Raw genomic sequence first — 72,089 nt, 5'->3', positions numbered from 1 at the left:
GGGAACCTCCTAAACCCCTTGATGCTCATTATGTGAAAGAAATTATGTACTACTTTGATAATCCTGAGAAAACCCCATTCAACTTTATAATGGGAGACACGTTGGATCAACGTGAATACTTTAGGGATTATCGCTTGACTCAAAAATGGAAACTATTATGGGATCAAATTTATATGTTGCATTGGTATGCTAGGCAACTATGCTTGAGATATGATTATACTTGTTGCTCTAGGATGAAGGCTCCACACCTTCCCTTTTCATGCAAATTTAATGATAATGAAACCATGGCTTCTTATGCTAGAGGTATATATGATTACTATGATGTGGAACGAATAGAAGAATTCATTGCTTTTATGGGTGCTTATGAAATTGAATCCTTGTTTAAAGAGTGTGAAAATCTTGATGATGCTGTTTACAGAGCTGAAAATTTTGCTATACTTAAATATTGCTATGAGAATTATGAATTCAATTCCGATATTGATGATTTTATTGAGAAAGTCTCCACTGTCCAAGAAGAGACTAATATTTTGCGGGAGTCTATGGAAGAAGAAATTGATGAAACCGTGAGCTCATTGGGTGAAAAAGATGATGAGGAGAGCGAAGAACAAAAGGAGGAAGAATGGATTAGCTACCCGTGCCCACCTTCTAATGAGATTAACCCTCCAACTGATACATTGTTTAATTTCCGTTCGAATTTACTGAAGGATGATTGCTATGATGACTGTTATGATCCCGTTGATTCTTTTGAAATATCCCTTTTTGATGATGCTTGCTATGCTTGTGGCCAAGATGCCAATATGAATTATGCTTATGGACATGAACTTGCTATAGTTCCTTATGTCAAACATGAAATTGTTGCTATTGCACCCACTCATGATAGTCCTATTATCTTTTTGAATTCTCCCGACTACACTAAATCGGAGAAGTTTGCCCTTATTAAGGATTATATTGATGGGTTGCGTTTTACTACTACACATGATGATTTTGATAGATATAATATGCATGTGTTGCTGCTCCTACTTGCAATTATTATGAGAGAGGAACTATATCTCCACCTCTCTATGTTTGCAACACGATAAAATTGCAAGAAACTGCTTATGCTATGTATTGGCCTTTACTTGATGTTCATGAATTGTTCTTGTATGACATGCCGATGCATAGGAAGAGAGTTAGACTTCGTCATTGCTTGATATATGTTTCTTTGTGCTCACTACTAAATGCTAAATCATTGTTAATTAAAATTGTCTTTGATATACCTTGGGATCCGGGTGGATCCATTACTTGAGCACTATATGCCTAGCTTATTGGCTTTAAAGAAAGCGCTGCCAGGGAGACAACCCGAAAGTTTTAGTGAGTCATTTATTTCTGTTGTTGCTTTTATAAAGTTTTTTAAAAAAAGAGGGAACCCAAAACTTTTTCAAAAAAGGAAAGTGAAAGTGAGAAAGACGAGCATTGTTAAAGTGGGAGCTAGCCTTGAACTTTGTTCATGCTCACGTAAACTTTGTGAATCTTGATTACAGCAACTTCTCAACAAAAATAATTATCCCCTTGTACAATTCCATTGTATTATAAAAATAATGTGCCAACATTTGCCTTTAGGATGTTTACATTGCTTGTTGGTTTGTGCGGTGCAGAACAGAAACTTTGGCTGTAGTGCGTGATTTTACATTTTCTACTGGAACGTCAAACGGTTCTGAAACTTTTTGCACTGTCTTTATATACAAATTGTTTATTTTTTTCCTAATTTTGGCAGAATTTTTGGAGTACCAGAGGTATGGTAAATGTTCAGATTACTACAGACTGTCATGTTTAAGACAGATTCTGTTTTTGATGCATAGTTTGCTTGTTTTGATGAAACTATCGATTTCTATCGGTGGATTAAGACATGGAAAAGTTATATTACAGTAGCTACAATGCAAAAACAAAATATGAATTGGTTTGCAACAGTACTTAGAGTAGTGATTTGCTTTATTATACTAACGGATCTTACCGAGTTTTCTGTTGAGTTTTGTGTGGATGAAGTGTTCGAAGATCGAGGAGGTCTCGATGTGAGGAGAAGGAGGAGAGGCAAGAGCTCAATCTAGGGGATGCCCAAGGCACCCCAAGTAAATATTTAAGGGGACTCAAGCATCTAATCTTGGGGATGCCCCGGAAGGCATCCCGTCTTTCTTCAACAAATATCGGTATGTTTTCGGATTCATTTCGTTCATGCGATATGTGCAAATCTTGGAGGATTTATGATCAAGATTATCTATGAATAATATTTGGTTCTTCTCCAGCTGCCCACATCACTCCATGTGGATATTTCTCTACTTCTTTGCCCCGCACATACCTCTACTGGCTTCTACGTACTGTATTTGTGATGAGTTTATGTCTCATCAACTAGTCCCAGTAATCTTATTCTAATCACGCTTCTTCAATTTCTTTGCCACGGGGATGCTCATCTCGATTTTGGTGAAACTGCACAAAATGATCTGATGGTCAAAGGGTTGCAAACTTCATTTCTTAGGAAGCTCCAACATTGCCAGCAAATTAAAGCCTGGTTAGGGTTTACGGTTCAAGGGCTAGGGACTGCATGGATCGTTTTTTTTTCTTTAGCTGTCTCTGTTCCAAAATAAGTGTCAACTTTAGTAGTAGTACAACTTTGTACTAAAGTTTGCATAAAGTTGAGACACTTATTTTGGAACGGAGGGAGTACATATTCGCTATGATCTGTCAATCATTGAGATGCAATAGCATGCATGTTAATATCCTTTGTATTTGATGAAATGTTGCAACAGGCAACCTTGGACGCAAGATACATGAAACAGAAGCTGGAAGCTTCATAGCATTGTACAAATTTATCTCGCTGATAAATTACAGTACGTACTATACTAGTACTATGTAAAGAGTTAGGTGTCGCACGGTGTCCAGAAAATATGGTGATAGTGTGAGGTGGGCCATGTAATCACTGAGCCTGCGTGTTTTCACTACTCTCGCACTCCTCCGCTGAGAATGGAGAAAATTGTAATCTAGTAGTACCTCCTTTCATCGAAAGCGTGGGACATCCAGCAGTCCTACCACCTCAGTAATAATGACCAATGAGCCGTCAAATCACATAGACCCAGCACTAAGTTGGACGGACGAAGCAACCATCACTCTTGAATCCGCTTCTCCCTTCAACGCAGGCGCCAGTGAGAGGTCGCGTCCGCTCTACCCGGGCATGAATGCGGCACCGATTCTTTGGAGCGGCGCTGACCGTTTCGGGCGGGAAGCGCGCGCGGGCGATGGAGGGGCTTTGGGTCGGCCAAGCTGGTTAGGAGCGGGCGTGGCAGCTGTCCCGCCTGTCCTGACCGGACGCCCGGAAACGAGAGGAAGCACCAACTCTCGCGGCTAAATCGTACACTACACACCATCTCTCTGTAGGAGTAGGTCGATGTGTCGCTCTCTCTAACACACACATGTTGTTAAACACACACACACACGCCGAGGTAAAATGAGTCTATATCTCAATTAATGAAGACTTGCATGTTACCATCCATATGTTACTACCTACTATGAAAGTAGCAACATAGACTAGTAACATATGCATGTTACTAGTCCAAGTTACTCACCACTATGACCAGCCTAGCAATGTAAACCAAACGCTCCTTACTCTGCCTTGTTATCTCCCCCGAAAACCCAATGCATGGAGCGCAACTACGCGTTGATGCATGCGAGTTAATACGTGGCCCTGCATGGTAGCTAAAATGGCATCTCTTAGTTGTTGTGATTAATTTTTGTGTTTAGAGACAGAAATCAGGCTTTGATTGGAGGAAGGACCGGTCAAGTTTCTCCTTCTCCTCCAATCTGCTTGCACCTCGTTTTGAAAAAAAATCTGCTTGCACCTTGGTCCCGCTGCACCTTCTAACGTGACTTATTACACCTAGACGGAGGGAGTAGTACGAGATACGGTGGCACATTGACTTAGGTCGAATACAAGTGCCCAAATTGTGTGCATGTTATAATACGGATCCACTTAAAATAGTACATGAGCGAACAGAGGGATCAATTGGACAGTGTTCACGAGCAGTAGCGAGATGTGTGAGGTAAGATACACCGCTTTAAATCCCAATGACTCCCACGCAAAAAAAACACGGCATGCTTGTCACACGAATGCAGGAATGTATTAAAGGTTATTTTCCTCTCGTTAAACATAACATGGGGGTGGTGTAGCTGGTTAGCCTGTTCACTCATCAAACTTGAGGTCTCGGGTTCGATAACTACACTTGAGCACAATTTTGTTTTTGTTTGACTTCTTTCTTCCACCCAATGACAGGTAGGCCCCGCATGACACAGAGAGAAAGTGATCTGGGGCGGTGCCAGGAGGATTCTTTGACTGGTCAAAATGGATGGATACGGAGCTATACGATCTCGTAGTGACCGTATAATCACCTCATCACGTATACGCTGCAGCCTCGGCGCTTGTTTTCTAGGGTTTGCACTCTTCACACTCTCTCTCCAGTATATATATACACGCTGGAGCCTCAGCGCTTGTAGTTGCTCTCTTCACACTCTCTCACCCTCTCCAGATCTAAACAAGACTTCATTGGCCTCTCTCTCCCCCCTCACTGCTGGTCAAAGAGCCGGAAGGATCCGTCCGCCGGGGAGGGAAGGAGGCTTAACGCTATCGCCGTCGGCGAGGAAGGGAATCCACTACCGGCGCAGCTGTTCTCTTTCACCCAGCGGCGGCGCGGGAGGGCCTCCGACCCCTTCTTCCTCGCCGCCGTACATAGTGTGGGCCGAACGGCCTCCGGTCGCCCACCTAACCCCACCCCAAGAACCTTAAGGTATAATTTACTTATTCCACATGCATTGCTCTAGCTGCATGTGGGCTTTTTCCGCTTCTGCACTCGAATCTAGGTGTTGGATCAAACAGGAAAGTAGTGGGGAAAGTTGTATAGCATGAATCTAGGACGTGGTTCAAAGAGGAAAGGAAGGGGGAAGTACTAGTACAGACTGGCTATCCAGCACCTACGTTGGTCGAAAAGGGGAAACAATGACAAATGCAGTACGCACATCTGTAATGAACTGATCTTTTGTTTTGGGGGACAAGGCTGTAGAGTTTGAGCGAGACTAGATTTGTTGCGCTCACATAGGGAAAGGTGTCTAAAGATAACAAAACTGGGACCAACACAAATATGCTCCTTGGTTGTTTTTGTTCTTTGTTGCAACAGATTGTGCATCACCCCTTCATACATCGGTAGATGCACATGGTGCTGGTGCGTCCACTGTCCCGTGCAACTCTTTAGCTGTTGTTAATCTAAGGCCCTGTTTGGTTAAAAACTCCCTAGTCCCTACCTGCTTGGTTCCAGGGACTAAACATGGACTAGAGGTTATTAAATGACATGCTAAAAGACCATGTTACCCCTAGTAATGAACTAATAGAGACAAGCTGTGATGCGGGGCAGGGGCAATTGTTGGAAAAAGTCCCAAAAAGACTCTCCCTCGGGGTCTTCTTTCTTTAGTCCCTAAAAGTCCCTCCTGTTTGGTTTAGATGGGACTGACACGGACTTTTTCTAGTCCCTACACCAAAATGTCCCTATAAACAAACACCCTCTAATAATGCTGCTGGAAAATTGATGCAATGCCACAATTAAAAGCAAATTACATGTTTAATGAATTTTATTGTTAATATAATCTCTCTGTTAATATTAATCAATGCCACCGTTTGAGAAATGCTACTGTCTTGCTTTCTTTCCCATTTAGATAAGTTAGATGCTTCTTTTTGTTGGCTTTTGTGTCATCCATCGTTATTGACCACTAGTTGTTTCCTTTGCACCCCTATGTAAACAAGGTTATCTACTTCACCTCGTTGCTATTGTGACCTTTTGTTGCACTGCACAAAACACTTTTGTTTTAAGAGTGTTTTGTGCAGTTCAACCAAAATGTCACACCGACAATGTTGCTTGATTGCTTGATCTTAGTGGAACTGCACAAGAGGAGATCTTACTTCCTATCTGTGTTGGCAAATTTGGTTCAGATCTTCTTCTTGTGAGTTGTTTGAATTCCGCGTCATGAGAGGTCAGTACTAGCCTTCTTTCACATGATTGTGAAGTGTGCTTTCATATGTTGCGCTACTTGTACGCTAATGTTGCTTGATTTTAGGGAACTGCACAAATGGAGACAAGACTTCCAATCTGTATGTGCACCGTAATATCCCATTGAGGTAAGATAAGGATATTTCACAAATGTTGGCCTGTATTTTGCCACTTTCATCTGAAAATTAAGGTCGTTGTTTAGTGCTATACTTGTGCTCCCTAATTGACATGCCAAATCTTACATTGAAGGCGAAGCTTGTCTGTTATTGAACCAAGTGATGAAGGGGAAGAACAAGCGGAAGAAAAACAAAAATCAACTCCCGGTGCTGTAATGAAGCACTGGAACTGGGATGACACAAGTAATGATATAGTTTTGCATCTTAATTTATTGCTATGGCTGGAACGAGCAATTGTTTTGCCACTGATTTGATGCCACTCTTAATGTAATATGTAATTATCTCTACTTGTGCAAACAGGGATCTTCTTTGAAGATACCATATATTTTAGTGGAACTGCACAAGAAGATGTTGGAAACATTAAACTAATCGAGGAGTATATAGTAAGCATGGCAACCACAGTAGATAACAACAGATGGTTCCGGAGAAGTGCTTGATATGTATGCTCTACACAATAAGCATCCTGACAAAGGTTGGTACTCGCCCACGGATTTCATCCATATGATTGAGCTTTCTCGTCTCTATTGGTGTTATGCTACTGTTTAGATACTGTCATGAGAAAGTGGTATTGTCCTTGAGAAGTGCTTCATCTGTGTTGTTTTAAATATTTCCTTTCCTTTTTTTCGAGCAAACAGGGATGCTAGCATTTAGTTGTCCTCTTGTCTTTGCACAACAGGATCATCCTCCTCTGAAGAAGAATATGGAGTACGTGAAGTGCCTAGTTCCGGTCATGCCAGGATAAAGAAGCCAAGCCTCTCTTCTTAAGAAGGGAGCAGTTGAAGGATGGTTACATTATTGCCCACAAGAACAAACTAACTTCAGCTGAGAAGGACTCACGGATCTGCATCTTTGTTGCTGTGATGGCCAGTACAATGTTGTTTTACGATTCCTTCCGGTGAGTTCCATTTTTTTAACTGTCTGCTCTGCATGGATCATGTAGGTTGACTGTTTAAACTGTTAATTCATAGTGCAGTTTGCTTTATACTAATCACTTTTTTGTATTTATGCAAACAGGGGTGCTCAGCTTGATTTCAATGGGAACTGCACAAAATGTTCATGAATACATCGAATATTCTCGAATCATTCATTTCCACCACAAGAAAGGAGGTGCCGATATGTTCAAGGCGTTGCAACATATAAAGGCGAAATCATACAAACTACGCACGAATTTGGTTGATTTTGGTGGAACTTCACAAAAAGAACAACTGGTTTATTTAGCACGAGGTGCCATGTCAATGCCCGAACTGATGGCAAACCCTGCCCATTCCACAATCGTAGGCATTTGATATTTTGGAATGGGAAAACCTTGTCAAAGTTTGCTCATTGATGTACGCAAAACAACACGCATTTGACATTTTGGAATGGGACAACCTTGTCAAATTTTGCTCATTGATGTTAGCAAGAAGACATGCGTTTGATATTTTCGAATGGGACGCCCTTTGCTGTTAGCAGCATCTATCGATTTTTCTTTATTCTTTAGTTGTGAAGTAAATATTGGCTCTGACATGTGAATCGCTGAGATGCATAATCATCGATTGTTTTGAATGTTCTCTATGAATTGCCAGGCCTGTGTGTTGATTGCAATGTACAGGAACGCTAAATTTTGTACTCCATCTGTTCCTTTTTACTTAGCATATTAGATTTCTTTCAAGTCGGTTGATTTTACATTGTGAATGTTGATACTTTTTTCTGTAAGATTGGTCAAAGTAGAGATACTTTGACTTCAGACAAAACTTATATGGAGACTAAAAAGGACCGGAGGGAGTACATGTGAAACTGCTGCAAATGAGGTGATCACCCTGGGAATAATGCTAGTACATATTGTTTTGCATGTTCATCCAATGCCAGTGATAGAAGAATGCAAACAAATCGAACTAAATTCATTCATACACTGCCGGATTTCATATAAACATGCCGGATTTCATTACATTTCATACATTCTTCAACTAAAAAGGGATGCGCTGGAGGTATAATTAATTAACCATATCACCCGTGTCGAGCTGAGACGAACATAAGCTTCTTCTCCAGCGGACTGAGCTTCAGTGACATATCAGCAGGTGCAATTGCGTCACTTACATGTGGGCCAGATGCCTCTTGGGCCCACATGCCAATGACCCAACTGCACCTGCAGTTAAGTAACTGAAGCAGCGTCCTTCTCCAACATAGCTCTCCGACTCCACGTCGCCGCCAAGAAGCTAATCGGCCGTCAATGGTCAACCCGCCTAACTTGGCTTCAATCGGAGGGTAGTAGCGGTGGCCTTACTTGGACCCGAGCGGCGACGACCTACCGTGTTCTACTCTTCCTTGTTTTCTGTGTGGCACGGCCTCGTTGGCAGCGGGGCGGGGCCTCGACGGAGCCGGCGATGTCCTCTGTCTCGTTGCCGGCGGGGCGGCGCCTCGGCGGAGCGGGGGAAATCCTTCCCCTCGTTGCCGGCAGGGTGGGGCCTCGGCTGAGCCAGCGATGTCCTCTACCTCGCTGTTGGCGGGGCGAGGCCTCGGCGGAGCCGGTGGTGTCCTCTGCCTCGTTGTTGGCGCCACGGGGCCTCGGCGGAGCCGGCGGTGTTCTCTGCCTCATTTTTGGCGCCGCGGGGCCTCGGCGGAGCAGGGCCTCGCCGACGCCAGCGGAGCGGGGACTCGTCGGAGCTGGCATTGTCCTCTACCTCGTCCTCGGTCTCGCCAAACAGCGCCTCGCCCGCTTCATCGCCCTCTTTGTAGGCGGCCGCAGCCTCCGCCGCCCGCATGCGGTACCGCTAGCGCTCGAGGCGGCCCTCGCGGGCGGAGCGGTACGAGTCGAGCAGCGCCTCCTGCTCCGCCCGCTCCCCGGCGATCTGCTCCGCCGCCTGAAGGTGCTCCTGGAGGAGATGGTGGTTGTAGGCGGCGTCGGCCTGCGCCTCCCGGAACTGCTCCTGACGCTTCTGCCTCACCGTGTCCATGTATTGGGCACGGGCCTCGCCGATGGTCATGGTGCAATGCACCAGCGAGGATGGCGTGCAGGAGGGGGTTGGCGCCAGATCGTCGACTACCATGTTCTCCATGGGGACGTCGTCGTCCTCCGGCTGCCTGCCAGCCAGCCAGTCGGCAGCAATGGCTGCCATCTCCTTGTGGTCCGTCGTCCGCCCGTCCCGAAGAGCGCTGGAGCGCCAGGAAGCCATGGTGGGAGTAGTGGTGTGGACAGGAGAAATGGAACAGAGGCGGATGACTACGGCTATGGCTGGCACAACAGTTTATATAGCAATGGTGGGCGGCGAAGGGACGGACGTGTGGCGCCGGAGTAGCCGCCTCGGCAACCGCGTATCATTAATGTGGGCGGCAAACGGACGGACGGACGACACTTATGTCGTTTGAAGGCGAAGCAATCGCCTGCACCGGGAAGCGGGGCGGGCGGCGCTGACCGTTTCGGGCGGAAAGCACGCGCGGGCAAGGGAGGCTGTCTGGGTGGGCCAGGGCAGTCAGCCTCGTGCTTGGCAGCGGGTCGGTCCAGCAGCCGGGACATGCTGCTCGCCAGCGAGCTCGCCGAGCTGAGCGACGACAATCAGATGATGGACGTAGCTTCCGACCAGGAGCCGGCACCACTGTCCAAGCCGGTCCATGCTGTGTTCACCATAGAGCAGGTGCGGCCCACTTCGACGCCCTAATGGCGGAAGAGCTACCAGCGCAGGAGGACATGTGCTGCAACCTCCGTCTCCTCAACGAGCGCCGGTGAACAAGCGCACGACAATGCCGTCCGGACATGTGGCCCAATGAGTAGCGGGCGCTGTATCAGACCATCCATAGGGCCCGCGAGGCCCTCTCCGTCGTCCTTCGAGTTGTTGCGCTCGCCGTTGCGCCGCCGTCTCGCGTTGTCAACATGGTCAACAGCATGAGGAATGAGGAGATGACTTTACTTGGAGAGGATGACAGTGGGGACCCACTAGGGCCATAGCCGCACGTACGCAAGTGCCTCCTTATTATATACAACTGTAATATTTTTTGCTTCCTCCTGGTTTCCTGACATCACTGTCCCACACCATTGTCAACCTATGTAGTCAATAAACGAGAGAATTGCACAAGGAGCGGCCGACAGCTGGGACCAAGCAGCTCGAGCAGTATTTGTCTTTTTGAGGTGTGAGCACTGCAGAGTTTTTCTTGAGCGATGTTTTCGTTGTTGTTCAAAGGGAGCAGGGTATTAACTGGGCGGGTTGTGGCCCGTCTAGCCGAGGCCAGATATCCAGCCCAAATATTAATTTTTTTCAAGCTGAAAATGGCTAGCCCAGCTATACTTTTTTTTGAGGAATACCCAGGCAAGGTCAACTTGTTATTCTCCGCCCCGCTGGGCTGCAAATCTTTCCTAGGAGGGATGCATTAGGCTTAACAAGAGAATGGGCTTTAAGAAATAATAAATGGGATGCAATTATAAAAACTGGGCAGTAACTATAAAAAAATGCACCAAACACGTAATTACTTTAAAAAATATTATTTCTGGAATTTGAAAATTTTAATTTCATGAATTGTTGCGCGCGCAATGTTTCGTTGGATTTTCAAGTAATACAAATTTATATTGAAATTGTATTTAATCTGACTAGAAATTTCAGGATAAAAATATTTCGGATCCCATCAAAATGCGGAAATTTTTATTGAATTCTGTTTTGAACGGCTGGTTGAAATTATTAATCATTGTCCTAGCTAGAAAATGGGTTGTACTTTTAACAAACTGTAAATGGGCTATAGTAAATTCCATTATAATTCGAAAATGGGCTGTACATTCTTACAAATCGCAACTGGGCTATAAGTTCTCTGCCACACACTTGTGGGCCTACTAAGTTGACGTGTATGCAAGGCTTTGTCAACTTATAGTCAACACACGGTTCTAGCAGCAGTGTCCATTGGATGTCCATCCAACGGATGTCATGCTTCTTCTTCAATCTCGGATATTCTAGCTTCAGCCGCCCAAAAAATGATTCCTCCCCCTGACATCTGGGGCGCACTGTTTCGGAGGCTGGCCTGTGGGCCTACTAAGTTAACGCGCACCAAGGGCTTTGTCAACTTAGTCAATATAAATGATTCTAGTTGCAGTGACCGTACGATGTCCATCCAATGGCCGTTGTGATTCTTCAACCTCTGGTCTTCTTGCTCCAGCCGCCCAAAGCAGCGCCGGTCGTGCCGCCTGCTCCTGCCTCCTGTGGCTGGTTGTGCTGCCGCGGAGGCCTCACCACCCCCTACCACTCCCACCGCTGGCCAGGCCCTACGGCGACGGCATCCTCACACCGCGGCCGAACCAGTGAACCCTCGTACTCCTCTCCGCGTGGGCATCCACTGCTGCGTCTTCCCTGGCTCCGCGCCGTCCCCTTCCTAGGCCTCGCCGCCGTCCACCGCCTTGGTGCTCTCGGCGCAGCGTGGTCAATGTGGTCAACGACAGACTTCCATCGGAAGAGTACTATACGTGGAGAGGCTGACAGCTGGGTCCACGGCCGCAGCAAGGAAGTGCCTCCTTATTTCAGGGAAAATAATGATTCCTCCACCTGACAGCAGGGACCCACCGGACAGGCCACCGTATTTCGCAAAAAAAAACGTTTCCCCCCTGACTGCTGGGACCCACCAGCTACATCTTCGCACGCAAGGAAGTGCGTCCATATTACGGGCAAAAAAATGATTCGCCCCCCTGACTGCTGGGACCCACCAGCTACATCTTCGCATGCAAGGAAGTGCCTGACAGTCGGGACCCACTTGGTCGAAGCATACGTAGCGTTGTTATTCTGGTCGCGAACGTGTACGTACATACGATCGGTCTGTCTGCAGGCTGCAGCGATGAACCGTGGCCGTGTAAGGAAGGGCACGTGTCGTAGTAGAGGTGCGCACGTAGCATGTACATGTACGTATAGCAGCCATGTTCCAAGAAAGTGAATACGACCACGTACGTACATACGGGCGGGGTCTCGAACGCCTACTCGCGCATACGTATGGCCAGGGCTCGTGTACATGGCTGTGGCTGGGTCGGAACAGAGAAACTGCGTCGTCTTCGTGTTCATGGGGAGGCAACGGAATGTGTCGTGTTCACCGGGAGGCAACGGAATGTGTGCTGTTCATCGGGAGCCAACCGGCTTGGACGGAACAGCCGATGGAAACGAGGCTTGGCGTATCGCAGAACAGAGGAAACAGCCTTGTGTTCGACCGACCATGATGGAAACGGGATCCTGTTCATCGGGAGGGGTCTGGCATACCGCAAAACGGAGGAAACGGACCTCCTACGGTCGAAACGGGGTCCTGTTGATCGGGAGGGGTGTGGCGTACCGCAAAATGGAGGAAACGGACTTGTGTTGGAGCGCTACGGTTGAAATGGGGTTCCTGTTCATCGGGAGGGATGTGGTGTACCTCCCAGCGCATTCACCTCAAGGGTGATGTCCAATTGAATATGGGTAGCATGAGTTATTATTGTTGACATCACCCTTGAGGTGAATGCGCTGGGAGGCAAAACAATAATCCCCTATCTTTCTATGTGTCTGGTTGAAACATTTTGCTCATGTGTATGCGGTGAGTGTTAGCAATCATAGAAGACTATAGGATGATTGAGTGTGTGGAGCTCTTACTTAAACTCTGTTGAATAAGTTGAATTGCAATTGCTTGGTGACTGACAACACAGGTTGTTGAGTTTCAAGAGAGTTCATTGTTTGAACCTTAACATGTGAATTGGTTGATACTATAACATGAGAAGTTTTATAAAGAAGAATTGTTGTTATGATGCTAGGAAAAGTGATTGAAATTATCATTGATCAAACTTATGCACTTTGCTAGCATTCACACTTCATAAATTATTATTTTTTATCATTCACCTACTCGAGGACGAGTAGGAATTAAGCTTGGGGATGCTGATACGTCTCCAATCTATAATTTATGAAGTATTCATGCTGTTATTTTATCATTCTTGGATGTTTTATAATCATTTTATAGTCACTTTATATCATTTTTTGGGACTAACCTATTGACATAGTGCCAATGCCAGTTGCTGTTTTTTTTGCATGTTTTTTACATCGCAGAAAATCAATATCAAACGAAGTCCAATCACCGCGGAACTTTTTGTGGATTTTTTATGGGCCAGAAGACTCCCGATGGGCCAGAGCAGCACTTGGAGGGTGCCCCGAGGGGGCACAACCCACCAGGGCGCGCCAGGCCCCCCTGGCGCGCCCAGGTGGGTTGTGCCCACCTCGGTGACCTCCCGTACCCCCTCTTTGCACTATAAATTCCCAAATATTCTGAAACCCCTCGGGGTTAACCTAGATCAGAAGTTTCGCCGCCGCATGGGCTCCGTAGCCACCGAAAACCAATCTAGACCCGTTCCGGCACTCCGCCGAAGGGGGGAATCATCTCCGGTGGCCATCTTAATCATCCCGACGGCCACCACAATGAGAAGGGACTAGTCCACCCTCGGGGCTGAGGGTTTGTACCAGTAGTTATGTGTTTAATCTCTCTCTCGTGATCTATATCATGGGCTTTATTAGCATAGATGGATCATATGATGTTTCTCCCCTCTATACTCTTGTTGTGATGAATTGAATCTTTACCCTTTGAAGTTTTGTCATGTCGGATTGAATGTTCAGATTTGAGAACACATGATGTATGTCTTGCGGTATGAATACTTGAGGTGACATTGGGGTATCTTATTGATTCACTTGATATATGTTATGGCACTCAACTTGCGGATTCCCGCGGTGATATTGGGGTAATCTATGCATAGGGGTTGATGCACGTTTTTATTATCTTTTCTCCGATAGAAACTTTGGGGTCTCCTTGTAGTTCTTTGTGCGGATTGAGTATTATGAATGTGAATTTGCTTTGGTGTTATTCTAGTACTAACACTTGAGTAGATTTATTGGAAAGAATAGCTTGCGTTATTTTAGTACGAACTCTAGGATAGATCGAACGGAAAGAATAGCTTGAGGTGGTTTCGTACCCTACAAACAATTTCTATCTTTTGTTCTCCGCTAATAGGAACTCGGGAGTGATTCTTTATTGCACTTTGAGGGATAATCATATGATCCAACTATGTTAGCATTGTTGAGAGGTTGCACTAGTGAAAGTACGGACCCTAGGCCTTGTTTTCAAGCATTGCAATACCGTTTTTGTGCCCGTTTACTATTTGCTACCTTGCTGTTTTTATTTATTCAGATTATAAAAATATATTTCTACCACCCATATTACACTTTTATCACCATCTCTTCGCCAAACTAGTGCACCTATACAATTTGTCATTGTATTGGGTGTGTTGGGACACAAGAGATTTCTTGTATTTGGTTGCAGGGTCGTTTGAGAGACACCATCCTCATCCTACACCTCCCACGGATTGATAAACCTTAGGTCATCCACTTGAGGGAAAATTGCTACTGTCCTACAAAACTCTGCGCTTGGAGGCCCAACACGAGTCTACGAGAATAAAGTTGCATAGTAGACGTCATTGGGTCTTCGCAAGGTTGTCATTTCTCATGATCTCACGATCGAGGAAGTCATGCTTGTTGAGTCCCTTGCATACAATTTACTTTCCGTTCGTCAACTTGCACTCATGGGATTTGCCACTTTCTTTGATATTGATACCATGGCCCTCTTGTGGAGCAAGACTCTTAAAGTAGCCTTAGTTGGGCATGTCGAGAACGGTCTTTATGTGATTAACTTTTCGGAGCGACCCACTAAGACTGCGACATGCCTAATGGCTAAAGTTGACGTGGGATGGCTTTGGCATCACCGTTTAGCCCACGTCAATATGAGATCTTTGCAAAGTCTTCTCAAGGGGGACCATGTCCGTGGACTAACAAATGTTAGTTTTGCCAAATATCGTGCTTACAGTGCTTGTATCGACGGAAAGCTACATGAGAAGGCTCACCCTCCCACGACTATCATCTACTCGAAGAGGCCCTTGGAGCTTCTTCACTTGGATCTCTTTGGGCCTCCATCCTTTGATAGTCTTGGGGTAGAAAGTATTGCTTGGTTATTGTGGATGATTATTCAAGATACACTTGGGTATATTTCTTCAAGAGGAAGAGTGAGACCCAACAAACCGTCATCGACTTTGCAAATGAAGCTCAACGTCAACACAATGCAAAGATCTTGACAATAAAAAGTGACAACGGCACCGATTTCAAGAACTACACCTTGGATGAGTTTCTTAGTGATGAGGGGATCAAGCATCAATATTCCGGACCATACACCCCTCAACAAAATGGTGTAGCAGAGAAGAAGAACCGGACGTTGATGGATGCGGCAAGGACCATGATGGCGGAGTTCAAGTTTCCGTACAACTTTTGGGCCGAAGCCATCAACACCGCTTGTCATGCATTCAATCGGCTCTATCTCCGCAAAGGCTTGAACAAGACTCCATATGAGATACTCACCGGCAACAAGCCCAACCTCAAGTACTTCCGGGTGTTCGGTTGTAAGCGTTTCATTCTCAAGAAAGGTGTTCGTTTGTCTAAATTTGAGGCTAGAGCTCATGAGGGCATATTTGTTGGTTATGCTACAAACTCCCATGCTTACCGTGTCCTCAACAAGTCCACAGGACTCATTGAGGAGACGTGTAACGTGGAGTTTGATGAGAATAACGGCTCCCAAGTGGAGCAAAGTGGTACTTGTGATGTAGGTGATGAAATTCCTCCCCAATCCATAAGAAGAACGGGTGTTGGTCATATCCTACCCATCGAGGAACCCCTTGTGGCCGAAGGAGAAGGTAAATGATAAAAAGGATAATTTTTGATGTGGAATGCTACCTAGCATAAACTTGATCATATATCTAATCATGGCATGAATATTAAGACACGGGTGATTCAAAGCAATATTCTATAATTTGACATAAAGACATCAATACTCAGGCATCCAAACAAACAATCATGTCTTTCAAAATATCAACGCTAAAGAAAGCTATCCCTACAAAATCATATAGTCTTGTCATGCTCTGTCTTCTTAACACAAAGTATTTATCATGCACAACCCCGATGACAAGCCGAGAAATTGGTTCATACTTTTTAACGCGCTTCAAAATTTTCAACCCTCACGCAATACATGAGCGCAAGCCACGGATATAGCACTATAGGTGGAATAGAGTATGATGACAGGGGTAAATATAGAGAAGACGAAAAATTAAGAAAGTCTCACATCGATGTGGCTAACCAACGGCCTATGGAGATGCCCATCAATTTATATCAATGCGAGGAGTAGGGATTGCCATGCAACGAATGCACTAAAAGCTATAAGTGTATGAAAGCTCAATATGAAAACTAAGTGGGTGTGCATCTAATCCTATAATGAAAAATTCCCACTAGTATATGAAAGTGACAACATAGGAGACTCTCCATATGAAAAACATGGTGCTACTTTGGAGCACAAGTGTGGAACTCGCATGCCCCTTCTCTCTTTATTTCTTTTTTGTTCTTCTTTTCTTTCTTTTCTTTCTTTTTTTCTTCTTTTTCTTTTTTTTCTTTTTTTCTTTTTTTAATATTTTTTCTCTCATTGTCCGGAGTCTCATCCCGACTTGTGGGTGAATCATAGTTCCCATCATCCTTTCCTCACTGGGGCAATGCTCTAATAATGAAAATTGATGATCATCACACTTCTATTTACTTACAAGTCAATATTACAACTCGATACCTATAACAAAATATGACTCTATATGAATGCCTCTGGCAGTGTATCAAGATGTGCAATGATCTAGCGTAACATGTATGAAAAATGATGAACGGTGGCTGAGCCACAAATACTATGTCAACTATATGATCATGCAAAGCAATATGACAATGAATGCTCAAGTCATCAAAACAGAAGCGGTGGAAGTTGCATGGTTATATATCTCGGAATGGCTATGGAAAGGCCATAATAGGTAGGTATGGTGGATGTTTTGAGGAATATATAATAAGGCTTATGTGTGATAGAGCGTACCATATCACGGGGTTTGGATGCACATGCGAAGTTTGCACCACATCTCGGGGTGAGAAAGGGCAATGCACGGTACCGTAGAGGCTAGCAAATTGCGGAAAGGTAAGAGTGCGTATAATCCATGGACTCACATTAGTCATAAAGAACTCATATACTTATTGCAAAAGTTTATTAATTAGTCCTCAAAGCAAAGTACTACTATGCATGCCCCTAGGGGGATAGTTTGGTAGGAAAAGACCATCGCTCGTCCTCGACCGCCACTCATAAGGAAGACAATCAATAATAAATCATGCTCCAACTTCATAGCATAACGAGAGACTATACGTGCATGCTTCGAGAATCACAAACCTTAAAACCAATATTCTTACTAACCACAACCATTTACTAGTACCTCCCACATATTATCATCTCTATATCGCAAAACTATTGCAAGGAATCAAACATATCATACTCAGTGATCCATAAGTTTTATGTAGGATTTTATGACTAACCATGCAATTGACCAATTCCTGTCGACTCTCTAAATAGATATAAGTGAAGCATGAGAGTTTAATTATTTCTACAAAAGATCATGCTCTAAGAAATATAAGTGAAGCAAGAGAGCATTCTACAAATAACGGTTTTCTATGTGAAGAGAAATAGGCAATCAAAACTTCAAATGATATAAGTGAAGTACATGAAGCATTCTATAAAGCCATACTCAAAAAGATATAAGTGAAGTGCAATGAGCATTCTAGAAATCAACCATGTACTATATCATACCATCATGGTGCATGAAAGAAAAGTGAAAACTAAATGCAGAAGACGCTCCAAGATTTGCACATATCATGTGAACGAAACAAAGAAGAAAACATACCGATACTTGTTGAAGAAAGATGGGATGCCTTCCCGGGCATCCCCAAGCTTAGACGCTTGAGTCTCCTTGAATATTTACTTGGGGTGCCTTGGGCATCCCCAAGCTTGAGCTCTTGCCTCTCCTCCTTCTCCTCATATCGAGACCTCCTCGATCTTTGATCACTTCGTCCACACAAAACTCGACAGAAAGCTTGGTAAGATCCGTCAGTATAATAAAGCAAATCATAAGGAAGACAATAAAAAAATAAATCATGCTCCAACTTCATCACATAACGTTTCACCATACGTGCATGCTACGGGAATCACAAACTTTAACATAAGTATTTCTACCAATCCATAATTAGTCACTAGCATGACTCTAATATCACCATCTTTATATCTCAAAACGAATGCAAGGAATCTAACTTCTCATATATTCAATGCTCTTTATAAGAAAGTTTTTATTATATCCCTCTTGGATGGCCATCATATTAGGACTAAATTCATAAGCTAAACACATTACCATGCTATTTAAGACTCTCAAAATAATATAAGTGAAGCATGAGAGTTCAACAATTTCTATAAAATAAATCCACCGCCGTCCTCTAAAAAGATATAAGTGAAGCACTAGAGCAAACTGCCTAGCTCAAAAGATATAAGTGAACCACATAGAGTTTTCCAATAAATTCATGATTAATGTGTGTCCCTCTCAAAAGGTGTGTACTGCAAGGATGATTGTGACAAACTAAAAAGCAAAGACTCATATCATACAAGACGCTCCAAGCAAAACACATATCATGTGGTGAATAAAAATATAGTCTCAAGTAAATTTACCGATGGATTGAAGACGAAAGAGGGGATGCCATCCGGGGCATCCCCAAGCTTAGATGCTTGGTTGTCCTTGAATTTTACCTTGGGGTGCCTTGGGTATCCCCAAGCTTAGGCTCTTGCCACTCCTTATTCCGTTGTCCATCAAATCTTTAAACTTGAAAACTTCCCAACACAAAACTCAATAGAAAACTCATAAGATCCGTTAGTATAATAAAATAAATCACCACTTTAGGTACCGTTGTGAACTCATTCTAAATTTATATATCTACTATATTCTAACTTATCCATGGTTCATACCCCCCCCCCGATACTACCCATAGATTCATCAAAATAAGCAAACAACACATAGAAAACAGAATCTATCAAAAACAGAACAATCTGTAGTAATCTGGAAATTTCGTATACTTCTGTAACTCCAAATATTATAAAAAATTAGGACAGCCTGGGAAATTTATATATCAATCTTGTGTAAAAAGTTCAGATCAAAAGCATGTTTCTGTGATTTTCTAAAATTCTGGAAATGAGTGCAAAAGTTTCTGTTTTTCAGCAAGGTGAAATCAACTATCACCATAGACCATCCTAAAGGTCTTACTTGGCTCAAAGACTAATTAAAACACCAAAACACAATTACTACAGAGATAATAATGTGTATTCTCATTAAAAAAATATTGGGTTGTCCCCCAACAAGCGCTTTTCTTGAAAGCCTTTTAGCTAGGCATTGATAATTTTAATGATGCTCACATGAAAGATAGCAATTGAAACACGAAGAGAGCATCATGTGGCATGTGAAAAACAAGTTTAAGTCTATTATACCTCCTATGCATAGGCATTTTGTAAGCAAACAAATTATCAAGACAAGCAAAAACTAGCATATGCAAGGAAGAAGAAAGAAACAATAACAATCTCAACATAACGATAGGCAATTGAGTAACATAAAAATTTCTATAACCATATATTCTTGTCTCATAATAATTACATGTAGGATCATCATCAAATTCAACAATATAGCTATCACATATTCTCTTCATGATCCACATGCATGCAAAGTTGACACTCTTCCAAAATAGTGGGATTAACATAAAATGAAGTCATTACTTCTCCAAGCCCACTTTTATAAAAAAAATCATAAGATCGATCATTCTCCAAGTAGTGGGATCATTATTACCTAGAGTTGACACTCTTCCAAACCCACTTTCAATATTATTGCAAACACTATTATCAATATCATATTCATCATGAGGCTTAAATAAATTTTCAAGATTATAAGAAACATTATCACCCCAATCATGATCATGGCAACAAGTAGTGGACATACCAAAATTAGCATCCCCAAGCTTAGGGTTTTGCATATTATTAGCGCAACTAACATTAATAGAATTTATAATAACATCATTGCAATCATGATTTTCTTTTAAGGAGCTATCGTGAATCACTTCATAAATTTCTTCTTTTAACACTCCATCACAATTTTTAGATTCACGAATTTCAAGCAAAACTTCATAAAGATAATCTAGTGCACACAACTCACTAGCAATTGGTTCATCATAATTGGATCTCTTAAAAAGATTAGCAAGTGGGTGAGGATCCATAAACTTTTTGCTTTCTAATTTTCAATAAATACACAATTATTCCAAGCGAACAAGCAAACAAACCAAGTAAGACATAGAGGCAAACGGAAAGAAGGCAAATATTTTTGTGTTTTCTGAAAACATTTTAGAAGTGGGGGAGAGGAAAACGAGAGGCAAATGGCAAACAATGTAAGTGCAAGAGATGAGGGTTTATGATAGGTACTTGGTAGGCTTGATGTAGAACCTCCCCGCCAACGACGCCAGAAATTCTTCCTCCTACTTCTTGAGCTTGTGTTGATTTTTCCTTGAAGAGGAAAGGGTGATGCAACAAAGTAGAGATAAGTATTTCCCCCATTTAAGAACCAAGGTATCAATCCAGTAGGAGATACACGCAAGTCTCCAATATATGCACCTGCACAAACTAACAAACACTTGCACATAACGCGAAAAAGGGGTTGTCAATCCCTTCACGGTCACAAACAAGAGTGAGATCTAATAGAGATAGGTATAAAAGATAAATACAGGAGTAAACTAAAGTAAATATAAATAAATTGCAACAAGGTATTTTTGGGTTTTTGGTTTATAGATCTAAAAATATATGATGGAAAATAGACCCGGGGGATGATACGTCTCCAACGTATCTATAATTTTTTATTGTTCCATGCTGTTATATTATCATTCTTGGATGTTTTACAATCATTTTATAGTCATTTTATATCATTTTCTGGTACTAACCTATTGACATAGTGCCAAGTGCCAGTTGTTGTTTTCTGCATGTTTTTTTACATCGCAGGAAATCAATACCGAACCGAGTCCAAACGCAGCGAAATTTTTTGTGTTTTTTTACTAGAAGACATCCAGTGGGCCAAAGAAGTACCGAAGAGGGAGCCCGAGGTGAGCACAAGACACCAGGGCGCGCCTGGAGGCCCAGGCGCGCCCTGGTGGGTTGTGCCCACCTCGGTGGCCTCCCGCACCGCCTCTTTGCTCTATAAATACCCCAATATTCCAGAAACCCTAGAGGAGTCAACGAAAATCAATTTCAGCCGCCGCAAGTTCCAGAATCACCAGATCCAATCTAGACACCATCACGAAGGGGTTCATCATGTCCATTGGTGCCTCCCCGATGATGCGTGAGTAGTTCATTGTAGACCTACGGGTCCGTAGTTAGTAGCTAGATGGATTCCTCTCTTTTTTGATTCTGAATACAATGGTCTCTTGGAGATCCATATGATGTAACTCTTTTTGCTGTGTGTTTATTGGGATCGGATGAACTTTGAGTTTATGATCAGATCTATCTTTTTATCCATGAAAGTTATTTGAGTCTTCTTTGATCTCTTATATGCATGATTGCTTATAGCCTCGTATTTCTTCTCCGACATTCGGGTTTTGTTTGGCCAACTTGATCTATTTATCTTGCAATGGGAAGAGGTGCTTTGTGATGGGTTCGACCTTACGGTGCTTAATCCCAGTGACAGAGGGGGAACCGACACGTATGTATCATTGCTATTAAGGATAACAAGATGGGGTCTATTTATACATAAATAGATCTTGTCTACATCATGTCATCATTCTTATTGCATTACTTTGTTTCTTCATGAACTTAATACACTAGATGCATGCTGGATAGCGGTCGATGTGTGGAGTACTAGTAGTGGATGCAGGCAGGAGTCAGTCTACTAATCTTGGACGTGATGCCTATATAATGATCATTGTCTGGATATCGTCATGATTATTTGAAGTTTTATCAATTGCCCAACAGTAATTCGTTTACCCACCATTTGCTATTTTTCTCGAGAGAAGCCAATAGTGAAATCTACCGCCCCCGGGTCTCTTCTTTATTATATTTGCCTTTGCGATATATTTTTATTTGCTTTTATTTTCAGATCTATTGAACCAAAAATACAAAAACACCTTGCTGCAATTTATTCTTATTTATTTTATCTCGCGTTCCCGCGAGATCTATTTATCCAATTTATCATATTTTTATCCCCTCTACTTGCCAATTTCTGGCGCCGTTATCCGAAAGGGATTGACAACCCCTTTAATACGTCGGGTTGCGAGTATTTGTTATTTGTGTGCAGGTGCCGTTCACGTAGTGTTGCGTGGTTCTCCTACTGGTTCGATAACCTTGGTCTCATCACTAAGGGAAATACCTACCGTTGTTGTGCTGCATCATCCCTTCCTCTTTGGGGAAATACCGACATAGTTCAAGCAGACATCAGGGGCCATAGATTTCACTAGAGGCTTCTCTCTTGAAGATAGCATACGGTGGGTAAACAAATTACTATTGATCAATTGATAGAAAATCGCATAATTATGACGATATCAAAGGCAATGATCATGCATATAGGCATCACGTCCGTGACAAGTAGACCGACTCCTGCCTGCATCTACTACCATTACTCCACACACCGACCGCTATCCAGCATGCATCAAGAGTATTAAGTTCATAAGAACGGAGTAACGCTTTAAGTAAGATGACATGATGTAGAGGGATAAACTCAAGCAATATGATATAAACCCCATCTTTTTATCCTTGATGGCAACAATACAATACGTGCCTCGCTACCCCTTCTGTCACCGAGTGAGGACACCACAAGATTGAACCCAAAACTAAGCACCTCTCCCATTGCAAGAAAAACCAATCTAGTTGTCCAAACCAAACCGATAATTCGAAGAGAAATACAAAGATACCTTAATCATGCATAAAATAGTTCAAAGAAGACTCAAATGATATCATAGATAATATGATCATAAATCCACAATTCATTGGATCTCAACAAACACACCGCAACAGAAGATTACATTGGAATAGAACTCCAAGAACATCAAGGAGAACATTGTATTGAAGATCAAAGAGAGAGAAGAAGCCATCTAGCTACTAGCTATGGACCCGTAGGTCTATGGTAAACTACTCACGCATCATCAGAAGGGCAGCAAGGTTAATGTAGAGGCCCTCCGTGATCGAATCCCCATCCGGCGGAGTGCCAAAAAAGGCACCAAGATGGGATCTCACGAGAACAGAAGCTTGCAGCGGCGGAAAAGTATTTTTGTGGACGCTTCTGATGTTTGGGGAATATTTGAGAATATATAGAGGTGGAGTTAGGGTTAGGGGACTCCCGAGGGGCCCACAAGCCAGGGCACACCCTGAGGGTTTCTGGCCTCCTCGGGACTCCTCTGGCCCTCTCCCCAAGTCTTCTAGGTGTCTTTTGGTTCAAGAAAAATCATCTTAAAGTTTTATTCCGTTTGGTCTCCGTTTGATATTCCTTTTCTGTAAAAGTCAAAAACAAGAAGAAAAAACTGAAACTGACACTGGGCTCTAGGTTAATAAGTTAGTCCCAAAAATAATATAAAATAGAATGTTAATGCATATAAAACAACCAAAACAGATAATATAATAGCATCGAACAATAAAAATTATTGATACGTTGGAGACGTATCACTACCTTGCTACTATCTATCTCTATCATTTTCATTTAACCTTGTAACTAGCAAGACAAGGGTATTGACAACCCTCTTGTTGTGTTTGGGGCCAAGTGTGTGTGTGTGTGTGTGTGTGTGTGTGTGTGTGTGTGTGTGTGTGTGTGTGTTGTGCGCACGTGCTGCTGACGCTGATAGCTTGGGAGACTCCTACTGGATTGATAACACTGGTTCTCTAATCGAGGGAAATAGTTGGTACCATTTTACTTGACCCTTCCTCTTGGGGAAATCCCCACAACTCCTACATGAGTGGCAAGGGGCACACTACTATCCCTTTTGTACACAATTGTGCTTCTAAGTAGCACAATGCTCTTCATATAGAGAGTTTTTATATTTATCATTTTCATACTAGTGGGGATCTTTACATTATAGAACTTGACTTGTATATTCCAATGATAGGCTTTCTCAAATGCTTAAGGTCTTCGTGAGCAAGCAAATTGGATACACACCGCCTTTTAGTTTATTTGAGAGATTTCATACATTCATAGCTCTAGTGCATCGGTCGAATGGTAATCACTACTCCTCAAAACAATATTAAATGTAGGGCTTCCCCATTGCCTGACGATCAGCTGCTTTAGTGTGAGAATTTCTTAATTTATTTTCTTCTTATAAATCTTCAGCATCATTCTCTTTGCTATCCAAAGTGCTAAAGGGTCTCAGCTCATGCTCGGGTATTGCGTTGGGGATTAGTAGTTGGTTCGAGGTGAGCATAGTCTTTGTGCTCGGTCATGCGCTTGGGTCCGCTCATGATTTGATTGTTTTCATACAAGGATGACTTAGCGTGCTATTAAACTCAAGTACGCAAACACGTTGTTTAGCATTTTTTTTCTTAAAAGGCAATGATTGTTTAACAATATGCTCATGTATCATTATTTTAATGTTGAATTTGTAGTTTATTGTCGCTAATCACTTTTATCTTGAGTTCACATACACACATTACATCATTTGATCAAGATTATGCTATTTAGCATTCAACCTAAACAATTATCTTTATTTTATCATCTACCTACTCAGGACGAGTAGGGATTAGGCTTGGGATGATAATACGTCTCAAATGTGTCTCTTTTTATTGTTTAATGCTACTATATTATTACTTTTGTATACATTTTATGCTAATTTATATTATTTTTCTGGACTAACCTATTAACTCAGTGCCCGGTGTTAGTTGTGTTTTCTGCATGTATTTGACTATACCGAAAATCAATATCTATGGAGGTAAAAAAACCTGAGAATTTAATACGGTTTTTCAAGGCACGAAGGTTCCAGAAAAGCACCAGAGGGGCACGAGAGGAGCCATAGGGGCGCCACACGACCTGGTGGTGCGACCAGGGCCTTGGCCAAGGACTGTTCCACCACCACGGTGGCAACCAGAGGCGGGCGCCCCCCCTACAACTATGAGCGAATACACCCTCCTTCCTCCCCCACTTCATCTGATAACATCGATGAAGGAGAGAGGAAAGGGGGGGGTTGAATTTAACGACCCTGGGCTGAACTTCCGTGGAGATAGGAAAGGGGAAAAGAGAGAGCAAGTCGGTAGTTCGTAGTTTGTTGATGCAGAGTGGGTTGGCTAGCTACCCAGACCGGTTGCGAGATAGTTTGATCCAAGAAACCATATCAACATTTTTTATAGTCACAATTGAGATATTAGTGAACCAATAAAGGTTTATTGGAGAAATCTACCCGGATCAGATGTAACTCGACACACTTTTCAAATAAGTTCTATTTGTGATGATGTTACCATGCATTTATAAATCAATGTCGTGTGAGAGAAGTCTATTCGTCATGTAGACATATATGCAGAAAAATTTCACTCGATAACCAAAAGAGCAAGGAGAGATGCCACAAACGCTGGGTTGTACCAATGCATCAGAATTAATTGTTTTTGCACAAATACGTACTCTTTAATTAAATAAATGTAGTGCCAAATAAAACCAAAGATCAAGAAAGTGCATGTACCAAAAAAGTCAAAGATTTTTCACCCGTTGGCAGCTCAATCATTCTCCGTCGATCGGAACCGCACCAGCGGCCAGAATTTGAAACGAAATTCGAAACCCCCCGTCTACAGTGAGTGCCGTTTGCACCTGACCCAAACCCAACCCCAACCGTGGTTACCATTCCACCTGACCCAAACCGCTCTACCATGGTTACTTTTTACCAAAGAAAACCAGGCCGCGCAGTTTGCAGAAAGGCCCCTCGCGCGGCGGCGCATTTCCGGGGCCGCCCCCCGCGCGCGCGTTCTGTTCCGCGCACCCGAAGCGAACCCAGATATTTCTCCTCTGGACGACGCCCTTTTACACGCCGATCCTCACAGAACCGCGAAATTCGGCCCACCTCCCCCTCCCTCTCCCACGTACGGACCACGCCATGCGCTCACCACCCGCTGGCTGGCTAGGGTTTCGCCAGCCCACTCGCTCACCACCCCGCTCCGCCTATAAAAGCCGCCTCGGCCGCGCCGATCCTTCCACCAACTCACCGCCGTCCTCATCCACTCCCTCCCACGCCTCCACGCTCCTTTCTTCCTCTCCAATCCACCGCCGCCGCCACCGTAGCCTAGCCCTCCCACCACCACCACCGCTCTCCCGCCATGGCCTACCGCGGAGGCGGAGGCCGGGGAGGCCGCGGCGACCAGCAGTACGGCGGAGGCCGGGGCGCGCCGGCGGGAGGAGGGCGCGGGGGCGGCCGCGGGCCCACGGGCTTCGTCTGGCCGCCTCCGGGCGCTCCGTCGGCGCCGCGTCCCGCCGCGCCGGCGCAGTACGCGCCAGCCGTCGCCATCTACCACAACCCCAACGCCACGGGGCCGCACCAGGGCGCCTACCAGCACGGCGTCGTCGTCCGCAACCCCGCGCCGGCGCCCTACGCCACCGTCCGCGCGCCTTCCCCGACGCCGGTCACAATCCGCGCGCCCTCGCCCACGCCGGCCACCATCCGCGCTCCTGCTCCGACGCCTTCGCCGGCCGCGGCCCCGTTCCAGCCGGACCGCGTCTCCGCCCCCGCTCCCGCTCCGCCGACCCCCGCGTCCGTCGCCAAGGAGCTGGAGCAGAAGCTCTTCGTCACGGAGACCGCGCTGGCGCCGCCCGCCGCCGCGGCCGCGGCGGCGGTCGCCGCGACGCAGCCCGAGGAGGAGAAGGCCCCCGACGTGGACCTCGCGCCGGTGTCCAAGAAGGGGCTCGCCCACCCCGCGCGGCCCGGCGCCGGCACCGTGGGCAAGAAGGTGATGATCCGCGCCAACCACTTCCTCGTCAACGTCGCCGACAACAACCTCTTCCACTACGATGTGAGCTGAACCCCATCCCCCTCCCTACGTACCATCTCCGTTCAAGCACTAGCTAGAGTAGTTCTTGTTCAGATCTGGCGTTCCCTGCATGTCGTCGTGCGTTTTTCCCTTGTTCAGATCTACCACAGTGTACGTACGCTTGTAGTGATCGCGTTCTTTTTTCCCGCTCTGTTTCGATTTTCTCCATGCGACGACGTGCGTCTCCGACCCCATTATCCATCCATCCATGGATGTTTGGTCGAGCGCTCTCGCTACACGTACACCTCGGCCTTGCTCTTTTTTGGCTTTAAATAAATCTTGGCGTTTTCGAAGATGCATGGATGGTTTCTGCTGTTCTTGCATGAACAGTAAGAGTTGTTGGAAAGCGAGAGAGAAAGCTAATTGCCTCCGTGCAAAAGCCATCCAGCAGACACTAGCTACCGCTTCTTGTTTCCGCTCTCTCGCTGTTATCTTGGAAGGTAGAAGTAGTAGTAGTCATTTTTTGTTCAACTTTGCGGTCTTGGATGCAGATTCTTGGTATCCGTTTTGGCTTGCTATATACGGGAGGTCGTCGTGAGATCTCATCCTTGTGGGTGCCGATCAAAGCCTCCCCGTCTCATGCTTTGGTCTCGTGCGTCTTTTTCTGGCCTTGTTGCAGGGTTTGGTTTTGGTCTTGTATCCATGGTCTGGTCCTTGTCCTCGTTTGGCGACAGAAGGGCAAAGCAACGTACCACCAACACAAAAAGAAAGCCATCTGTCCGTGGACGTGGCTGCCATACGTTTTTGGCAAAGCAGGAGGCCTGTGTATGTTGCCCTTGCCACCTTTGTTGCCCGCGGCAGGCCATGCAGCTTTTGGTTTTGTCTTTGGTTCACAGCATGCAACGCCGAGGCCGCTGCTCGGATCTCATGTAGCGCCACTTCGAGTGCAATTCCGTGTGGCACCCGGCACGTGGCCCTCTGTGTTTGCATGTAGTACGTCGTGGTCAACTTTCTTTTTTTGGGACTTACTTCTTTTTTACTCTCTCGGTCCAGCCTTGGACGTTTCCTCTTTGTGTGTGGGCGGAACAACAGTGGTAGATCTGCTTTTTCGCTGAATGGTCGACACGTCCGGGGATTTATTCCCATATATACTTGGAAAATACACCCGAAAATTTCGACGTGAGGTTTAATATTATTGCTTTCCAACTTTTTACAGCGAGCTCTAAAATTTCGATGTGGGGTTTAATATTATTATTGTTTTTTTCTTGCAAAACAATATTATTATTGTTTTCCAACTTTTTACGGTGAGCTCTACTTTGCTTAAAATCTTGTTCTCTGCTCACACATGTATGAATGTACCTCCTTTATTGGCAAACTATTTTATATTCGTCTAGTACATTTACATTTATAAATGGTAAATTGACGATGAATTATTTTTGTACTGCTCGTAATAAGTAGTATCTGGTATACAGTCCACAGTTCCTTTTTTTAAGTACGTACATATACATATACATACAGGTCCTTTTTTTTAATACACGCAGCACGCAGGTCCTTTTTTACTACACGCAGTACATAGGTCCGCTTATTGTATTATGTACCGAGTGGTTGCGATGAGACCCGTGCCCTTCGCACCCACCCCACCCCACCACCCACTCAACCCTCCTAGCCCAACGCCGCCACCCCTTCTCCGCCTCCGGCGATGCCCGCCGGCCTGCTCACCCGCGGCGCTTAGTCAGGAACCCTAGTATGGCCGTGCCAAAAAAATTACTTTACTGTGCCCCCCCCTTGAGTTTTGGGTGTTCGATTTGGGATCCAGAGTTGTTCCCCACTTGATTGACTCTAAGTGCTTTTTCCCTTTCAAGTGCATTTTCTTCCGGACTCTGTAAGTCGAAATGGAGGTCACCACGTGGTATGTTCTTGCTAGATTTACAGTCCTGCGATGCCAGTAGCTGCTAATTCCTTTTATTGCCTAATTTTGGTTTAATGCTTTCTTAAGATCTGGTAGTTTTCCCTCACATATTCCATGGTGTGTTACTTAAACCTTCACGATTCGACTCTTTTGAATCAAATGTAGCATAAGTACTGAGAATTAAAATATTTGATTTGATTTTTTTAAATTGATTGGACAAAACAGAGGGTTAATTGTCTCTATTCTGTACACTGAATGTAGAACAGAGTCTCTCTTGTTTGTGCATACATACTGATGTTCAAATGTGTCCCTGTAGGTTTCAATTAACCCGGAGTCAAAATCAAGAGCTGTGAACAGGGAGGTACTCAGTGAGCTAATCAAGTTGCACGGCAAGACATCCCTTGGCGGCAAGTTGCCTGCCTATGATGGAAGAAAGAGTCTCTACACTGCAGGCTCACTCCCTTTTGAGTCTGAGGAGTTCTCTGTTACACTGGTTGATCCGGAAAAGAAAGACAAAGAAAAGTAAGATTGGACTCTTTACCTTCAATCTTGTCCAACTTGCTTATCCATTGCATTTGTATTTGTAGCTACTAACTTGTTCCCTCTTCATTTGCAGGGCTGAAAGGGAGTACAAGATCACCATTCGGATTGCTGGGAGGACAGACCTGTACCACCTCCAGCAGTTTCTCAAAGGAAGACAGAGGGATATGCCTCAAGAAACCATCCAAGTTCTTGATGTTGTCCTCAGGGAGTCACCATCCTGGAAGTATGACATCCGCTTTCCAGCAGTTTCTTGCTATCAGTTTTTCTTGATCATCATACTAGCTACTTCTCTAGAGCCCTAACACTATTGCTGGCATTTCCTTTCCATTGCAGCTATGTCACAGTGTCCAGATCCTTCTTCTCCACCACCTTTGGTCACAGAGGAGACATTGGTGAAGGATTAGAGTGCTGGAGAGGTTACTACCAGAGCTTACGCCCAACCCAGATGGGACTGTCACTCAATATAGGTACTCATCTCCCCTGTCTGTTACTGTTACTGTTATCCGATTGCAGTGTGTCTTAGCCTTGTTTATCTGATGATCTGCACTTCATTTTTCAGATATATCTGCAACATCCTTCTTCAAGCCTGTGACAGTGGTCCAGTTTGTGCTAGAGTTCCTCAACTTACGTGATACCTCGCGGCCTCTGACAGACAGGGACCGTGTTAAGGTAATGTTCATCCATGCTAAGCTAGTTTTAGAATTCATGTTATGTAGATTGCGCCATGTTATTGGCTTGAAATAGTTGACTAATCTGTTCCTATGCACTATATGCAGATAAAGAAAGCACTCCGTGGGGTGCGTGTCGAAACAAACCACCAGGAAGACCAAATCAGAAGATACAAGATAACAGGGATTACTCCTGTTCCCATGAGCCAGCTCATGTAAATAACTTCCCTCCAATGCTATAATATCTTCCATTATGTCTTTTATCTCTATGTTCTGGTGCAACTAATCAGGGTTGCTGGAATATTAGAAAGATGCGTAGTTGTGTAGATTCTTGGCTTATTGCTACTTCATTGATGTTGGTGTGTCAGGAACTGGTTAGGGGATTAATTTTGTTTACAACATTCTTCCTGTGGCATACGCATTTGATTTCGGCAGCATAGCAAAGCTTTGTTTGTGCCAAATTGTTTCCTGTTCACAGTTTTCCTTAGGAATGTTTAGACCACAGTCAACTTTTTAGCATCTATCCATGATTATTATGCCCTTTCTAATAGCACTCTACTCGTGTTGTTTTGTTTGTTGTTAGATTTCCTGTTGATGAGAGAGGAACAAGAATGTCAGTTGTTCAGTACTTCATGCAAAGATACAAATACAATCTGCAGTATACTTCTTGGCCCTGCTTGCAGTCTGGAAGTGATGCTCGACCTGTGTATCTGCCTATGGAGGTATTGTGTCCATGCCTGCTTCGTCATATTTGAATTATGCATTGTTTGCTCATGGTTCTCTACAAATTGATTGTAGGCGTGCAAGATTGTTGAAGGACAAAGGTACTCTAAGAAACTGAATGACAAGCAGGTCACCAACATACTTAGAGCTACCTGTCAACGTCCCCAGCAGAGGGAGCAAAGCATTCGTGAGGTATGTACCTGTTGTCAACTGCATTCTGTAAATACCTGCCCATATCTTCTCACATGTGGTATTTCATTCCAATCTGTTGTAACTCATGTAGTTAGGAATGTCCTTTTCAAGGCATATTATGTCATGTTTGCCTGTAATGTGCACTCTTTCTCATAACACTCTTTTTCACACTGTAGATGGTTCTGCACAACAAGTATGCTGAGGACAAGTTTGCTCAGGAGTTTGGAATCAATGTCTGCAGTGACCTGGTCTCTGTTCCAGCCCGTGTGCTGCCTCCCCCCATGGTAAGGATGCTGCATTTTTTTCCCCTTTCTCTGAGTTACTTAACTGGAAGGATTTGTAGTAATCACATCCTTCGTATGTGTTTCAGTTGAGATATCATGATTCTGGAAAGGAGAAAACTTGTGCGCCAAGTGTTGGACAGTGGAACATGATTAACAAGGTATTTCCCTGTTCAGTGTCTTCACTCCCAATTTTACTAAGCATTACTTCTTCTTGGAACAAGGAGTGGGAGAACTTGTTGAATTTCTTCTTTGGTTGTTCTAAATGTATTGGACAGGTCATTATTTTGTACTCCCTCCTTAAACTAATATAAGAGCGTTTAGAATACTAAAGTAGTGATCTAAACCCTCTTATATTAGCTTACAGAGGAGTATGTAGCAACTCAAATTATTTTGCTTGACACTTTATTGATCATGTAGTTTTCACACTAGTTACTTAAATTGAGAAACAGTTGAGCTTGTTTGCGACTTGGCTCATTATTTTGTATGTACTATATCCATGATGGTACAAATGATAGGTCTCATTTGAGTTCTTTTACTGCAGAAAATGATCAATGGAGGAATCATAGACAACTGGGCCTGTGTGAGTTTTTCACGCATGCGTCCTGAGGAGGTACACAGGTTCTGTTGTGATCTGATTCAGATGTGCAATATGACTGGAATGGTAAAGGCTTGCATTGCTTTCCTGTTTCTAAGGCATTCATGATTTATGTGTGTATGTTATAGCTGACTGACTTGTGTTTTCCAACCCTGTAGTCTGTCAATCCAAGGCCACTTGTAGACAACCGATCAGCTAGCCCCAACCACATCGAGAATGCCTTGAGGGATGTCTACAGGAGGACTACCGAAATGCTTGGAAAACAGGGACACGAAAAACAGCTACAACTGTTAATCGTAATCCTACCTGAAGTCAGTGGTTCTTATGGTATGCATGTCTCCTCTGGTCAATCCCCTTCCACCTTCTCTTGGATTTCTGTAGATTTATGTGTGTGCCGCGTTTAATTTTGCAGGGAAAATCAAGAAGGTTTGCGAGACTGACCTTGGGATCGTGTCTCAGTGTTGCCTGCCAAGGCATGCTGCCAGACCGAACAAGCAATATCTGGAGAATGTTGCACTCAAAATCAATGTGAAGGTAACATAACCAACTGGTCTATGTTTTACATTCAGTTTCCATGGATTGTTGATTTGTTGTCTACTTCGGTTTCTGTTGAATGTGATAATTCTGTGTCTTAACTAGGTCGGAGGACGCAACACAGTTCTGGAGAGAGCTTTTGTGCGAAATGGCATACCGTTTGTGTCCGAAGTCCCAACAATCATCTTTGGTGCTGATGTTACACACCCCCCACCTGGAGAGGACTCTGCATCATCTATTGCTGCGGTTAGTTCTTCCCCATAGCTAACAGTTTGTCAATTCGTTATTTGTTTCTGTCTGATTTTATCTTTCAAATGGAATTATCATCTTGATGCACATGCCTGTTGAGTACAAATAGACTTATCCGCTTCTTTTATTGGATTGATATAGGTGGTGGCATCAATGGACTGGCCAGAGATCACCAAGTACAGAGGTCTTGTCTCTGCTCAACCACACAGGCAGGAGATAATTGAAGACCTCTTCAGTGTCACCAAAGACCCACAGAGGGGTAATGTCAATGGTGGCATGATCAGGTGAGTTTTGTGATTAGTCAGAGACGATTGGTAGCAATTGCCCTGTGGATCAACTGCTAACCTGACATAATTGTCTCTACAGGGAGCTACTGATTGCCTTCCGCAGGAAAACAGGCCAGAGGCCTGAGAGGATACTCTTCTACAGGTGTGTGCACAAATTCATGACACTCTTTTCATCCCGTCCATTCAATGGAACTGCCTGACCGATCATTCTCATGTACTACAGGGATGGTGTAAGTGAAGGCCAATTCAGCCATGTTCTGCTTCATGAAATGGACGCAATCAGGAAGGTAAGCCTGCAGCATATGATTACATGCCAATTTCAGTTTTGTCTACCTCTTGTGATGTTATCCTTGGCTTTTCTCATTCTGATGGTTCTTAATTTTGCTGTTGCAAGGCCTGCGCCTCATTGGAGGAAGGGTATATGCCCCCAGTCACCTTTGTGGTTGTCCAGAAAAGGCATCACACCAGGTTGTTCCCTGAGGTTCATGGGAGGCGTGATATGACTGACAAGAGTGGGAACATACTTCCAGGTTAGCAAATACACTAGTATTTCAATGTCACTGATAAGAACTAGTATCTGATACTTGTTGAAGCATTGCTGACTGTGATTGGGTGCATTTCTGTTTCTGTTGTCCTGCAGGAACTGTGGTTGACCTCATGATTTGCCACCCTACAGAGTTTGATTTCTACTTGTGCAGCCATGCTGGCATTCAGGTAGACGCTTTGTCCACATGTCCCCATTTGTTCCTATGCAGCTTATCTTCAGTGCTTGCATACTGAGTGTGTTTGCAAAATGCTCCTCAGGGAACTAGCAGGCCAACACACTACCATGTTCTTTATGATGAGAATCACTTCACAGCCGACGCGCTTCAGTCACTGACCAACAATCTCTGCTACACGTAAATCCTCTCTCTCTCTCTTCCCCTCTCTCTTTCTCTCTCTGTTGTGTTATGACTCTGATGATGGTTTAATTCTGATCCATATGCAGCTATGCTCGTTGCACTCGTGCGGTCTCTGTTGGTGAGTTCCCATTTTCAGTTTTCTGCCTTAATTCGCTTCAACTTTCATCTGTACTTTTTCTCTCCAAGTAGAGCATCCTTCTGTGGGCATTTATACCAGTAGCCTAGAGACATAATCTGCCTTATGCCTCTGCTATTATATTAGTATGTTTTGCTTATCCTGTAGACCTTGCACCCACCTGTGTGTGCCTTATCTTATGCAAGTTAGCATTCCAACCAGACTGGTGGTTCCTTTAACTCCTTAATGAATCTGTGCTTGAGGGCCTTTGGTCTGAAACTCTAAATAAGCATGCACTCCTGGCAAAATGAACCTTAGATTATTGATGTACACTGGGTAGTTTGCATTCCTCTGCTAGTTTATTGATGAATACACAGAGTAGTTTGCATTCCTCTGCTAGTTTATTGATGAACACACTGAGTAGTTTCCATTCCTTTGTTCTGTGTCATCTATGTTTACATTGAGATGAACACAGCATCTATCCCCTTTGCTGTTTTAAGACTTGGATAATAACCTAGTTGTTCTATTTTTACACCCTGTGGCATTTACATCCATAAGAAGCTAACTTGACTTAACTTGCTATGCAGTCCCACCGGCGTACTACGCCCATCTTGCCGCATTCCGTGCGCGCTACTACGTGGAAGGGGACAGCTCGGACGGCGGGTCGACCCCAGGGAGCAGCGGGCAGGCGGCGATCGCGCGTGAGGGCCCTGTGGAGGTGCGCCAGCTCCCAAAGATCAAGGACAACGTCAAGGACGTCATGTTCTACTGCTGAGCTCCTGTGGAGCTGTTCCTTGTGCGAGAGAGCCTGGGATGTGTGTGAGGAGAGCCTGGGATGGCGATGACTCTGTTTTGCCGTGGAGCCTGTTGCTTGTAGTTGTCTTGTTCAGTTCGTAGTAGCCAGGAGGATATCTATGACTCTGTCTTTGTTACCTTCAACTCTACTTGAGACCTATCATATGCAAGTGGTTTAAGTTACCAAGTGGTTTTGCTAGTTGCCATATTGTTCTGTGCTATTCTGATCTTTGGGTTCTTTAAGTTTGATTCTTCTTTGGCTTTGTGGCTGGGTTCTGGTGAACTATTTTGGTTCTGGATTTTGGGTTTATAACAGGTCCAAGCCAGAGGAGCAACTTGTTTCAGCTGCTCTTGGCTTGCACTTGGGCTTGTCCAGAATCCAAAACCAAGTTGGTTAGCCAATTTTAGATTCCACAGCCGAACTGGCCTTTGTACTTTATCTTTGATTTCACTAGTCTGGTTCTTTGCACAAGAGTTTTCAGAGTCTTCTCCATAGTCTTGTAGATAGAGATCCATGTGGAGGTTTTTTTAACACAACAGAGACCGCAAGAGTTTTCAAAGAGAGTTTGCTTCCAAGGATAAGTTTTCACAAGCACCAGTCTGCATCTTTCTTTTTCCCAATGAAAGAATGCAGGATTTTTAGTTTCAAGTAAGTACTATGAATTTCGTGGAGTTTGTGGTAAACATGTTTGTACCCATAATGTGGTCACAAGCTTCACAAGTGTGTCCTCGTAAATTTGTTCCTTTTGGTAAGCTTTAGGCTGTTTGAGTTGCTTGGCTTGGACTTAGGCTTCAGATCCAAATTGGTAAGCCGCGAATTGGCGTTTGCCCAATACATCTTTGTTCTTTTTGATCAGAAGAGTTTTCAGAGTTCTCAGTCTTGTAGACAGAATTCCATGTCATGGACACAAGTTCCAATAGTGTTGTTGCTTCAAAGGAGTACAACTTCTCAAAAGCATCAGACTGCATCTTTTTATATACATCCGATACTGAAAATAGTTAGAACATCTTATATTTGTGAACAGAGGGTGTAGTTAGTAGGCATACAACCGATCGCAAAAGCCGAACCATGTTAGCACACAATCATGTGTCACAAGATTCACAGCACACTTTACTGTGTGCCGTTCTAAACTTGTTCTTTTTTTGGAAGCTTCAGGCTCTACTTTTGCATCGATGGTGAATAAAATCTCTGTTTGTGCCAAAAAACAAAAAGGTTTACAACACAGATAAGATACAAAGCCAAAGATGACAACTCAGATAAGATAGAAAGATCGCGAGGACAGATGTATTTTCCCACTTCGTTTCTTTCATCCACTTTGAAGATGTAAAACTGGCTAACAGCCTGAAATTTGTGCCAGCCTATATGCATAGGCTATGTTTCTTCTAACAATAATTAGCTCAAACTACACATAATATATCTGTCTATTTTATTGGTTTCAAAAATATCCATCCCACATGAAAGGCATAAGAATGCATAGCATACATGTACAGATGCTTTGAATTTGTGCTACACCGTTGTCTCCATTCAAATCAAGGTAGCAAGTGCCACAAAAATTTGATACAAACTATCCAATTGTTTGGTATGTTCATATTTTGGTACAGGAACTAATTCGAACATGCCTACTCGGATGACTTCTGTGACACGGGAGCTAGCCTATACGAACACACTCTCAAGCAAGAAACAGAGAACCAACTTCTAATAGCCCAATCAATGATCTGGTTCTTTCTGTTGTGTGGTATCTATCGCCTGTAGCGGTATCGCTTGAAGTTGAAATACAGATGAAGAATCCCACGCTCAAATGTGCACTTGAAGCCCTTCTTGTGTGAGTACTCCCACTCCTTGTTCACGATGCGGAATGACTGCCAAGGAAAACCAGAGTATGTAAGTGGATCTTCCATGGAAACTACGACAGCTAAACTGAAAAGGAGAGACAAAAGGCTTACAATATCCTCGTATGGAGGGCCAGCATGAAACCTTATATGGCATGTCTCCCCAGCGCTTCCATCTTTCTCTATAGTGTATATTGGTGCTTTTGATTTATCCACAAGATCAGGGTAAAATATGTTGAACTTGTAGCCCTGGACGATTTTAGGAGGCGGGTTGTCGTGATCATAATGAGTTTGATTGTATTTGTTCCACTCATATCCAGTATGCACACGATTGAAGTACTTTGGTTTCCTTGGTCGGTACTTGTCATGCCACCAGTACACCTGTGAGCACATTAAGCAAGTATGTGAGAATCCAGCTGAGAGCTTGAGAAAGAATGGGGGTTCACTAGCAATAGCTTGATGCGTCAAACTTGCTACAATTTTCTAGCATGTAAAAGCATATTATCATCCAAATTGCTAAGTAGATGATATCAAATATAGCTTCAGAATAATATTAATATCCAACTCAAAAAAGTAATATTAATATATATACACAATTTCAAATTCAATGAAATTTGCAATCCTTGGTTCCTGACTACAAGTGAATCCAGCATATCAACATAATGCTGGAAATTACGGGTATGCATATACTGATATATGTTTAGGAAGAATAATGATATGGTAGCACTCCTACATTCCTCGGATAATAAAGAAGATTGCAATATCGTTTGTGTCCAGAAGGCAAATGAGTCTAACCTGTGAATCCAGGTTCACTTCAGCACCTGAACCAAACACAGCGTCCCCTTCCTCCATTGCTCCCATCGCTTTCATTGCCTTCAGCTCCAACTCATCTGGTTTTTTTGCCTTAGCTGTCATGACCTCCTTAACTTTCCTTTGATGCTCGGTAACTACAGCTTCACGTTGCCGATCCTGGAGAATATTTCAAAGGACAGAGCACATGTGTGAGACTGGCCAGCCAACCTCATTTCAAATTTGTAATGAACACATGAAATGTACCTACTCATGCAACAAATTGATAGAGAAAAAAGCCCCCCTCCCCAGGGAAACAAAATCGTTTTGAGTGTTCCAAAATAACCTTAGAACTAGGTTTTAGCTGGTTTCTCTTATTAACCGCTCAAAAAATTTCTACTTAATGAAGAGGCAGAGCTCCAGCTGGTTGTTAAAAGAAGTATGTGGTCCTAGGATGCATTAGCATTACCATCAGAAGTTACCCACAAATGAAACTAAGCTTTTTTCAGGGTAAACATGCATGAAGGCCTAGAACTGCTCGAAAAGATTATCCTAAGATCTTGGTGGAATGTTGCCCTATCACAACTTTACAATTATTTCTATCATAGGCTGTTGATCTAACTTGCTAGTGGCACAACAAGGTGTACTCAATTGCTATCGAGTAGTATATAATAATCTAATTAATAACAAGATAGTTTTGACTGCATACATAACCATTACTATACGGGCCAGCATTCTATTACTGTAAAAAGCACAATGTTACTGAGAGTGACTCTGTACCAGTTCTGCCTTGTCCTCATCAGGATCAATTGCATCTTCATCTTCATTGCCATGCATTAGCTCGGGTGAGAAGGAGCCATCTTCCTCATCCAAATGGCTCTCTGCTGCTTCAGCTATATGTTCTATAGGTTCTGGTGAATATCGTTTATCATCTGCACATGGAGAAGGTATCAGAAAGACAGACAACCATAGTTATCTAAAAGAAAGGGGGTGTTAACTGATCATAAGTAAATTTAAACCTTCTTCCTCGTCGTGCATCACATCCTCCTCTTTAGTGTCTAATTCTTCATCAGCTTCTACAGCCTGTTCAGGAGCGCCAGCATTCTCTAGACGATGCAGATGCTTACGTAAGAGAGAAGCATGGATTTCCCTCAGGCAAGCCTGTGATACAAATAAGAAATAAGCCACTCTTTTATATGGAGGTAACGTTGATCAACTGTAGAAACAGATCAACTGTATGTTCAGATAGTTAGAGAAAGCAGCTCCACATGACGAACCAGACTGCAAATCATGTGGCTTTGAAGATAATGTTACAGAAACAAGGTCAGATTAAGGTAGTTGTGCACCATTATGCTTGTGTTGTACAAATAAAACAAAGAATATATAATGGTATAACCAGCAACCACATTTGCTTTGGTCAAATTAAGAGCTATTATCACAAAAACTGCGAACTACAAGCATGACATACCTTTGCTTTGTATATATGAAGGCGTTTCAAAATGGCCTCCCAGTATTCAACAACTTTTGCAGTTCCAGAGCGCATCTGGGACTCAATTTGATTTTGCATCTCTTCTAGCTCTGTGGAAGTCTTACCCTCCAAGAGATTTTTTACATCCCCCTCAATACTTGCATGCAAGCCTCTCTCTTCAACCTCACGGGGTGGTTCCTCACCACGGACCCTAGCCCGGTCCACGGCATCTCTTTTCCGAGCCTCACCTAGCTCCCAATCACACACTACCATGAGTGCCTGATGAGTTCCAAATTAAATTGTGTCAACACATATAAACATTATCGACAAACATACAACCATGAAACGAAATAAACTTAATATTAGCGAGATTTCCTGCCATATTACAAACTCACTCTCAAGTTTGGTTTCGTTTCAGTGAGAAACTAAGGGTTAGATTGTATATACCAAGCTAAAGAACATGTCCTGACATACCATACGACCACAATCTTTTTGCCAAATAGAAAATGACAGAACAAAATACCAAATACTATCAGCTGAGGCTGCCAACTACTCCCTTCGTCCCATAATATAAGAGCCTTTTGGACACTACACTAGTGTAAAAAACGCTCTTATATTATGGGACAGAGGGAGTACTATTTAGCTCATTCAGCAGTAATACAGTGTGTATCATTGGAATAGACATCACTCACGATCCTATGGGACGAACAATATTCAGGAAGGTGTGCAAAGACATTAGACATGTACCTCCCAGTACTTGACATTTACTTGGCTTTCCCTGTCCAGATCGAGATGCATCTTAATGTCATCATGTAACTCTTCCATCTCCTTCACTGTTAATCCCTGAAATTTAGCAAATTACATATGCTTCAGTAATTGTGGAAGAAAGATGGATCCCCTTAAAATGTGGGCTTGTTCTATGAAGGTAGTGGGGCCACATGGCACAGCTATGTTTTAATACATTGAAAGAACTATAAACAGGGAGATCCATTTTCTCTCGTTTTGCACACTAATTGCTGATGGATTGTTACTTGCCAGTACAATGGCTTAATGCAGCCGCAAGCTTGAACTTGTGCAACAATTTGTTCAATACTTGGTGACCAATGCGATCTCAAATCTGTCAAGTTTGGAATTAATTGTACTGCACTTGCATGCCAACATGTCTGGCCTTAAATTTAACATAATATTCATGGCTGGCAGACAATTTTGTGAGTGAAAATAAAGAGAAACAAGATATGTACGAATGGATTTTAGTTTTAGAGCTTGATAAGATACCTATGAATCCCATAGATGGGAATAAACCAATACTTCTATGATAGAGAAATTCAAGAGAAGAAGATTACTTAATTAAGTTTAGTACTGCATATTCTCGTAGGGAGCATACAACGGGGAAACACGAACGCTCATAAAGAAAAAATAACAATCTCATTTGTCCAAAACATAACAAAAAATTACAAAAGCCTAAGCCCTAATGAGCAGATAAACAACAAAGAGTGTCGGTGTAGTTTCAGTGGAACAAGAACTTACTGCCCCGTTGCCGAATAAATTTCAGAAAAAAAAACATACTGCAAACTAACGGCACACAGAATCAATGGAGTGATATAACTTAAATGTTAATCATTATAAGATAATCAATTCACTGGTAAATACACGGAGTAGTGAGAATTTGGCAGCCCAGAGGACTGAACCATCACCGTAAGTATACATCAATTCTATTGTCAAGGCTGAATAGGTCTGAAAAAATGGTGTGCTTGAGTGCAGCACTTAAAATGTAGACGAATAATGAAACTTATGTTGAGGTTTCTTTTAAGTGCAAGCATACAGCAACCCTTTGGTGAATGGTATCAAACAAGGATGAAGAATAGGCTTTGTATATACCTTGAACACCAAGTAGGGCTCATTTAACTCAACATCAAATTCGTCTGCAAAGTTAAGATTCTTCAGGAGAACATCAATAGGCTTTGTACGTCCCTCCCGTAACCTGATCTCAGACCTAAATTTGCTTTGATCAAAATGAAACTGCATTCCAACATACAAAACTGTTCAATAATGGACACATGTTAGTTCAACAAAAGTTATATCCTATTTTCAGGATGTGAAGTATGAACCTCTTCCTCTTTCTTCTCCCAATCTTGAAACTCAGCACGTGCTCTTTCTCTGGCTAACAATGCCTACAAAATACAAAGTAGGTTTAGTTGCACAAGCAATATTACTTGAAACCAGATATGACTTATGAAAATCAGAGATATATACTGACCATTTCCTCCTCATGCTGTGCTTTTTCAATTGCTCTTTCCTCCCTTCTTTTCTTAACCTTCTCTATTTCAGCCTAAATTAAAGTGCAGGAAAAGGTATTAGGCACCAGAACAAAAACAGAGTCGTAGACTTTAACCTTTCTTAAACAAAATAAGTAGTGGGAGGATATATATTTGTGGTAGCCATCAAACAAAAAAACTTGTAAGATGCATAAGACCAATGGCCCCTTTTTGCAGGGAACAGATCAACACATATGATGTTCACGAATGTATGGAGGCACATGTTTACACTTAATATGCTTTATTTTTTGAGAGGGTGTTTGCAGTTATACTCGTGTTTAGAACATGATCTGGTGTATACTGTAGCAGGTAATGCTTTATTTAATATAATAACAGGCACTTCCACCACCACCAAGTCAGAATGAACAGTGGGTACTCCTCTTTCTTCAGAAGATGATTAGGAACATAATGCTAATCTGGTGAGCAATCACAAGACAAAGATTGTTCACATGGAAATAAAATAATCACAAATCTAAAATCTAGACTTTGTTAATTGCATGAAGATTCATTCTCAAGTTCAGGAAGTATAGCAGTGATACTTATATAGGCTTCAAAGTTCAAATTCGTACTGTAAGAAATAGTGCTAGTCAAATTTACAGTTTATAAGAGTACCATTCTTTCCCTCTGCCTTTTCTTTTCAGCTTTAACAGAAATGTCCACCTTCTGCCCTTCAGTTACAGCGCGATCAATCTTCTTTCGCCAAACAAAGCTGCAATGGAATAAGGTTCAGATTTGAGAGTCCTTCTTTAGGTATATCATACTAAAACAACTATCCAGAGAAACCTTAAGAGTAGCATGTAACAGTTTGGGATATCGAACAATCTATGATCTGCAACGCAGTCAATATTTTCTTGTACCGACCAATAAAATTGAACATACAAAATAAAAATATCACCCAAATTATGTTTTCAGTAGTCTAAAAACTGTGTGCAAAAAAACTACACCAGAACATAACACCGAGCATAATAATAGCTGAAAACCAAAAAATCTTATTCAGCAGTTAGACTATATAACCTACAACGAAATTTACTGGCAAATTAACATGAACAATATTAATCACAGGGTGCATCCTAAATTGTACGAGTAAGTTTGGACAAATAACATTAACCATGTGAATTGTCAATTTGTATGGTAAATTCTGAAAAGGGTCTTCTGAGGACACAAATGTATAAATACAGTTCTAATGAAGTTCACATTGCTGTAATTGCAATAATAGACAATCCTAAAGAGTGGACCCTATTGAATCAATATACAGTCACAACCCCATCAGAAGATGCATATTGCTAACTGAGGAAATAAACTTGATCTACTTAGTTAGTACTTCAAGAGAATTGTTCATGGCAGCATCGCTGATAATACACACAAGTTGATGCATCACTAAACTAAGTAGCCAATTCGTCATGAAATTGTTGAATATGAAACCTAATTAATCATGGCATCTATTCTAACCCTGAGCTATGAGCTGCATCCAGTAAACTTATGAATTTCACAACTGACGAATAACACCTATGCCAAGTACAAGTGGTTGTGCAGAAGCAACTAAAAAGATAAACCACCTTGGCACCTTCCATAAGTACAATTAATCCAGCTTAGCTAGATGCTACTCGAATTTGGAAAATCTGATTAGAGTACGCTAGCCAAGAACGTTTTGTTATTTCCTACAGCATATGCATGTCTTCAGGTCATATGTGTTAATCGAGCTTGTTTATTACTACTTGTTTACTTATCAAGAACAAGTCATCACAAATTTCACACTGTCAATGTGCAGACGCCAGAAGCCCAAACTTTAAGTGGTTATAACAGATTCAGAGCAATAGGCACACCTATCCGGTAGAGGTATTTCGGTTCTAGGGCATCAAAGGGATAGTATCCTAGCAGCAGCAAACAGGTGCCAACCCAAGTTTCTACTGGTAAAGCAAGCACCACCAATGCAATGTGTAATGTTATCCGAAGAGGGGGGGCGAATGCGCATACTTCTCTGTGAGGTTGGGGTCGCCAAAAGGGTTGGAATCGTTGGAGTAGCCCGACACCGCGTTGGCCTTCATCTTCTTGGCCACCTTCTCGGCCTGCAGAAGCAGCACCAATCAACAAACAAGTTAGCAACCGAAACCCTAGGCGCGGGGCAGGAAGCCAGCCGGGCGGAAACCCCCACCTTCTTCTGCGCCTTCTTGGACATGTACTCCAGGATCTGCTCCTCCGTGACGCCCCCGCGCTTGGCGCTCCCGCTCCGCCTCCTCCGGCGGTCCCCGGAGTCGGAGCCGGAGCCGGACGCCTGCGAATCGCTCGCGCCGCTGGAGGAGGAGGAGGAGGACGGGGCGGCCTTGCGGCGGCTCCTGCGGCGGTGGCGGCTCCGGCCCCGGCGGGGCGAGCCGCCGGAGTCGGAGTCGGAGTCCGAGTCGGACGGCGACCGCCGCCGCCGCGACGAGCTCCGGCTGCCCTCGGCGTCGCGCTCCTTCCTAGGCATGTCGGCTACGGGAGGGAAAGACGGCTGGTCGTGGAGATTTGGCGTGCCGATGGAGCCGAGCCGATTAACTGAACATATTAGGGCTAGCGGTATCTGGGCCGCACATCATACGGCGGCGCGAATCGTGATGCAACACATCATCGACGACAGAACAATACTCTGAAACGGAGAAAAAATTAGCAAGTCAGTACGAAAAACATGCCGACTTTGCGTTGATGTAAAAAAAACATGCCGACTTTGCGAGTTTTTTTCCGTTTGTCATCATTGTGACTTTGTGAGAGTTCCTATAATATAGTAACGTCGAAAACTAAAATGTTGAATGGATAGCGCTTTCATGTGCTCGTGTCTTTTTCACCCTCTTAACCGGTGTGAGTAAAAAAGATAACCTACATACAATCAAAGCACACTGAAATATGTGGTAATTCATTCCCGTGTCATCTAGGTTTTTATAGAAATAGGAACTTTGGTCTAGCAGTGGACCCGCTGGTCACGAGGAAGGGATGGATGGTTGTCATCCCTGCGCGTCCTACTCTAATAAGCGTTATTGTTGGCATGGGTCTATTTTTCACACACCTCCCCTCCAAAGCCCCCTACCTTCACCCTATGCCTCAACTTCTACCTCCGCCGCCCTTATAATCCAACCGCCTCCCAAGGCGTTTCCACAATATGATGCCAGAGTACAGGGTATGCCGTAAGGGAGAGGAGGAGGAGGAGACACTATGAAGGAGAAGGCGAATGCCACGCCGAGGGACTCTAGTCATGCACCATGTTGGAGCTCCTCGGTGAGATCAAGGAGGACGACGAGGCGGATGGGGACAAAGGAGGATGTGGCGGCATTGGGTAGTGTAGAGGTTTTTGGAGACGAGGCGCACGTCTCGTCTTGTGCTTTGTTGATTGGATCACCACTCCATTAAACTCACTCATCAAAATCCTACCGATAAACCCGATGGCAACGTATGTCGAAGGTGTGTTCCTCCACTTTGTCACCACCATGCGTGTCTAACTAGTGATTACGTAAGAAGTATTAGTGATTCGCTGTCCTTTATTACCATACCAAGAGATATTACATCAAGCTATAGCCTTGCAAATACAGGTATATCCACACATTTATATGAGGTTTAAAAAATGAGTATACGAACAACTAACAACATGACTCGGTAGTCTAGTATAATTAACTTACTCGGAAATTAAAGGGTTGGGCAAATAAACTCAATGATGCATTATGGACTTATATAACTTCCTAGAAAATTACTCCCTCTATAAAGAAACTAAGAGCATTTAGATCACTACTACAAAGGGACTATATGGGTGTGTCCCTTTATAAAATGGTCTACAATAAAGCATGTAATCTTTCAAACAGAATGTAAAGCTACAACAAAGGGAGTATATGGGTACGTCCTCTTTACTTGTACTCCAAGATACATGTACTAGTAGATCTAATAGGACTCTACAATGTAAACCAACTTGGGCCCATGTAGCCCTACCCCTCTTCCACCATGTAAGGGTAGGGGGTCGGTATCCAATATCCCTCATACGAGATACCAATCAATACAATTAGACATGTAGGATGTAAGGTATCACCTCCACTGTAAGGGCCTGAGCCTGGGTAAATCTTTGTGTTGTGTGTACCCTATTTTGATCCTCTATGTGCACCCCATGAGCAACCCTATCAAGGGATCTAGCGGTTTCCAGCACCGTAAGATATGACCTCCTCCCACATCCTCCCTCTTTGTGTAAAATTAGCTGCACTTGATAGATCTGAGAAAAATTACACTTTGTTGACAGACTGCTAGTACCTCCACCCATATATATAGGGCCTACTGTGTTTTTCGAGACTTCCTTTGACTATTGATAAGATTAATAATATATGAGATGTATAATGTGAAAATTATATCATTGGAAATTCCTTTCACGTATGAATTTAACTTTATGCTTTGTGTAACTTGCATGTCATACATTATTGCTCTAACATATAGTCAAAGTTAGCCTCGAAAAAGCATTAGACCCTATATATATGGATGGCAGGAGTAGCATTTTTTGATAGGCTACAAGCACTTTGTTGCAAATTAGACGCACTTGATGGATCTAAGGGGAATTAATTGATTTATGTTGTTAGGTTGCAAGAACTTTGTTGATAAACTGATAGCAATTGTTTTGTTAATTGGCACTTTGTTGTTAATTAGGTTTGGTAAATAATTTGGCACTTTTTGTTGTCGTGCAGTTAATTGCTTGGCACTTAGTTTATGAACATGAGCTTTTGAAACTTCCGTTATGTTGGCTAGCATATTATGTTTCTTCAAAACTTTTTGACTAGGTGATACCAAGAAGTTTTTTTTTCTTTGAAAAGGAGGATTTCCATGCGGTGATATACGTCGCACACATAGTTGCCAACTCTACTTGTGAAAAAGGTCAAAAACTCAAACAAGAAAAACTCTCCTTGTCAAAGAAACTCCGATACAAATTTATGTTTTAAAAAGGAACTCTGATGCACGTGAGGGACTTGGGAGGGGTATACTAGGACCATGCATATCATGTTGCCTCTTCTCACCCTTGTATGGGGCACACCACGTAATGAGTTGTATTGGACATGCGTCATGCATAGCATGACTTGACCAGTGGTGTAGCTGCAAGGTGGACGAGGGTGGTCCATGGACCATGTTGAGGCATGGCCAACGGTTAGCCTCAGAGGTGATGCCCCGCAGGCCAGCTAGGCTCGGATGCCAGCGCAGCGCTAAAGCGATAGCTTGCAGAGCACATCAGGATCCTGCAGAGGAGACGGCTTCTTCGAATGAAAAAGCAAGAAAAGGTAAGAGAATGGGGAAATGAGAAAGCTTCCGGACATGCCAAACGCAGAAGTACGAGCTCTAGGTCGTGAGCAGGGGGGTGGTTGGAAATATGCCCTAGAGGCAATAATAAAATGGTTATTATTATATTTCCTTGTTCATGATAATTGTCTATTGTTCATGCTATAATTGTGTTATCCGGAAATCGTAATACATGTGTGAATACATAGACCACAACATGTCCCTATTGAGCCTCTAGTTGACTAGCTCATTGATCAATAGATGGTTACGGTTTCCTGACCATGGACATTGGATGTCGTTGATAATGGGATCACATCATTAGGAGAATGATGTGATGGACAAGTCCCAATCCTAAGCATAGCACAAGATCGTGTAGTTCGCCTGCTAAAGCTTTTCTAATGTCAAGTATCATTTCCTTAGACCATGAGATTGTGCAACTCCCAGATACCGTAGGAATGCTTTGGGTGTGCCAAACGTCACAACATAACTGGGTGGCTATAAAGGTGCACTGCGGGTATCTTCGAAAGTGTCTGTTGGGTTGGCACGAATCGAGACTGGGATTTGTCGCTCCGTGTGACGGAGAGGTATCTCTGGGCCCACTCGGTAGGACATCATCATAATGAGCTCAATGTGACCAAGGAGTTGATCACGGGATGATGTGTTACGAACGAGTAAAGAGACTTGCCGGTAACGAGATTGAACAAGGTATAGGGATACCGACGATCGAATCTCGGGCAAGTATCATACCGGCAGACAAAGGGAATTGAGTACGGGATTGATTGATTGAATCCCCGACATCGTGGTTCATCCGATGAGATCATCGTGGAACATGTGGGAGCCAACATGGGTATCCAGATCCCGCTGTTGGTTATTGGCCGGAGAGATGTCTCGGTCATGTCTACATGCCTCCCGAACCCGTAGGGTCTACACACTTAAGGTTCGATGCCGCTAGGGTTATAGGGAAAGTTTGTTCGTGGTTACCGAATGTTGTTCGGAGTCCCGGATGAGATCCCGGACGTCACGAGGAGTTCCGGAATTGTCCGGGGATAAAGATTTATATATGGGAAGTCCTTATTCGGTCGCCGGAAGTGTTCGGGGGTTTATCGGTATTGTACCGGGACCACGAAAGGGTTCCGGGGGTCCACCAGGAGGGTCCACCTGTCCCGGAGGGCCCCATGGGCTGAATATGGAGGGGAACCAGCCCCTAGGTGGCTGGGCGCCAAACCCCCCTAGGGCACATGCGCCTAGGGTTGGGGGGAAACCCTAAAGGGGGCGCCCCTTGGCTTGGGGGGCAAGCCTCCCCCCTTGGCCGCCGCCCCCCCTCTAGATCCATCTGGAGGGGGCCGGCCCCCCTCTCCCTTGCCCCTATAAATAGAGGGGAGGTGGAAGGGCAGCCGCACCACATCCAAGGCGCAGCCCTCCCCCTCTCCAACACCTCCTCCTCCTTCCGCGGTGCTTGGCGAAGCCCTGCCGGAGTACCACGCTGCTCCAACACCACCACGCCGTCGTGCTGCTGCTGGAGTTGTCTTCCCCAACCTCTCCCTCTCTCCTTACTGGATCAAGGCGTGGGAGACGTCACCGGGCTGCACGTGTGTTGAACGCGGAGGCGCCGTTGTTCGGCGCTTAGATCGGAATCAACCGCGATCTGAATCGCTACGAGTACGACTCCTTCATCCGCGTTCTTGTAACACTTCCGCATCGCGATCTTCAAGGGTATGAAGATGCACTCCCCTCTCTCTCATTGCTACTCTCTCCATAGATTGATCTTGGTGATGCGTAGAATTTTTTTAATTTCTGCAACGATCCCCAACAGTGGCATCTGTTGGGGAACGTAGTAATTTCAAAAAAATTCCTACGAACACGCAAGCTCATGGTGATGCATAGCAACGAGAGGGGAGAGTGTTGTCCACGTACCCTCGTAGATCGAAAGCGGAAGCGTTAACACAACGCGGTTGATGTAGTCGTACGTCTTCACGATCCGACCGATCAAGTACCGAACGTACGGCACCTCCGAGTTCAGCACACGTTCAGCTCGATGACGTCCCTCGAACTCCGATCCAGCCGAGTGTTGAGGGAGAGTTTCGTCAGCACGACGGCATGGTGACGATAATGATGTTCTACCGACGCAGGGCTTCGCCTAAGCACCGCTACGATATTATCGAGGTGTAATATGGTGGAGGGGGGCACCGCACACGGCTAAGAGATCAATAGATCAATTGTTGTGTCTATGGGGTGCCCCCTGCCCCCGTATATAAAGGAGCAAGGGGGGAGGCGGCCGACCTAAGAGGAGGGCGCACCAAGGGGGGAGTCCTACTCCCACCGGGAGTAGGACTCCTCCTTTCCTTGTTGGAGTAGGAAAAGGGAAGGGAGAAGGAGAAAGAAGGAAGGGGGCGCCCCCCTTCCCTAGTCCAATTCGGACTAGTCCATGGGGAGGGGTGCGGCCACCCTTTGGGGCCTTTCTCTCCTTTCCCGTATGGCCCATTAAGGCCCAATACGAATTCCCATAACTCTCCGGTACTCCGAAAAATACCCGAATCACTCGGAACCTTTCCGATGTCCGAATATAGTCGTCCAATATATCGATTTTTACGTCTCGACCATTTCGAGACTCCTCGTCATGTCCCCGATCTCATCCGGGACTCCGAACTCCTTCGGTACATCAAAACTCATAAACTCATAATAAAACTGTCATCGTAACGTTAAGCGTGCGGACCCTACGGGTTCGAGAACTATGTAGACATGACCGAGACACTTCTCCGGTCAATAACCAATAGCGGGACCTGGATGCCCATATTGGCTCCCACATATTCTATGAAGATCTTTATCGGTCAAACCGCATAACAACATACGTTGTTCCCTTTGTCATCAGTATGTTACTTGCCCGAGATTCGATCGTCGGTATCTTAATACCTAGTTCAATCTCGTTACTGGCAAGTCTCTTTACTCGTTCCGTAATACATCATCTCGCAACAAACTCATTAGTTGCAATGCTTGCAAGGCTTAAGTGATGTGCATTACCGAGAGGGCCCAGAGATACCTCTCCGACAACCGGAGTGACAAATCCTAATCTCGAAATACGCCAACCCAACAAGTACCTTCGGAGACACCTGTAGAGCACCTTTATAATCACCCAGTTACGTTGTGACGTTTGGTAGCACACAAAGTGTTCCTCCGGTAAACGGGAGTTGCATAATCTCATAGTCATAGGAACATGTATAAGTCATGAAGAAAGCGATAGCAACATACTAAACGATCGAGTGCTAAGCTAACGGAATGGGTCAAGTCAATCACATCATTCTCCTAATGATGTGATCCTGTTAATCAAATGACAACTCATGTCTATGGCTAGGAAACATAACCATCTTTGATCAACGAGCTAGTCAAGTAGAGGCATACTAGTGACACTATGTTTGTCTATGTATTCACACAAGTATTATGTTTCCGGTTAATACAATTCTAGCATGAATAATAAACATTTATCATGATATAAGGAAATAAATAATAACTTTATTATTGCCTCTAGGGCATATTTCCTTCAGTCTTCCACTTGCACTAGAGTCAATAATCTAGTTCACATCGCCATGTGATTTAACACCAATAGTTCACATCACCATGTGATTAACACCCATAGTTCACATCGTCATGTGACCAACACCCAAAGGGTTTACTAGAGTCAATAATCTAGTTCACATTGCTATGTGATTTCTACCTTCGTCGATTTCAGCATCACGAAGAGCTTGGGAATTACTTTCGTCATCCCTTGCATATTATAGTTCATCACGAAGTTCTACTAACTTGGTGATGGTGACTAGAGAATTCCGTCAATCACGATTTTTATCTGGAAGATTAACTCCCACTTGATTCAAGCGATTGTAGTACCCAGACAATCTGAGCACATGCTCACTGCTTGAGCTATTCTCCTCCATCTTTTAGCTATAGAACTTGTTGGAGACTTCATATCTCTCAACTCGGGTATTTGCTTGAAATATTAACTTCAACTCCTGGAACATCTCATATGGTCCATGACATTCAAAACGTCTTTGAAGTCCCGATTCTAAGCCATTAAGCATGGTGCACTAAACTATCAAGTAGTCATCATATTGAGCTAGCCAAACGTTCATAACGTCTGCATCTGCTCCTGCAATAGGTCTGTCACCTAGCGGTGCATCAAGGACATAATTCTTCTGTGCAGCAATGAGGATAATCCTCAGATCACGGATCCAATCCGCATCTTTGCTACTAACATCTTTCAACATAATTTTTCTCTAGGAACATATAAAAAATAAACACAGGGAAGCAACAACGCCAGCTATTGATCTACAACATAATTTGCAAAATACTATCCGGACTAAGTTCATGATAAATTTAAGTTCAATTAATCATATTACTTAAGAACTCCCACTTAGATAGACATCCCTCTAATCCTCTAAGTGATCACGTGATCCATATCAACTAAACCATGTCTGATCATCACGTGAGATGGAGTAGTTTCAACGGTGAACATCACTATGTTGATCATATCTACTATATGATTCACGCTCGACCTTTCGGTCTCCGTGTTCCGAGGACATATCTGTTATATGCTAGGCTCATCAAGTTTAACCTGAGTATTCCGCGTGTGCAACTATTTTGCACCCGTTGTATTTGAACGTAGAGCCTATCACACCCGATCATCACGTGGTGTCTCAGCATGAAGAACTTTCGCAACGGTGCATACTCAGGGAGAACACTTATACTTTGATAATTTAGTGAGGGATCATCTTATAATGCTACCGTCAATCAAAGCAAGATAAGATGCATAAAAGATAAACAACACATGCAATCAATATAAGTGATATGATATGGCCATCATCATCTTGTGCTTGTGATCTTCATCTCCGAAGCACCGTCATGATCACCATTGTCACCGGCGCGACACCTTGATCTCCATCATAGCATCGTTGTCGTCTCGCCAACTATTGCTTTTTACGACTATCGCTACCGCTTAGTGATAAAGTAAAACAATTACATGGCGATTGCATTGCATACAATAAAGCGACAACCATATGGCTCCTGCCAGTTGCCGATAACTCGGTTACAAAACATGATCATCTCATACAATAAAATATAGCATCATGTCTTGACCATATCACATCACAACATGCCCTGCAAAAACAAGTTAGACGTCCTCTACTTTGTTGTTGCAAGTTTTACGTGGCTGCTACGGGCTTAGCAAGAACCGTTCTTACCTACGCATCAAAACCACAACGATAGTTTGTCAAGTTGGTGCTGTTTTAACCTTCGCAAGGACCGGGCGTAGCCACACTCGGTTCAACTAAACTGAGAGAGACAGACACCCGCCAGTCACCTTTAAGCAACGAGTGCTCGCAACGGTGAAACCAGTCTCGCGTAAGCGTACGCGTAATGTCGGTCCGGGCCGCTTCATCTCACAATACCGCTGAACCAAAATATGACATGCTGGTAAGCAGTATGACTTATATCGCCCACAACTCACTTGTGTTCTACTCGTGCATATAACATCAACGCATAAAACCAGGCTCGGATGCCACTGTTGGGGAACGTAGTAATTTCAAAAAAAATCCTATGAACACGCAAGATCATGGTGATGCATAGCAACGAGAGGGGAGAGTGTTGTCCATGTACCCTCGTAGACCGAAAGCGGAAGCGTTAACACAATGCGGTTGATGTAGTCGTACGTCTTCACGATCCGACCGATCAAGTACCGAACGTACGGCACCTCCGAGTTCAGCACACGTTCAGCTCGATGACGTCCCTCGAACTCTGATCCAGCCGAGTGTTGAGGGAGAGTTTTGCCAGCACGACGGCGTGGTGACGATAATGATGTTCTACCGACGCAGGGCTTCGCCTAAGCACCGCTACGATATTATCGAGGTGTAATATGGTGGAGGGGGGCACCGCACACGGCTAAGAGATCAATAGATCAATTGTTGTGTCTATGGGGTGCCCCCTGCCCCCGTATATAAAGGAGCAAGGGGGGAGGCGGCCGGCCTAGGAGGAGGGCGCGCCAAGGGGGGAGTCCTACTCCCACCGGGAGTAGGACTCCTCCTTTCCTTGTTGGAGTAGGAAAAGGGAAGGGAGAAGGAGAAAGAAGGAAGGGGGCGCCCCCCTTCCCTAGTCCAATTCGGACTAGTCCATGGGGAGGGGTGCGGCCACCCTTTGGGGCCTTTCTCTCCTTTCCCGTATGGCCCATTAAGGCCCAATACGAATTCCCGTAACTCTCCGGTACTCCGAAAAATACTCAAATCACTCGGAACCTTTCCGATGTCCGAATATAGTCGTCCAATATATCGATTTTTACGTCTCGACCATTTCGAGACTCCTCGTCATGTGCCCGATCTCATCTGGGACTCTGAACTCCTTCGATACATCAAAACTCAAAAACTCATAATAAAACTGTCATTGTAACGTTAAGCGTGCGGACCCTACGGGTTCGAGAACTATGTAGACATGACCGAAACACTTCTCCGGTCAATAACCAATAGCGGGACCTGGATGCCCATATTGGCTCCCACATATTCTACCAAGATCTTTATCGGTCAAACCGCATAACAACATACGTTGTTCCCTTTGTCATCGGTATGTTACTTGCCCGAGATTCGATCGTCGGTATCTTAATACCTAGTTCAATCTCGTTACCGGCAAGTCTCTTTACTCGTTCCGTAATACATCATCTCGCAACAAACTCATTAGTTGCAATGCTTGCAAGGCTTAAGTGATGTGCATTACCGAGAGGGCCCAGAGATACCTCTCCGACAACCGGAGTGACAAATCCTAATCTCGAAATACGCCAACCCAACAAGTACCTTCGGAGACACCTGTAGAGCACCTTTATAATCACCCAGTTACGTTGTGACGTTTGGTAGCACACAAAGTGTTCCTCCGGTAAACGGGAGTTGCATAATCTCATAGTCATAGGAACATGTATAAGTCATGAAGAAAGCAATAGCAACATACTAAACGATCGAGTGCTAAGCTAACAGAATGGGTCAAGTCAATCACATCATTCTCCTAATGATGTGATCCCGTTAATCAAATGACAACTCATGTCTATGGCTAGGAAACATAACCATCTTTGATCAACGAGCTAGTCAAGTAGAGGCATACTAGTGACACTCTGTTTGTCTATGTATTCACACAAGTATTATGTTTCCGGTTAATACAATTCTAGCATGAATAATAAACATTTATCATGATATAAGGAAATAAATAATAACTTTATTATTGCCTCTAGGGCATATTTCCTTCAGCATCATGAGCTAGGTCTATGCGTAGTTTCTATGCACGAGTAGAACACAAGTTGTTGTGGGCGTCGATTTTGTCAATTTACTTGCCGTTACTAGTCTTATCTTGATTCGGCGGCATCGTGGGATGAAGCTGCCCGGACCGACCTTACACGTACGCTTACGTGAGACAGGTTCCACCTACTGACATGCACTAGTTGCATAAGGTGGCTAGCGGGTGTCTGTCTCTCCCACTTTAGTCGGATCGGATTCGATGAAAAGGGTCCTTATGAAGGGTAAATAGAAATTGGCATATCACGTTGTGGTTTTGGTGTAGGTAAGAAACGTTCTTGCTAGAAACCTATAGCAGCCACGTAAAAATTTGCAACAACAATTAGAGGACGTCTAACTTGTTCTTGCAGCATATGCCGTGTGATGTGACATGGCCAAAAGGATGTGATGAATGATATATGTGATGTATGAGATTGATCATGTTCTTGTAATAGGAATCACGACTTGCATGTCGATGAGTATGACAACCGGCAGGAGCCATAGGAGTTCTCTCAATTTATTGTATGACCTGCGTGTCAATGAAAACGCCATGTAATTACTTTACTTTATTGCTAACCGTTAGCTATAGTAGTAGAAGTAATAGTTGGCGAGACAACTTCATGAAGACACGATGATGGAGATCATGATGATGGAGATCATGGTGTCATGCCGGTGACGATGATGATCATGGCGCCCCGAAGATGGAGATCAAAAGGAGCAAAATGATATTGGCCATATCATGTCACTATTTGATTGCATGTGATGTTTATCATGTTTTACATCTTATTTGCTTAAAACGACGGTAGCTTAAATAAGATGATCCCTCGTTAAAATTTCAAGAAAGTGTTCCCCCTAACTGTGCACCGTTGCGAAGGTCCGTTGTTTTGAAGCACGACGTGATGATCGGGTGTGATAGATTCTAACATTCGAATACAACGGGTGTAAGCCAGATTTACACACGCAAAAACACTTAGGTTGACTTGACGAGCCTAGCATGTACAGACATGGCCTCGGAACACAAGAGACCGAAAGGTCGAACATGAGTCGTATAGTAGATACGATCAACATGGAGATGTTCACCGTTGATGACTAGTCCGTCTCACGTGATGATCAGACACAGCCTAGTCGATTCGGATCATGTATCACTTAGATGACTAGCGGGATGTCTGTCTGAATGGGAGTTCATTAAATAATTTGATTAGATGAACTTATATCATGAACATAGTCTAAAAATCTTTGCAATATGTCTTGTAGATCAAATGGCCCATGCTAATATTGCCCTCAACTTCAACGCGTTGCTAGAGAAAATCAAGCTGAAAGACGATGGTAGCAACTACACGGACTGGGTCCATAACTTGAGGATCATCCTCATAGCTGCCAAGAAAGCATATGTCCTTGATGCACCGCTAGGTGAAGCACCTGTTTTCCCAGCAACTCAAGACGTTATGAACGCCTGGCAGTCTCATAGTGATGATTACTCCCTGGTTCAGTGCGGCATGCTTTACAGCTTAGAACCGGGGCTCCAAAAGCGTTTTGAGCAGCACGGAGCATATGAGATGTTCCAAGAGCTGAAAATGGTTTTCCAAGCTCATGCCCGAGTCGAGAGATATGAAGTATCCAACAAGTTCTGCAGTTGTAAGATGGAGGAGAATAGTTTCGTCAGCGAGCACATACTCAAAATGTCTGGGTTGCACAACCTCTTGTCTCAGCTAGTGAGGGAGTCCTGGATTAGGGGGTCCTCGGACAGCCGGACTATATCCTTTGGCCGGACTGTTGGACTATGAAGATACAAGATTGAAGACTTCGTCCCGTGTCCGGATGGGACTCTCCTTGGCGTGGAAGGCAAGCTTGGCGATACGGATATGTAGATCTCCTCCCTTGTAACCGACTCTGTGTAACCCTAGCCCCCTCCGATGTCTATATACACCGGAGGGTTTAGTCCATAGGATAACAACAATCATACCATAGGCTAGCTTCTAGGGTTTAGCCTCTACGATCTCGTGGTAGATCAACTCTTGTAATACTCATATCATCAAGATCAATCAAGCAGGAAGTAGGGTATTACCTCCATCAAGATGGCCCGAACCTGGGTAAACATTGTGTCCCCCGCCTCCTGTTACCATCCGCCTTAGATGCACAGTTCGGGACCCCCTACCCGAGATCCGCCGGGTTTGACACCGACATTTGTGCTTTCATTGAGAGTTCCACTGTGCCATCACCGAAAGGCTCGATGGCTCCTTCGATCATCGGCAATGATGAGATCCGGTGTGAGGTTTTCCTCCCCGGACAGATCTTCGTGTTCGGTGGCTTCGTACTGTGGGCTAACTCGCTTGGCCATCAGGAGCAGATCGATAGCTACGCCCCTGGCCATCAGGCCAGGTTTGGAAACTTGAACTATACTGCCAACATCCGCGGAGACTTGATCTTCGACGGATTTGACCCCATGTCAGGTGCGCCGCACAATCACGACGAGCATGATTTAGCTCTGCCATCGGACTGTGTTCGGGAGATCACACCTGCAACTACTCCGGCCCTCAATCTGGAACAAATTGCGCCATCTGTGGACGGGTGGATGGACCCTGCCACGGAGGCCGCACACTCAGTGGCGATAGCGCCGAATACTGACTTCACCTCCTACGAGACCCGTGTTGCCGAACCGTTGGATTCGTCCCCGACCACGGACTCCGAGCTACTTGTGTCCGTGCCCATCGAATCTGATTGGGCGCCGATCATGGAGTTTACCTCCGCGGATATCTTTCAGCACTCGCCTTTTGGCGATGTGCTAAATTCATTAAGGTCTCTCTCCCTGTTAGGAGACCCTTGGCCGAATTATGTCCGGCTAGAATGGGATGCGGACGACGAAGAAATTCGCGACCCACCCACCACCCACTTAGTAGCCACTGTCGACGATCTAACCGACATGCTCGATTTCGACTCCGAAGACATCGACAGCATGGACGACGATGTAGGAGAGGAACAGGAACCATCGCCCACAGGGCGTTGGACAGCCACTTCATCACATGACATATACATGGTGGATACACCCAAAGAAAACAATGACGAGGAACGGAAGGATGCAGCGAAGGATAGCTCCCTCGAGAAGCAACCAAAGCGTCGGCGTAGGTGCCGCTCCAAATCCCGCCTCGGCAAAAACAGCGATAACAGCGCAAGAGAAAATAACACCCCAGTTGACTCTAGAGGAAACGACGACCACATTGACCCAGGAGCAGAGCAGGATGAACCAGTAAACGGCGAACATAGTACGGATCCGCTGTCCGAACACGGCGACGCCGAGGATAAGGCTCATCAACCTCCCTCCGGAGAGGAAAACAGTCCGGACGAGGATGCACACATCATCCCGGAAAGGCACTTGGAACAAGAGAACCTTCGCAGAAGGCTTATTGCCACTGCGAGGAGTCTGAAGAAGCAGAAGCAAAGGCTTAAGGCCGCGCAGAATACGCTCAACAGTAGATGGAACAAAGTGCTCGACAATGAAGAAAAGTATGGTGGTAGTTACCACACAAAGAGCTATCCAAAGCGCAAGTTGTTGCCTGAATTTGATGATGAGGCCTTAGAGCCCACACAGCCGAAAAATAAAACGGCCGACCGGTCGGATCAACCACCTTGTGGCCGCGATAGAGCGGCTAATAAGGCCGCACATAAGTCGGCACACGATTCACGTGAGGACTTACATCAGAAGACCGGCGCGACCAGATCCATCTACGGATCAAGGAAACGCGCTCCAGCGCACAACCAAAACCGAACACTAGAACCGTCAGAACGCCACGACACATCCAAATACAGGGGTGCCGCACACCCCCTATGTTTCACCGATGAGGTGCTGGACCACGAATTTCCAGAAGGATTCAAACCAGTGAACATAGAGGCATACGATGGAACCACAGACCCTGGGGTCTAGATTGAGGACTTTATCCTCCATATCCATATGGCTCGCGGAGACGATCTCCACGCCATCAAGTACTTGCCCCTCAAGCTGAAAGGACCAGCTCGGCACTGGCTGAAGAGCCTCCCCGAAAACTCAATTGGAAGTTGGGAGGAGCTTGAGAATGCTTTTCGGGCTAATTTTCAAGGGACCTATGTCCGACCTCCGGATGCAGACGATTTAAGTCATATAATTCAACAGCCCGGAGAGTCAGCCCGAAAGCTTTGGAACAGATTTCTCACTAAGAAGAACCAAATCGTCGACTGCCCGGACGCCGAAGCCTTAGCAGCTTTCAAACACAGCGTCCAAGACGAATGGCTCGCCAGACACCTCGGCCAAGAAAAACCGAGAACAATGGCAGCCTTGACAAGCCTCATGACCTGCTTTTGCGCGGGCGAAGATAGCTGGCTAACCCATAGTAGCACTAGCGACCCAGGCACATCCGAAGTCAGGGATGGCAATGGAAAACCACGACGTAGTAAAAGCAAGCGTCGAAATAAAGAAGACAGCCCAGATAACACGGCGGTAAACGCCGGATTCAGGGGCTCTCGACCGGGTCAGCGGAAAAAGCCTTTCAAAGGCAGCAGAGATGGACCGTCCAGCCTAAACAAGATTCTAGACAAACTATGTCAGATTCATGGCACCCCCAATAAAACCTGCAAATCACACCCACAGAGAATGCTGGGTCTTCAAGCAGGCCGGTAAGCTAAATGCCGAACACAAGGGAAGGGAGACACCAAGTGAAGACGAGGACGAGCCTCGCCAGCAAAGCACTGGGGGACAGAAAAAATTCCCACCAGAGGTCAAAACAGTGAACATGATCCACGTGACGAAGAGGAGAAGCAAACATGCACTCCGAGACACACGCGCCGTAGAGCCCGTCACCCCTAAGTTCAACCCCTGGTTGGCCTGCCCGATCACTTTTGATCGCAGGGATCACTTGACAAGCATCCGGCACGAAGGATTGGTTGCCTTGATGTTAGACCCAATAATAAACGGATACCATCTCACACGAGTCCTTATGGACGGCGGCAGTAGTCTTAATCTGATATATCAGGACACAGTCCGCAAAATGGGGATAGACCCGACAAAAATCAGCCACAGTAATACTACCTTCAAGGGAGTAATACCAGGCCCAGAGGCCCGCTGCACGGGCTCTCTAATACTAGAGGTTGTATTCGGTTCTCCCGACAAACTTCCGAAGCGAAAGGTTAACCTTCGACATCGCTCCATTCCGAAGTGGCTATCAAGCACTACTCAGAAGAGCAGCTCTTGCTCGTTCTAATGCAGTACCGCATTACGCTTCTCTCAAGCTCAAGATGCCCAGTCCACGTGGCATCATCACAATCAGCGGAAATATTGAACGTTCCTTACGCGCGGAAGAATGTGCGACGGCTTTAACAGCCAAGCACTAAACGGCCCCTCCAACCAGAATAAATGATCGGTCTTCAAGACCGCGGACATGGCTAGACGAGTCCGGCGCATTACTAGCTATAACAGCTTAGATAAATTCGAGATTGGTTTAATGCTTATACCCCCACAGGCGGTACCAGGGGCTTCCCGCGTGTAAACAGGGCTAGTTCGGCTCAACTTTACTTATCTTAAAATTTCATGGTTTATCGAGAATAACCAATTTTTCACACGACAACTTTCACCTAAGTTCTTCTCTTTTATAGACGACAAATCGTGCTACACCCTTCCAGGATACGGCACAACGGAGACACAGGCGCAGACGTGCAGCAGGGACCCGCTCAAAGGTTTCTTTTCAGATTAAGACCCTGTGTAAACCTTTTTTACTGTCTCTTGTTGTTCACATCCTCCGGATACTCAGTATAACCAAGAGCGATGCTGACGTTATTGGCATTTCGCCACGTCAGAACGATGCACGTACCTAGACACTCAGGGGCGTTATTCAGCCCGACATAGGTTGTAAAGATCGAATACCTTAGGGCGTGTTCGGCGTCGCGTGTTTGGCCTTATATGCATCAGCTCCGAATCATGTCTTTGGTCAAATGTTGGGTTTGCCCGGCTCCCGTGTTTTGCTACCTTACGTTCCGCTCTATCGGCTAAGGTGGCACCAGGAGAACTACTGCGATTGTTCCCTGGTTCATCCGGATGAGCACCTCAGTAGAGAAAGCCGGAAACTGAGTGTCATGATAAAGCGCGAGACTGGTCAACCACTCGATGACTTAGCGGAATCTTCGGGATTCCTCTGCATTAACGAAGGGCCGTTTCCCGGTCATGTATGTACGCGCCCCGTACTCTGATGAGCGCGGAGGTACCAGGGGCTATATAGTAGTCCCACCGTCAAACTCCTATGGCTAAGTGAAAGTGTTAAAGCAATATAGTTCGATTGCCTCATTCGCTGCGCTATCACCTCCTTAATGGACCAAGACGTTGGATCAAGTGTGAATACGCGTTTTTTGCGAACACCCCCGCATTATATGCGTGGGGGCTGAAGCCGATGACTGCAAACTTTCAGGTTATATACATATATACATAAAACGGCCGCACAGGAGGCACCATAATAATTTCAGGCAAAAGTATAAACACAACCTTTCTAATTCAATAAACATTGTTCTTACAATGGGAATACATGTCACTAGAACATAATATTCTTCGAGCACTGAGCCTCTATTAAACGAGCGCCTTCAAGGACTTCTTCAAAGTAGTGCTCGGCCGATACTCGACCCATGGTCGAACTCTGGGTTGCAATAGCGGTGGCCTCCATCTCTGCCCAGTATGTCTTGACACGGGCAAGAGCCATCCGCGCACCCTCTATGCACGCCGACCCCTTCATAGCGTCGATGCACGACACAACACCAAGGAACTGTTGCACTAAACTAAAATAACTATTCGGCCTTGGCCCTTCCGGCCAAAGATGATCCACAACAAACCTCATGGCAAGACCGGACAACCTATGGAGCTCGGCCCACTCGGGCATTCGCTCATTCAACAGCAGCGGACGCACTGGAACATTGAACTGTGACCAGAACAACTTTCCCACTTCACGATCTTTTTGATCTTTGAAAAACTTGGCCGCATCAGCAGCACTCGCTGCCAAATCCACGTATGCGTCTGCAGAACTCCATAGTTGATCAAGAGGGGCATACTTAGGATCTTCGAACTTCGTCCGCAACAAAAAGGGCTTCCCAGCCGCGATATCCCCGGCTTGACGTAGCTCCTCCTTCGCCGCTCTGATTTTAGAGCGGGCGTCCTTGGCCGCCACCATGGCCTTCTCCAGGTCTGTCATCTTCGTTCGGTTTTCCTTTTCAATAAGCTCGTAACGGTCGGCGGCCTCTTTCAACTCAACAGCCATCTTGGCTATTTTATCCTTGCTTTGGCAATCCGCAGCCTGTTCGGCTCTCAGCTCCTCGACCGCCTTTAGAGCGGCCGCATCACTCTTCCTGGCTTGTTCCTTGGCTCGGGCAAGTTCCGCCCGAAGGGTCTCCACGGCGGCAGCCCCATCTGCAGTCACAACATATTAAAGATACTAGCATCATGCTCCTCTTAATATGTGTTGATCACCGGAGAAAACACATACCCTGTGCCTCGTCAAGCCGCTTGTTTACAAGCACGATGTCGGCATCTGCCGCATCAAGTTGCCGCTTCAGCTCGGCAAACTCACCAGTCCGGCTAGCCACCGGACCTCTAGCCACCTGCACATGAAGGCGGCCTGATTATTACCTGGGACTATGATCCTCTGTTTGTTGCCGTTCTCGACAGCAACCAGAGTCTCGGGGGCTACTATCTGCATAGGGCACACCTAGCGTGTGCGGTACCGTCAAAAACATATACTAATTCACGTACCTCAAAGCCTTTTTTCAGCAGACTCATAAAAGCTTCATGCAACCCGCTTTCGGCGGACGAAATCCTCTCAACCACCGTGCCCATTAGAGCACGATGCGTTTCCGAGACAGCCGCTTGCTCCAGAAGATTCATCAGTGCGTCTGATCGCACACCGGACGGTTCCGGACTCTTTCTGTGGCTCTCCTTAGGAGCCGAATACTCCGGACTTCGGGGGGCCGAAGGGTTACCCCCTGGCCTTGGCGGATCAGGAGAAATCCTCCGTGACGACACCTCAGGGTCGCCCGCTTCACGAGGCGGGGAGGCACGGGGAGGTGTTTCGCTCTCCATCATCTCCGGAAGAAGATCCCCCGAAGACGAACTCTGTCGAGAAGGGCTATGATCCGAACTACAAGATGCACGCTTCGGTTATCATTCTAGGAAACGAGGTAGGGTATATTTACTATAAAGTACTTTCGTTTACTTACAGCTCGGTAGAGGGCTGGTCCCCTTGCGGGTACTATGCGGTAAGGATGCCCCCCGATGTAGGACCCTCCGACAAAGGATTCTTCCCTCGCTTGGAGACCATCACTTCCAAGTCTTCAGAGGCGGTCCTCTTCCTTCCCCGGGGAGAGGGAATTTTAGATTCTTCCCCCCGGTTATCCTCCTTCGAGGAGGCACTGATTCCCCCGGTTTGGATGAATAGTAAGTGATACTCGCTCTTGGCTTCTTTGTTCCTCCCTTTACCTTCCCTTGATGGCGCTTGATAAGGCGCAAGCTCAAGCATCCTGGCTAGTACAGGATCCGGTGAGCCCTCGGGAAGGGGGGCCGGACACCTGATCATCTTCGCCTTTTTATCCAGTCCTGGTCAAAAGGCGACTTTTCAGAATGATGTTGTGATAAAGACAACGTGTTCGGCCACGGAGTTACTTACTTGAGTGTCTGGACGATTGCAGTTCAGACCCGCATCCTCGGAGGTGTCCGGACACTCTATTTGTGATCCGAAGAACAATCGGTACATCTCTTCGAGCGTCACGCTGAAGAAGTGCTGAATAGTTCGCGGTCCTTCCGGGTTGAACTCCCACATACGGAGAGGTCGACGTTTGCAAGGCACGGCTCGACGAACTAGCATAACTTGCATTACCTTAACAAGGCTGACATCTCTCTCGTGGAGATCTCGGATGCGACTCTACAATGTCGGCACATCATTTGCTAGCCCCCAGTCCAGCCCCTTGTTGACCCATGACGCCAGTTGTGGCGGGGGGCCCGAGCGGAAGGCAGGGGCGGCTACCCACTTGGTACCCCGGGGAGTTGTGATATAAAACCACTCCCGTTGCCATAAGCTGGACACCTCCGGGAAGGAACCCTTCGGCCATGGAACATCGGCGCCTTTGCTTATTACGGCACCTCCGCACTCTGCATGTCGCCCCTCAATCATCTTCGGCTTCACATTGAAGGTCTTGAGCCATAAGCCGAAGTGTGGGGTAATGCGGAGGAAGGCTTCACACACGACGATGAACGACGAGATGTGAAGGATGGAATTCGGATCCAGATCATGGAAATCGAGCCCGTAGTAAAACATGAGCCCTCTGACAAAGGGATCTTGACTGAAACCTAGCTGTCGTGGAATAGTCACGGCAGATGCCCTTGTGAAAGGACTTAGTCGTGGAGCCATCGCAACTAGGAAGCTTAAAGGGGTTAAAGCGGGACAAAGGACACGTGGGTTATACTGGATCGGCCCCTTACGGTGAAGGTAAAAGCCTACTCCAGTTGAGGTGGAATTACTAGGGTTTCGATGACCAGGGAGCCAATCCGCTATACCTGGCTACCGATTTTATGTTATCTCTCCTAAACCGCCGGCGGGTCATCCCCTTATATACACGGGTTGACGCCCCGCGGCCTACAGAGTCCCGGCCGGCTTATAAACAGAATCCGGCTCGGTAACTAGTTAATCTTGCCTTACAACACAAGTCACGCCATTACGGCGGTTTATCACTACGGGCCTTAAATCACCTACGGGCTTTAGGCCCTTTATTGAACCGCCATCTTCAAGCTTGATATTGGGCTTCATATGATGAATTGCCATAACGTAACCCGGCCCCTCCTGGGCGGGTTACGCTAGTAGTTATATCCCCAACATTAGGCCCCAGATTGATTTGAACTGGTTCATGTCGATCTTCAATACCTTAAGAAGAAAACTTCTGGCTTCTGTCTGTGCAAAAGTTATAACCCGCAGTGACGTCATCTTCTGGATTCCTGATAACCCGCCATGACATCATCTTCCATTAAATTCATTTTTTTATTCCGTCATATCCCAACAGATCTTTATCTTAATAACCATCTCGAAAATCAAGGCGTCGGAGCCGCTGGGTAATCAAGTTTTCGGCCTCCTCGTTTTTCGCGCCCACTTATCAGTCCTCCCTTATAAATAAGCACGACCAGGTCTTTTCTCATTCTCCCCCTTCCTATCGTCTTCCTCCTCTCTCGACCTTACTGCCGCTCGAGCTCCGCCGCCGCCGCCGCAACAGAGCACCTCATCTTCGTCGATCTTGGCCGCTGCATCAACCTGAATCGACCAGAGAACAGCGGCGATCCTCCGCAGTGAATCTGCAGCCGTAAGTCTCCTCCTTCTCGAACGTCAGATCTGCATTAGGGTTTCCGAGTTCTTCCCTGTTCTTCATGGTTCATCACTGTTTCTTCGTAGTTCTTCCACTGCGGCCTTATTTGATCCAAAAGTAATATGGAAACTTACGTGATAGTTATTTCGCGTCCATTTTTAATACTGGCAGATCCCTTTCCTTCGTGCAAAGGCCTCACTAGAACTCACGAACTCATCTGTACCTGTTCTTAGGTCTAGAATATTTTCTTTTCTGAACAACCATTTGATCCAAAATAACAGCTGCAACTTGTGAAACTTGTTTGTGCGACACTTAGGCAAAAACTGTATCCGTTATCCATGACGGCTCTTACCGCCGGCTTAACGAGACAATGCTCAATGAATGATCCTGATCACTCACAGTGGATTTAAATAATTTAATTGCTACTGTTTCCCATGGCGGCTTAAACAATCTGACACAATTATCCATATATCATTAGGCCCCTTCGTAAGCCGCCATCTTGAATATAAATTGAAGTATTTTCTCCGGCTTAAATTTGACCCGGAAATTTTTATTTTGTCATAGGCTTCCATCCTTCATAATGCCGCCCAAAGGCTCCCAAAGCACCCATCACATGCAACTGGGTTAAATCCACCATCACTGATAGCATCTTAGCTGATTTTGTGAAAACTGGTTATCTGCCGAAGAAAGAGGTCATGTCCTATCGTGCTCCAGATCCGTCAGAAGAAAAACCTCAACCCAAGGACGGGGAAGTTGTCATCTTTACTGATCACATGAACCGGGGCTTTGCTCGACCCGGCTCAAAAATTTTCAGAGACGTCCTGCACTTTTTTGACCTGCGACCTCAAGACATCGGACCCAATTCTGTGTCAAATATCTGCAATTTCCAAGTGTTTTGTGAGGTGTACCTTGGAGAAGAACCCAGCTTATTACTCTTTAGAGAGTTATTTTATCTGAACCGCCAAAACCAATGTGCCAATGGGCCCAGCTTGGAGCTCGGCGGAATCTCAATCCAACGACGGAGAGATTGTCTCTTCCCTCATGCTGAGCCACCAAGTCACCCTAAAGATTGGAACCAGACATGGTTCTACTGTCAAGAAACTTCTCCGGCTGATGAGAACCCTCTGCCCGGCTTTCGCGCCCTGGGACTGGAGTTAAATCACCCCTTGCCAGATAAACTATCTCCAGCTGAACGTCAACCACTTGCTCCCACCATCAACAAGATCAAAGCTCTTCTGGGGAACGGCCTAAATGGCATTGATCTGGTCCGGGTTTGGATTGCCTGGCGGGTTATCCCCTTAAGCCACCGCCCCGGCTTGATGTGCGATTACACTAGCCTGAACAATGATCCTTTACGGCACAGTCCCGATGACTTACCCGAAGACGTTGTTGATGATATGACCAAGTCTCTTCTGAACGAAAACCTAGCTGATTGCGGGAAAGTGGGCTTAAGTCCTTTCTGCAAAGCTAACCCAGCTCCAGCGGTAAGCCATTGACTAAAGAATTTTACTTCCCACCTTGATAATGTTGTCTTTACTCAAAAACCTTTGTTGCAATTTGCAGGCTGATGACAAATTTTGGAAGGTCAAGTATGACCATGAGGCTGCAAAGAGAGCCAGAAAAGCTAAGAAAGCCGCCAGGAAAGCCGCTCCCCGTAAGAAGGGAAGCAAGCCTAGCGCCTCGGATATGCTTCATCTGGATGATACCTCCGAGTCAGAGGTAGCTCTTGACTCTTTAGGTTCCTTTTTTAACCATCTTATTGACACTGATTATCAGCAGGAGGATACATGAGTGAGTCCTGCAGTGATTGAAGAGGTAACTATAATTTCCTCCGACTCTGAGCCTTTGCCGAGACAGAAAGTCCGAAGAGTAACCCGGAAACTAAGATTTTCACATCCTTTAGCTTATCAAGATCCTCAATTTCTTTTGAAGCGACAGATTCACGAAAGTCGGAGGCAGACCCGGACCAGTAAAGATGCAGACCTCTCCTCCGGCTTACCTGATGCAACAAGAAAATGCCGGACTGAGGTTACCTCCGATTTACATTCTTTGTATCCTTTGGCGGGTTTCACTCGTCAATCACTCAAGTTTTCTGACTCAAACTATCAGGAGACTTCACCTTCTTCCGGCGACTCAATGCAATCTAACATGTCGGCTTTCAAAACCGCCCCAGGGTAATGACAATCTGTTTATCTTGTGTTTTATCTTACTCGTGTTTTTGTACTAACCCTTTGATTCCCAGTGTGCAAGTGAAGCCCAGCAAGAAGGCAAGGAGAAGTAAGCCGGCTGAAGAGCCGATCTTGGCTGAATCGGAGCTCAGAACGGCTGCTGCCGATACTTCCGTTCCTGAGCCACCGCCTGAACCAGCTCATGATGCTCCAACTTCCACCACTGATCCATCTGTCGAACAAACTATGGAAGGCTCTGAAAACCCGGAGATCCCCAGCTCGGCCATGATGGATGACCCGGAGGTCAAAATCACCCGGACGGACTTTGTTGAACCGGGGAGACCTACCGCGCTGGCCAAATGTTCTGCCAAAGAACTTCTGGAACGCCACAAAGCCAAACTGGACGTTACTAATTATGCTCATCTGAGTATTGGAGACATCGTCACTGGCTATCTGAATCAAGTGCACAACAGCCGTGACTTGGAAATTGACAAGGTGAAGCAGATTCACCAAAAATCTGAGGTACTCCCTCCATTTCCTTTTACTCCGCATATAAGATTTGGTCAAAATCAAACTATACAAAGTTTGACTAAATTTATATAAAAAATATAAACATCTACAATACTAAAACTATATAGTATGAAAATACATCTCATGATGCATCTGATAATATTGATTTCATATTATGAATGTTTATATTCTTTAATATAAAGTTAGTCAAACTCTACAAAGCTTGACTTTGACCAAACCTTATATGCGGACTAAAAAGAAACGGAGGGAGTATAATTCTCATTACTTATTCCTTAGTTATCTTAACTCTACCAGCCCCCAAGTCTACTGCTTATGATCAAATATGTTGTAGACTTAACACCAGCTTAGTAATTACTGCAAGAAAACCGGCTTATCCGGTAGCGCCCAAGGTCCGGCTTATATAGCATATTTGATCCGGCCCTCACCGTGTTTTAACCAAGTATTTGAACAGCAATATGCATTAGCCCCCAAGTGCCAAGTACCTTTGCCTGCAAAGTGCTTGGGACTTATTTTCATAAACCGCCACTATAAATAGAGCTCTTCAGCATACATTAGCCCCGAAGTGCTAAGTGTCTTTGCTTGCAAAGTGCTTGGGACTTGATGTTGCATTATGATCACCCTAATTGTGAACCGGAATTTATACAGGCCGCCATTAATCAATTTGAGTCGGAGATCTCTGAACTGAAGACTCGATTGAAAACTCAAGAGAGTGAGACTTAAAAGGCAAATTCCAAGTTTGAATTCAGTGTATCTGCTCAAGAGAAACTGAAAAAGAAGTTTGAAGCAGAAAGAAGGGCCTGGGCTGATGAAAAGGCCGCTTTGCTCAACCGGGCTGAACAAGCGGAGGCTACTCTTGCAGAACAACCGCCGAATTATCCGGCTTAAAACGCCATGTATCTCAGATGGTCTCAGCAATCTTTGGTAAGTTACTCTGCAAGTGTTAGCTATTTTAAATCTTTTTCAACAAGTATCTCAATTGCCATTAGCTCACCCGACTTTGCAATGCAGGCCCCAGGAGTTCCAATCTCAACCAGAGCATGCTGACAAAGCTGAAGGCCGTTTATACCCTGGTGGAATAACTCTACACCGGGTCACAACGTGCCTTAGCCGTCATGGCTCTGTCAAATGAAGTTCCCACTCATCTGGCGGATGTGCTAAGGCGGCTTGCCGTGCTACCTCAACGATTCCAAGAACTGAGACGAGCTTCTGCAAGAGCCGGAGCCATAGCCGCATTAAGCCGGGCCAAGGCGTGGCTACCGGAGCTAGACCCGGCCGACATCGCCCTTGGGTATCCCAGCTTGAAGGAGGACGGCACTCCATTTGATCAGAAGGACTTCGCCGCTTGCGTGAAGGACATACGCCCTGTGGCCACTCTGATTGGCAACGATACAGATCTCACCAAGTATCAACTGGGTTATGATGCCGAGAATCAGAGAATTCCAACCCCGCGTTATGAAGCAATCAGCCTGATCCCTCCAACTCGTAAGCATACCTTCGCCCCTGAAGTTGACTCGACCGGGTTAATTGATGATGAAGCTGAATTTGAAGCCTTGAGTGGCATTGACTGGAAATCATCAACCTTCCAGGACAGGGAAACAGCCGGAGGAGCGGAAAGGGATGAACCGGAAGCTTCAGCCCAACAACACCTTTGATCCCTCAGGCGGCTCATGGTTATGTCTTGATAAAAAACAACGCCTCACTTTTTGGACTCCGGGAGTCATGTAATAGAGTAGGAAAATACTTAATTTTGTCGTGCCATTGCGCATTTGTGTGGCGCTCAACACTTCTTAAACCGCCATCTTATATTCACCCGTATTATCCTGATCCTATGCTTTCCTTGCTTTAATTGTCCTGCATATAGAACAAATCACAAGTACCTTGGCGGCTTACCGCCTGGAGGGTCATATATTTTACATATAACCCGGAGTATGTAACAATCATAAAAACCGGTTCTCAATCATATCTTTGAGACATAATCATAACAGCATACCTGTGATCCTTCGATTATGCTACCGGTTTATGCGATCCGAACAATGAGGTTGAGAACCCAACTCCAGTTTATCAGCACATATGATATTTATTATGTGCTATCAACATTATTGATCAAGGTTAAGCCGGTGGAATAAAAACCACCCGTGAACACTTTAGATATGATCAAAAAGAACTTCAAGTAAAACCCAAAAATTGTTTGCAAGAAGAAATTTCAAAACCTTAAGGCCTCTGGTTCGAATACGACCAGAAAACCGTCCCAAAGGGGTTAAGCTAAGATTCGAATACGATCATATAGCCCCCAGTGGCTTTGGCGTTGCCGATCAAGAGGGTACCGACAGCTATGTTCTCTTTGGTTCGAATACGACCTATGTTTGAACAGGAAGCCCCCAAATGACCTTGAGAGTTGTTTAACGACGCTGATTCGAATACGATCCACGCCGGTTCTCAAAGGGGGTTGAGCTATGGTTCAAATATGACCAAGAAAACTCCCCAATGAGCTCGGCAGTGTGCCAATCAAGAGGGTATCGACAGCTATGTTCTCTTTGGTTCGAATACGACCTATGTTTGAACAGGAAGCCCCCTAGTGATCATAATTTTTAACGGCTAGATTCGAATATGATCGTAAGCCGGATCAGCCCCCAAGTGACCATGTGAGATCATAACGGAAAAAACAATGACACATGTTACCTTTGAGGGGAAAAAGGACAGAGGTCCTGCTTTATTATTTATCACAATATATACATTGTCACGGAAGTATGTACATTATGAGAGCCGGTGGCTCAAGTGTAATAAGGCCGAAGCTGAGCTATATTCCACGGCCGGCGGGTCTCCTCCTCCGAATTACGTGAATCTTTGTGCTCTCGAACATCGATGAGGTAGTATGACCCGTTGTGCAAGTTCTTGCTGACCACAAAGGGCCCTTCCCAAGGTGGGGATAACTTGTGTGCATCTGTTTGATCCTGGATGAGCCGGAGCACCAAGTCACCTTCCTGAAAGGTTCTGGACTTAACCCGGCGGCTGTGATAGCGGCGCAGGTCTTGTTGGTAAATCGCCGAATGAGCTGCTGCTATATCACGCTATTCATCCAACAAGTCAAGAGCATCCTGACGCACTTGTTCATTGTCCGTCTCAACATAAGCCGCCACACGAGGTGAGTCATGACGGATGTCGCTAGGGAGAACCGCCTCGGCTCCGTAAACCATGAAGAAAGGCGTATAACTCGTAGACCTACTAGGAGTAGTATTGATGCTCCATATCACAGAGGGTAATTCCTCCACCCAACAACCCGGCGTCCGCTGCAAAGGGACCAAAAGCCGGGGCTTGATGCCTTTCAAGATTTCCTGATTGGCTCTCTCAGCTTGACCATTGGATTGGGGGTGAGCCACTGATGAAACATCAAGTCGAATATGCTATTGTTGACAAAATTCTTCCATGGCGCCTTTAGACAGATTGGTACCATTGTCAGTTATAATGCTGCGTGGAAAACCAAAGCGAAATATCACCCTTTTCATGAACTGAACCGCCGTGGCCGCATCACACTTACTAACTGGCTCTGCCTCAACCCACTTTGTGAACTTGTCAACCGCCACCAAGAGGTGGGTCTTCTTATCCTTGGACCTTTTGAAAGGTCCAACCATATCAAGCCCCCAGACTGCAAACGGCCAAGTGATTGGAATCATCCTCAACTCTTGAGCCGGCACGTGAGCACGTCTTGAGAACTTCTGACAACCGTCACATTTACTGACTAAGTCCTCTGCATCAGCATGAGCCATCAGCCAATAAAAACCGTGACGAAAAGCTTTGGCCACAAGGGATTTTGAGCCGGCATGGTGGCCACAATCCCCCTCGTGAATCTCTCGTAAAATTTCTTGCCCTTCCTCAGGGGAAACACAACGCTAAAAAGCCCCAGTAACACTGCGATGATGCAACTCGCCATTGGCAATTATCATTGACTTAGACCGCCGGGTTATTTGTCTGGCCAAAATTTCATCCTCAGGCAATTCTCCCCGGGTCATGTAAGCCAAGTATGGCACTGTCCAATCTGGGATAACATGAAGAGCCGCCACCAACTGTGCTTCAGGGTCTGGAACAGCCAAGTCTTCCTCTGTAGGTAACTTGACAGAAGGGTTATGCAGAATATCCAAGAAAGTATTAGGCGGCACCGGCTTTCGCTGAGAGCCCAGTCGGCTTAAGGCATCAGCCGCCTCGTTCTTTCTGCGGTCAATGTGCTCTACTTGGTAACCCTGAAAATGTCCGGCAATGGCATCAACTTCACGGCGATAAGCCGCCATGAGGGGGTCCTTGGAATCCCACTTGCCTGATACTTGTTGGGCCACCAAATCTGAGTCGCCAAAGCACCTCACCCAGCTTAAGCTCATCTCCTTAGCCATCCGAAGACCATGGAGCAAGGCCTCGTACTCAGCTGCATTGTTAGTACAGGGAAACATCAACCATAGTACATAACAAAATTTGTCACCTCGTGGGGAAGCTAACACGACTCCAGCCCCCGAGCCTTCCAATTGCCTGGATCCGTCGAAGTGAATAGTCCAGTATGTGTTATCCGGTTTCTCTTCAGGCATCTGCAGCTCTGTCCAATCGTTGATGAAATCTACCAATGCTTGTGATTTGATAGCTGTGCGTGGCACATACTTTAGACCATGAGGCCCAAGTTCAATGGCCCACTTAACGACTCTACCCGTGGCTTCTCTGTTTTGGATGATATCTCCTAAAGGAGCAGAACTAACCACAGTGATAGGGTGGCCCTGGAAATATTGCTTAAGCTTCCAGCTTGCCATGAATACCCCATAAACAAGCTTCCGCCAATGTGGATACCGTTGCTTGGACTCAATAAGTACTTCGCTGACGTAGTAAACCGGCCGCTGAACCGGATGTTCCTTACCCGCCTCCTTGCGCTCCACCACGATGGCCACACTGACGGCTCGTGTGTTAGCAGCTACATACAATAATAAGGGCTCCTTAGCAACAGGAGCAGCAAGAACTGGTGGTTCAACTAACTGTCTTTTCAAATCCTCAAAAGCGGTGTTGGCAGCATCACTCCAGACAAAGTCATCTGTTTTCTTCATCATCTGATACAGCGGTATGGCCTTTTCACCCAACCGGCTTATAAATTGACTTAAAGCAGCGATCCGACCTGCCAGACGCTGGACGTCATTTATACACGCCGGCTTAGCTAGAGAGGTGATTGCCTTGATCTTCTCCGGGT

At 45.0% G+C, this 72,089-nt stretch overlaps 2 protein-coding genes across 2 annotated transcripts; one reads left to right on the top strand and one right to left on the bottom strand.

Moving 5' to 3' along the window:
• The first annotated feature begins 26,353 nt into the window (after positions 1-26,353).
• On the top strand, positions 26,354-35,065 carry LOC109764447 (protein argonaute MEL1). Its single transcript, XM_045228764.2, has 22 exons — positions 26,354-27,112; positions 29,296-29,501; positions 29,596-29,745; positions 29,856-29,989; positions 30,082-30,191; positions 30,299-30,405; positions 30,774-30,912; positions 30,989-31,105; positions 31,282-31,389; positions 31,476-31,547; positions 31,931-32,050; positions 32,143-32,311; positions 32,397-32,518; positions 32,624-32,764; positions 32,909-33,051; positions 33,134-33,196; positions 33,278-33,341; positions 33,449-33,584; positions 33,695-33,768; positions 33,859-33,953; positions 34,043-34,074; positions 34,659-35,065. The coding sequence occupies exons 1-22, from the start codon at positions 26,423-26,425 to the stop codon at positions 34,844-34,846; spliced, it is 3,180 nt and encodes a 1,059-aa protein (XP_045084699.2). The 5' UTR covers positions 26,354-26,422; the 3' UTR covers positions 34,847-35,065.
• A 1,205-nt stretch (positions 35,066-36,270) lies between these two features.
• LOC109764445 (splicing factor Cactin) lies at positions 36,271-43,781 on the bottom strand. The gene is made up of 13 exons (XM_020323258.4): positions 43,421-43,781; positions 43,243-43,334; positions 41,881-41,977; positions 41,211-41,282; positions 41,062-41,124; positions 40,832-40,972; positions 39,701-39,796; positions 38,954-39,232; positions 38,505-38,646; positions 38,266-38,417; positions 37,492-37,665; positions 36,811-37,077; positions 36,271-36,726 (listed from the first exon to the last, which is right to left on the bottom strand). The coding sequence occupies exons 1-13, from the start codon at positions 43,730-43,732 to the stop codon at positions 36,607-36,609; spliced, it is 2,007 nt and encodes a 668-aa protein (XP_020178847.1). The 5' UTR covers positions 43,733-43,781; the 3' UTR covers positions 36,271-36,606.
• Between the last annotated feature and the right edge of the window lie 28,308 nt (positions 43,782-72,089).

Source organism: Aegilops tauschii, chromosome 5 (assembly GCF_002575655.3).
Source record: "Aegilops tauschii subsp. strangulata cultivar AL8/78 chromosome 5, Aet v6.0, whole genome shotgun sequence".
NCBI lineage: Eukaryota > Viridiplantae > Streptophyta > Magnoliopsida > Poales > Poaceae > Aegilops > Aegilops tauschii.
This window is presented reverse-complemented; position numbering and strand designations above follow the sequence as displayed.

What these genes read in the sequence shown, in the direction of transcription:
- LOC109764445 (XM_020323258.4), bottom strand. Translation starts at nt 43,732, where the DNA reads ATGCCTAGGAAGGAGCGCGACGCCGAGGGCAGCCGGAGCTCGTCGCGG. An exon ending in CCAAGAAGGCGCAGAAGAAG is followed by an intron (nt 43,335 to 43,420) that starts GTGGGGGTTTCC and finishes CTGCTTCTGCAG; the next exon opens with GCCGAGAAGGTGGCCAAGAA. An exon ending in TAAATGTCAAGTACTGGGAG is followed by an intron (nt 39,233 to 39,700) that starts GTACATGTCTAA and finishes GGAACTCATCAG; the next exon opens with GCACTCATGGTAGTGTGTGA.
- LOC109764447 (XM_045228764.2), top strand. Translation starts at nt 26,423, where the DNA reads ATGGCCTACCGCGGAGGCGGAGGCCGGGGAGGCCGCGGCGACCAGCAG. An exon ending in GAAAAGAAAGACAAAGAAAA is followed by an intron (nt 29,502 to 29,595) that starts GTAAGATTGGAC and finishes CTTCATTTGCAG; the next exon opens with GGCTGAAAGGGAGTACAAGA. An exon ending in ACCAACAATCTCTGCTACAC is followed by an intron (nt 33,954 to 34,042) that starts GTAAATCCTCTC and finishes ATCCATATGCAG; the next exon opens with CTATGCTCGTTGCACTCGTG.